Source organism: Mizuhopecten yessoensis, unplaced genomic scaffold (genome assembly GCF_002113885.1).
Source record: "Mizuhopecten yessoensis strain PY_sf001 unplaced genomic scaffold, ASM211388v2 scaffold3627, whole genome shotgun sequence".
Taxonomy (NCBI): domain Eukaryota; kingdom Metazoa; phylum Mollusca; class Bivalvia; order Pectinida; family Pectinidae; genus Mizuhopecten; species Mizuhopecten yessoensis.
In genome coordinates, this window is record NW_018405139.1 from 1,281,690 (window position 1) to 1,353,778 (window position 72,089).

The window sequence follows — 72,089 nt, forward strand, 5'->3', positions numbered from 1 at the left end:
CGTACAGTTAACCTTCGTTTGTGCTCACCACCTTGTAAAACCGCGCTATTTATAACACAGCCCGTGACTACTTGGGTTCATCTAGTAGAGACATCACATCAGAAGGCTCGAATTTCCTTTCCGATCCAGTGCCAATATTGCAATTTTCAATATCTATGGTTCGTCGGAAAGACAGATAACTGTATAATACAGAAATGCTACCGCTACACCGTGGATGTTTCTAATGGAACAAACCTATATTGAAGTAATGTTGTTGCCGTAAGGTAGATACTTAGAAGAGGTTGGTTGTTGGTTGGTTGGTTGTATAGGGTTGAATGTCGTATCAACAGCTAAGGTCATTTAGAGATGTGCCTTCATGTGTGTTGGAGGCACGGTAGTCTAGTGGTAGGAAGCCGAGCTCGTGACCGAAGGGTTGTGGGTTCGAGTCACGGCACGGCACTGTGTTGTATCTTTGAGCAAGATACTTTACTCCGGTTGGTCCAGTCTACTCAGCTGTAAATGAGCACGTGGTTGGGAAACGCTAGAATTGTTGAATGCTAGCTGTTAGCGCCGAAATGGCAACTCCGGCTGTATGCTCCCCCGGGAGTTGAGAAAGATATTGGCTGGGTGCAAAGGCCCTATAACCACGGATAATAATTTATGAACCCCTTTGTGGTAGCGCGGATCTGATGCTGACTTTATAGTGCTACCATGTCAAAGGTGCTGGGTTCGGCCTGGTCACATTGTGAACCAGTGGTTGCCATTACCATTAATGCTGAAAGTTAAGCAGGGAATATTCTGTAACAGTTACCATTTTAAGGACTATGGTCTGTCCCGGCCTGGGGACAGAGCTCATTCCCTTCATCACCTGGACGAACGTTCAATATCAAAGCCACAAGTAAGGTATTGCCAAGGAAGAGGATAGGAAACTAAAGGTTGTTAGCAGTAGAGAGAAATACAATGATCCCAAATATTGCTTAGGGTGCAGCAGATTTATTTTGAGCGGAAAAGACGTATATCACAGTAATGTTGCCGTTTTCCGATTCATGTGTACTTGGGAACGAACGTACAGTATAGTAATGATGTCGCATCAGGGTAGAGTTTTAGTACAAAAAGTATATAACGATAATGCTGTCGGTAAACAATAGATGTTTAGTAGGAATACAAACGTTTATTACAGTGTTGCTTTCACTATACGGTATCGTTAAATGGGGAACAAGCAAAGTGTTTTGGTTACTGTAAGTAAAAAACACAAGGGGAGATATAAAGTTCTGCGTTATTTTGTTGGATGTGTCGGTCATATATTAAAATACTTTTGGAATAGCTATTCAAATATTGGTAAATATCAGTGAATATCCGTCATTATTCATTAGATATATTGAAATTTTCTGAATAATTTATGAAAATAATTACTGTACGCGTATATATTTAGCGATATTCTAATTTCAGCGCTTTTAACATTGCGCTTATTTATGATCGCTCTAACTTATTTTACTTATCAAGTTTTCTCCTGTATATCACCCTCGATATCCAGGTGTTACGCTCACTTTCACTCTATACAAGCTGTTTGATTGGTCTCGGGTAAAAAAAAAAAGAACAATCACTAGGCTGTTACCTGTCCTTTGAAGATTACATAGGAGAGGCGCCCGACTTCAAAGCCAATCAATGTTACCGTTACGTGACCGCGAGATTCGTTTGATGTATATCAAAGGATCGAACAAGTCTTCTTGTCTCATCAACAAGGTGGCGCACAGTGAGCCTTCGATTTTGCTATGACATATTCCAGGGGTGTAGAGAGCGAAAGTGAACGTAACCCCTGGATATCGAGGATGACTGCATATATGGTCAGTGCGTCAATATATCAATATGCTAATCTGTTAAAATTCGATAAAATACTAGACATTGTGTTCGCTAAAATAAGTACTCTTACAGTATAAAAAATATTTGTATTAATTTTAGGATTTGAATATCTCAGGACAAATTTACTTACCAAGACAAACAATATTATTGTGTTAATCAAGTGAATGATTCTAAACATTCGTGAAACATATATTCACAAAAATTTCTGGAACACTCTTACTCTAAATCATGTAAGTGTTGATAGAAATATACTGTTCTGGTGTCAATAACATCCAAACAAAGACGCACTGCTGTTACATAGTTTAAGCATATTTTCGGATTTAGGAAACATTAGGTGGCCAAAAGTGACACCATTATTTACGAAACAGTTGTTTTCTTTCATTAGCCAAATCGTTCCAAAGATGCAAATCACTTGCCACTATTGTTTTTTAAAATAACTCCAAAATGATGCAGTAAATGATTTGGGAATCGTCACATACACAGTGTAAATGTTCTGTGTTAAAGACATCAGAAAAGAGCAGTTTTAGTCCAGGGAAAAAACGACATCACGTTGACATTTACACCTAGATGGCTGATGGAGTGGTGTTTGTTTGTTTTGGGTTTAACCTCCTCGCAACAGACAAGGTCATTTAGAGACGGGGAGACACCGCCGGAAGGGAATAAATAAGATAAAAAGGAAGTGAGATGGAAAGAGAGAAAGGAGGAGAGAGAGAAAGGAAGAGAGAAAGGAAGAGAGAAAGAAGAGGGAAAGAAGAGAGAGAAAAAGAGAGAAAGGAAGAGGGAAAGGAAGAGGGAAAAAAGAGAGAAAGGAAGAGCGAAAGGAAGAGGGATAGGAAGAGGGAAAGGAAGAGAGAAAGGAGGGAAAGGAAGAGAGAAAGGAAGAGGGAAAGGAAGAGGAAAAGTAAGAGAGAAAGGAGGGAAAGAGAGAAAGGAGGGAAAGGAAGAGGGAATGGAAGAGGGAATGGAAGTGAAAAAGGAGGGAAAGGAAGAGGAAAAGAGATAAAGGAAGAGAGAAAGGAAGAGGGAAAGGAAGAGGGAAAAAAGAGAGAAAGGAAGAGAGAAAGGAAGAGCGAAAGGAAGAGAGAAAGGAAGAGCGAAAGGAAGAGGGAAAGAGAGAAAGGAAGAGAGAAAGGAAGAGCAAAAGTAAGAGGGAAAGGAAGAGCAAAAGTAAGAGAGAAAGGAGGAAAAGAGAGAAAGGAAGAGAAAAAGGAGGGAAAGGAAGAGGGAATGGAAGAGAAAAAGGAGGGAAAGGAAGATGGAAAGGAAGAGGGAAAGAAAGACAGAAAGGAAGAGGAAAAGAGAGAAAGGAAGAGCGAAAGAGAGAAAGGAAGAGGGAGAGAGAGAAAGGAAGAGGGAAAGAGAGAAAGGAAGATGGAAAGGAAGAGAGAAAGGAAGAGAGAAAGGAAGAGGGAAAGGAAGAGAGAAAGGAAGAGGAAAAGAGAGAAAGGAAGAGGGAAAGAAAGAAAGGAAGAGGGAAAGGAAGAGCGAAAGGAGGGAAAGTAAGAGGGAAAGAGAAAAAGGAAGAGGGAAAGAGAGAAAGGAAGAGGGAAAGAGAGAAAGGAAGAGGGAAAGGAAGAAAGGAAGAGGGACAGGAAGAAAGGAAGAGGGAAAGGAAGAGATGTAGATCCCAAGTGATGCATTTTGGGGCGACATATCGATCATTTTCAGATTTCCTCAATGTCTCACAAGTAGAAGCCACATAATGAAACCCCCGGTTCTGCAGGGGGTCCCACAATTGTTGCATGCTGTTGGATACAACATGCCAGTTCTTTATCCGTGTTTGCAGGGGTCCACTGATCGACAAAATAGGGTCACATACGTTAAACGGTACTCTTCTGTAAATGGTATGTAATGTGAAAATGTCGTACGTATTAAATGAAAAGACTAAAAAGATACAATTATTGACAAGGAAACAAAAATAGACAGATAACAAAAGGCACAGAGATATAAAAGGCAACATATGGAGTTGGAAAGTATTCCCGGTATTATTTACCCAACATACATGAACAAAGTAGCGTTTTGTTATTTTAATTTCTTAAATGTTTCATATTGATGCCAATTAAAATTTAACATTAATTTCTATACTTTTTTCATGAACATTACACTTTGCAAAAACTAGGTTGTTTACAGCAGATGTCATTAAAACGATAGGAATCTATGTTCTGCATTGAACAGAGTCCGTCCACCACATGGAGATGGAAATACAAAAATAACTTAATTATAATTCGGAAAAATATCATTTAATTTATATAACGGTCCATTTCTTCCGCTTTCGTTTGTGATTCTAAAGAAAGCACAAAACATTTGAATTAAATAATTCAGTGTGTTTGCACCTTGAGAGCATCCATTATTACTTTCATAAGAAGTTGATTATCCCCCCTTGCGGAGTTTAATTAACTAAACATTAGGAAGGGGGCCATAATACAGTGTAATGAAACAAGCCCAGGGAGACCGTCCTATACCGTACGACTTCAAACCCTTCTTCACCACTAAATAGCTATAAACGTGTGTGTTTAGGAAAGACTAATGTTATTTAAGAAATTCAACTTTTCATCATGTTATCAAATTAAGTGGGAGGGCTCAGGGCAGGTGCGGATTAAACGACAAAACAGTCTTTGTTGACTGATCAGAACCCCTGGGTGCGTTGTTTGGATCATCATTTGTCATTTTTATTAAAATCTCTTAGATTAACGAATGTGGTTAATTCTTTATTCTCCATATTACGCCTCCTCGTTATAACTCGCGATAGAATTCGCACTATGTGGTGGTAAGCCTGTATCTGATAACTTGATTAGAAACTCCATTGTAAACCGTGACTTTCCACGTTTGTTTGTTAAAGCTGATCTTTTGGGTGTAAAATATCTTTACAACTGATTCATACCTTTAAGTTCAAGCCATTTATCAAGAATGAAGAACCGCTAGACTATCTTGCTGTGCGTAAAATGAACTCAACAACAGCCCAATTCAGGCGGATATTGTATTACCGACATTTTTAGGTATACCTAGATGACTAATATAGACCGTACAGAGATCAAAAGAAACCGACAATGGTTTCAGTGAAGATAAACAGAGAACATTATATTTGAACAAAATCCGATCAAAATGTACGTACGAAAATTAAATATGTATAACAGATTAGAAAAGTCTCTATATGAAAAGCTGGGCAAAATTGGTAATCGCTTTTAACTATTGGTAAATACTATTACATCAAAGGAATTTGAAAGTTGACTGCACTTAGATTAGCGAAGGTGATATCAGTCCTGTAATACTAATTTATGAATCGTATAAGGTGAGTTGTCGCTATATCCACCTGTAATCCCACAGAGAAGAAAGTAAAGCAAAGTTGGTAATCGTTTCTATACTTTGTAACATTGCATATATAATGTGTACAAAAAATCAAGTTCCCCGACCGGTGTGGTCTGCGTGTGACTTGGAATATAGTCAGCTGATTAGTAGGATACGGGGTTTCATCATAATACAGACTTTCCGTATAGATATGTATTCATATGAATGAGCAAACGCTCTTATACACATAGGAATTTGAATTTTGATTTTTTAATGTAACATCTACAGTGCGTTTCTTTTCATCCTAAAGTATAAAATGTAGTATATATAGATATTAATAACACACAGGAAAGTTTTATTTTTCGGAATTTAATTCATTTAGGAATTTATTCGAAATCATATTTTACATCGTTTAGTGCACTTTAAAAGAAATAAAAAAAATTGTATGTTTTGTTTATAAAATATGTATCTAAGGTTTGTTTTGTAATTCAAATAATACATATATAAAATATTGCGTCACCATGAAAATGATACCACTTTATGTCTGAAACAAATGCTAGCCAAATACGTTTTTTGTGTATCGAAAAAGTCTTAATGTTGAATTGACAATGCCTGTATTTAATAACTACAAAGATCACAAAACAAGTTACAAGCTAAACATTTCTTTTTGAAAATAGAAACGTTAGAGTACAAAAATGTCCTAGAATGCCAGTGTATTTATAAGTAGCACGACAATAATAATACGTACATAGCAAATATGGTATTCAAGTACCAGCATATTATATTTTTATTTGATTCCTTTTTCACACATGAACCAAACCTTGTGAAGGTATGCTTAGAATATACAACGATGAAAGTCAATTGAATGCTTAAACTGTAATAATTTTAATAATCAAAAGTATTTAGTACATTTCTTAACAAGCAGTTTTCTCAGGTATACATTAACATAACTTTTTAAGAGAATCAGGATTATATGAAAATCATTAATACATATAAACAAAATCACGTATTCCTAAAAGTCCAACTCACATTAAAAATGAATGAAGGTCATACATGTCTTTTAATTATAATGAACAAAACGTCAATATAACATATATGATGTTTCTTCTGTTTGAGTATTTTCTAAATCATACATGAATTTACCAGTGATTTGCACTTCAATGTATTAACTATTGATACCAATATCTGGTGAAATCCTTAATAAACATTTATCTCATAGATACATTAAGATGTTATCTACTATAAGTATACATCAATGTACATACATAACACATTTCTTTGTCCAATTCTTATCAATTCTTTTGCAGCATGAACAGAGATAAAACTGATTGACGTAGTTTCATTACAATGAAAACACATCAATATATTCGTTTGATACATGTTTTTATAATACATATTTAACATGAACATCAATGAAATTAATTGAAGTATTCTTATTGAAATAATCGAACGTCAATAGAAAGTTTCCCACAGTGGTCGTCGGCCACATGTCATCGCATAACAACAGATAGGCTTGGATCTATGGACAGGTGAGTAATATTCAAACTATGGTAGTTTCAAGTGACTATATTGTTTTTTTATTGGAAGATAAAGTAAACAGATTTTTATTTATTTCATAAATGATCATGATTCATCCCGGGCTTACGTTTGTGAATCGTAAATCCTGACAGTGTTGAAAATAACTCTTCCTGTTAGATTTTTATATTGTTTAAAACTCGTGTTTAATAATTTTTTTAAATCTTTATATCTTTAATATTGTTGAAATATGACATTTAATACCTCCTTTACAAACATAGATAGGAGATAATTCCATAATGAATTCAAAGCATTGTACTAAGGGGTTATTTTACTAGTTTTCTTTTCTTAATCATCATGATTATTACTACTGTTTATTGAACATACACGGACTTAAAGAGTATATATTTATTTGGTTTATCTTTTTGTGTGAATGTATTTTCGTTTCATGTTTATCATCGTAAATCTACAAGCAAATATTTATATATTTGTTTAGTCGTAATTATCGATCAACATTATTAGGTTACAAAGGGCAATCACGATAGCTAATTGTTAAAGATAGTATGTGTTTAATGGGAGACACGGGAAAAAAGAAGGGAAGAAGAGGAAAATGGAAAGGTTTCAAATGTCTAGCGGATTCGTTTGGGTTCTACAGCTACAACATTGGTGATTCTATGATTTTTACGTTTTGGCCTTTACTGACCAAAATTGCCAAAACTGCAAACATATAATGTAACCCCCACCCCCATCCCACCGAAAGTGATAGAAATGGCACTTAATTACAGTACGTTAAAAAGATCATATCACTACCAAAACTCTATTGTAAACATGATTAAACGATCGTTAAGTCATTTCCTTAATAGTAGCATATCACCCTCTCCTAAGAATTATGATTTTAACATGTAAACAACAGATTATCGACGTGTCAAGTAGAATGTAATTCGAACTCAAATTCGATACATTCCTTGTGAAAGAATGGGCAAAAACACAATTAACTTGAAGACAATGAAAAAGTACCAAACGAATAAGTCTGGGTGGTCAGGAAAGGTAGGCGTCTTTTGTTTCATCGGTGATACCCGACGTGTAAATCTGCACAATCGAAGTAATTTCAAGTCTTTAAAATGCCCTGTGGCAAAGACACAACAACGCACACCCATGAGCATAAATGTCGATGTTCACATCGCACAAGCAAATAAAACAATGAAATCACAATGTTGATCATTACATTTGCCAAAAGGCTTTTGCAACCATCATCTTTCCAAACATTGTGTTGTTAAATTTGTCCATCAGCAGTTGACATTTGTCACGAAAGCCTTCGAATACTGAATTAACTGTGATATGCAAACACCGTAGGTTGGGGAAGCAGGGATGTAACTGTTCAGAAAGGAAATGTTTACGACTGAAAAATAGAAATCATCACGCTTATTGTGCAACTTAATAGCACTGATATTACACCGTTACTGTTGGTCAAGCTGCAAATCAAGATAAAGGTGAGCGGCTGATTTAGAAGAGATTTAGTCGCTTGTGTTTTATTTCCGTCAATTATAAGTTCCTGTATCGTCTTTCACTTCTGATGTCTTCGTTTTAAATTTAACTGTGGCAAATGCTATTGATTATTTTTTGTTTAACGTCCATGCAACATCTAAAGTAATTTGATGACACATGTCTTGTGACGCAACGCCGAGAACACAAATAAGTCGGATACAATAGAAAAGAAAAAATGTCTGAAGTGTTGATGTATTTGACCCTCTTGTACTAGAATGAAAACAAACAATGGTATTTTAAATATCTATTTATTACGTCATTTTAACAAACAAACGGCTATTAATGGCATATAACAAGCTAAGGGTATTTAATCAATGCTCCTGTGTTCGGCAGAAAAAAAATACAATATATTGATTAAAAGTATTGCATAATTATCAAAATGTGTTCACTTGTTTTACTTTCCTTTATTCCAGTTGATTATTTCCTCGCCGGAAGGATAACCAGTATAAGTATACCGTAACCAATAGCCGCAAGCTTATTGTTTTATAATGAAGAGGCGAAACAGTGGTCCATGCTTTGTATATTAAATGCCTTTGATTGTTCCTGGTCACCCTTTGTCAATGGTTGGTGTAGTTATCAGCACTTTTGTTTACCCACTTAAAACAAGCCGGCTGTACTTGACAATCCTAATGTGACATCAGCGCTAATCCTATTTCCTAGCCAACAAAAACACAGAATTATCTCTACAGCTCCTCGTTTTGATCATTCAAAATTTATTTGCATACGTGGGCCTGTAAAACAAAAGTCCAATAAGCTACAGCTAATTTGAAATTCCGGTACGACCTGAACCTGGTACGGAAGCATATGGCGGGTCTGCTAAACAATCCCTTTAATCGGTGGGCTTGGGTTGTGTCAATTTGATTTGCACTTAGATTAAGAATCATAACAGAGACTGTAACAGGACAAATATCTAGATGTTATAATATCATGTCCTAATTCCTTACAATGTGTAAACGTGTCAATATAATTTCACGGTAATTGTTGACCGTTTCGAAGATTTGATCTGACGAACTCCCCAGTGGTTTTCTTTTTTTTTTAACAATCCCCTTATATCCTGGAATGCGACAATACGTGTTTCTTTCAATAAAATTTCTTGAATTTTGTAAAATTTTGTTATATCGTTTTTAACAATTCATCTAACACCCTGGGGTTGTCTACTTAATTTTCACCTTACTGGAAAAATAATCATAACTTCTATTTCAACTCACAACAATTTCTTTGCTCAGATGAGTTAATTTAACCACAATAACGGTTTTACCATACCTAGACGTTTTTGGTCTACACGAGTGATTTACTGACGGTTTTCATGTGGTCTGTCAGTGTGAGGCTAATAAGTTAAACACATAACTATACCTCTAACGATTGACCTCTCCTACCTGTTCATCGTCAAGTCATTGCTTTTGATGACAAAGGTAAATACAAAGATTCCGTGTGAAAAATTCTAAACATTTCTTATCTGGCTATCATTGTCAATCAATAAACAAGAGCAAACCGCGATACTCTGTATAAAGGGGAGTTATCGTAATAGGTGCATGTGATCGATTTAACTTCAGGCGTCGATAATGGTGAACGATAGCTCAATCAAAAGCGGTTTTCTTATTTGAAACAGGTACTGTACAAAATTGATGTGATGTAGGGGTATCCCATTTCGTAAAAAGATGGATATCGACGGGGGTTAAAAAAATGTGTATTGTTCTGTCTCTGTTATCGAACATTTGATATGATTCAGCATTCCCTGCATGACAAATAAACAAGAAATAACACCATGAAGTTTAATTAATTTTGATGGAATTCGTCATCTTGATTTGAATTGCAAGTCGATAGTGTTAATGCTTAGAGTTTCCTAAGCTTTTGATCTTTGATCTCACATAACTTAACAAAGTTTAATTAATTTTGATGGAATTCGTCATCTTGATTTGAATTGCAAGTCGATAGTGTTAATGCTTAGAGTTTCCTAAGCTTTTGATCTTTGATCTTACATAACTTAACAAAGTTTAATTAAATTTGGAAAGATATATTTGATGGATGCATTCTTTCAGTACTTTTAACAATTGAAAAGCGATTAAGGTGATTTTTTTATAATGTTTTATGCACGTGGTCGGTAATAAACACTCACTGTGTAGGTTACTATAATGTACTAAGATGGGACATAGAGCTTGAATACTGATGGTTTTTTTTTAAATTGTAAGAATTTTGAAGTGTAATTTTCTTTGATTATTGTTTCGTATATAACTTTCACAAATATGCCTTACAAATTTCTAGTATGATTCCTGACCACGAAACTGATGACAATTCATGATTTTTCACGTTCATTGTAGCAACGTAATCATTCAAGCGGTTACAATATAACTGTTACTTTTATTTGACCAATTGGACATACTGGGAAAAAATTAAGAAATATTTTAATTACTTTTACCTCTCTGAAGAAGTTTTTTTCAAGTTGTTCGACGGATAGTGTTATTTGAAGCACCAACACCTACAATATTATATCTACTATATTGTAATATAATGTTAATAATACGTTATGAGTATCTATGAATTTGTTTCGTCACTAGGATACGTCTCACAACAAGTAAATACCGACGTGATGAAAATCAGTGTTTGTTTGTATTAGAACATATATATTTAGAAATATAGTATCCTCCTTCGTTTACACTGTCATATTAGTTCGATATTGTTATCACAGACTTTATATTATGACCTATTAAAGTTTTTATTATGTAACAGTTCACGAAATCTATCAGACGACACTTAACTATCTCATAAGTATACACAACGCCGTCAAATATATTCAAATGAACACCTTGCTCCATATAAGATTACGCCCGTCTTCACTGCGTGTATACCACTGGGAAGTAATCGCAGGTTTCTTTCATGTCTACCCTCCGAGGAGCGTCCTGTATCTTACCTGCCGCGATCAAGGTATTTGTACAAAGGCTATATCTTAGTACTGGTTTTGAATATCATACCTATGTAATCTTCAACTTTTCATTCTCAACCTCTGGTATTTTTCATCCTGCGGATACCCCGCATAGATCAACCCCGATGTTTTAGAAATATTCCTAACAAGATACATAGTGAGCTAATTACCGACCATTTGGAGGTCGTGGGTAAAAACCAGTGGCTCGCCTACTAAATTCTTTTATAATTACTTGTAAGTGTATTTCACTCACCACCAGGCCCTCTCACATTCTCTGTATGGACCCGTACAGGACATACCTATGTTCACTTTAATTCGATAATATATCAACATGGCTATACGATGTTGTGTGACTTTACGAACACAGATTTGATATGTTATGCGTGTTTGATTTTACGCACATAGTCTGTTGATATGAATGAACTCAGAGGCAGTTGGTTAAAATAAACTGACGTGTGTTATAACCCCGCCCATATCTAACATCAAAGGGTACCGCGACAGAGGTGTTCTGTAGAACGGGACTCGGAGGAAAACTACAAAAACAAAACACAACCACCTCAAATGGTGTTTGTCCATAATAATGGATTTAGACGCTTGTAATGATTTAAACATTTGTGTAAGTCAAACACTTATTGGAGTAAAGCTTCACATTTGAGTGATTGAAAATGATCCGTTTGGTTGGCGTCACGCCCCCTCGCCACGCCCCCATCACAGGTTTGAATGAGTTACTAAACTCACACGTGGTGTAGAGAGCACTAATATATAGGCTTTAAATATGAAAACCCAAGACATTTCAATATATAATTGTACAAGTTGATGAAGGCGAATATGGATATAACACGTGCAGAACTATGTATAGACAATGAATTTCATAATACAAACGAACTCTAATTATTTTATGGGACATGGTGTTTTTGTAGTCTGATAACAGAAAATAACCTTTCTTGCCTTCTGGAAAACTAGAAACTGTCTTCCTGTGCTTTTATATTTTCAAACACAAATGATATATTTTCTCAAGGTGTTGCCGGTGGATTCCATTTAGTAGGGTTTTGTGATATCGGTGATTTAAAACACTCACAATGGGATATTCGACTAGAAAGCTGCAAAGAGATATGCTCGTGATATTACTGGTGTGGAGTCATATTAGTTTTGTGTATGGACTAGTGTTTAATAGGAGGGCTGAGGCATGTGAACCAATACAGATTCCCATGTGTCAGGGAATGCCGTACAATATGACCAGAATGCCAAATCTCCTTCATCATAGTACACAGGAAAATGCAAAATTATCCAGTGAACAGTTTGAAAAATTAATAGAACAAAATTGTAGTGACGTTCTCTTATTTTTTCTGTGTGCCATGTATGCTCCTATATGTACTGTGAACTTCCAGCCTGAACCTATTCCACCATGTCGGAGTGTGTGTGAACGCGCTCGCATGGGATGTGAACGAATAATGAATGAACATAACGTTTCGTGGCCGGAGTATCTTGACTGTTCCTCTCTCCCTCGATATGACAGAGGAGTTTGTGTATCACCGGAAGCGATCGTCTCATCTCTACCTGACCGTTAGTATTACCCATTGTTATACTCGAATTTCTTTGTAACGAAATTATAAATATCCATTGTACAGTTTCGGAACTTGAATGAACCTATAGCCCATGTTGTGAAATGCATGTTATCTTAATTCGGAATGCATATTTCATTTGATATTTATCTGTGACATTAAGTATAGCTTGCTTTCGTTTTGAAAGTTGTATCGGTAAATCTAAACGATAAAAGCTCGTAACTTCTGTAACATTTCAACCTTATCCTAGGCAGGAATCTTTCAGTAGTTTCGATTTTGACAGCTAGGCAAGAGATCCAAGGCTTTTTATCAATAACATAAATACAGCTGAACTGACGTTGTAAATGGTTAGTATTGATAAATGTTTCAAGAGTAGAATCTCGCCAAAGAAAACATGTTCGGCCCAGATACGACCACCTGTATTACTGCAATACACGAATAATGTATATTCACCAAAACATGTGTCCGGACCAGTTGTGTAGTTAGCTTACTTCAGTATTGGATCTATCTGATAGTTGAGCGTGTAAGGTATAATCTTCGTTACAAGGGAAAGGTATGCGGACGAATTCCAGACTCAGTAGGCAAGTGTTCTTCTTGCAGGGTTAACACAATATCCTTTATTACGTATTAGAAAGACGTCGTTTCTACCATGTTCTATCTTCGGCTGTTTAAAACATACTTCGTCTCCTTTTAGATTCTAAATGGTTTGTAATTCAATTATGCTACAACATAATTAGTTACTTGACATTGTTAAAGATACCATTATCCATATGGCGCAGACGAAATGAAGATAGAGGGCATGAATAAAATAATGAAACAGACAGGAAGTTCACATTTAAAAATGTTAGCATATTTTATTGTTTTTCATTATAAGTGTAATTAGGGGTTTGAATAACTTTGTATTTATCTGTTTAAAAGTATCTGTTATCAGAGTGATGCTAAATCTTAAGCAAACGATCGCAGTCTTTGGAAAGCTAGATTAAGGTAAAGTATAGTACACACATTCAATTTTTCGCCGCCTTGTTAAATAGTAAAGGCTATCGTTGATCAACTTCCTGTTAATTCTGATGGGAACTACTTACACACATATTGAGTACTATAACTCATACTTACGGAGCAGACACTAATGTCTGAATATCTCTATGTTAAACTTCTAGAATTTTTATACCAGAGATCAAGGTGCAGCTAACCAAGGTGTTATATCTTTATCACGTGGTAATATTATACAATTTTAAACGTGGTTAATGTTTTGATTGAAATAGGTAAATCCATGTAACAGTGGTAGCAACGAAAGCATAGTAATGCCTCGGTATGTCGAGTTTGCTAAAACCATGAAAAACATCAACATAAAAGGGGTATTTCGTTTATTGGAGTTTAAATACACATAAAAACCATGGGAAATGAATCTCTACGAGATTTATATTTCATGATCATACTAGTCAGTATCAACCTATTTAGATATGTTTACGAGTCCATTACATTTGACTACATCCGTGAAATACTATAGTATGGTAAACATGGACACACTTTTTGTTTTCTGTTGATCATTAAACTTATCATACAGCAAAGCATGTGTTGTCACAACGTTATGTAAAACCTTGACATCTTGCCCCTAACCTTACATTTATCAACTGTTTGAGGGCCTTATGGTGGTGATGCGAGAGCGTAAAAAGCCTCAAACATCCAGCTATACCTTACACATATGGTTGTGATTGTACAACAGCTTAATCTTTATGACGAACCCCTGGGTTGGTAAATATATGTAATATAAATATCGAAATACAAACCAATGAATGAGAGAGGTATCTCTGGTTGCGTGACGTACTCTGTTTTTACACTTATAACACGACATGATCCTCACCCTATTGCACTATGAAGTATTTATATCATATTAACGTACATACACGTCATTCATCAATTAATAATAAGTATATAATTGTATAAACGGCCCAATTTGACAACCCAAGGGGAACACACAATCTGGAATATCTTTAAAAAGATTGAAAATGATAATAAGCAATATATTTACAGCGATTCGAAAGGATCATCTGCAGAAATCGTATTGTGGAATATTTTATTGAGCAACTTTAGTCTTGATTTTGATTGATATATATATGTATATGATCAAAACTTGTACTCGGAACATTTGTGTACAATCGGTCGTCTTCGTTACTTATACAATGAAAAATAAAATACCAAAGTTTCAGGAGAAAAAGACGCGAATTTGATATTTACAACAACAAGGACTAACCAGCCACCTAAACTAATCGTTTAGTTTGTTTGAGGTTAGATGTACACACAATAGCTAATAACATGTGCAGATAGTGCCGTATCACTGAAAAGTTACATTTTGATACTGACAACGGGCTAACAAGAAATGACATTATGAAGCTCCTCTCAGAAACTAAGAGTCGACAGGTATGTTTGGGTTGTAACCACCTCACTGTGTGCTTCTTATGTCTTCTGTCTATGGTTAGTGTAGTGAACACCATTGATTGTATATAGGTTTTACCTCGAATACGTGTTGTATCCTGATTCGGTAGATTGATATCGCGTTATCACAATAGTAGTTTAAAGAAAATAGTGGCAAATTCCCAAAACTGCCTTTCCAACCTCTCTGTATTCTCTTGTTTTTCACACAAATAACACTTCAACAGACACAGACAAACGATACTTTATCCCGGGGCTGCACCTCAGATGAAAGCTAAAACAGGGGAAAAGAAGTACGTCTTATCAAAATTAAAATTGTTTATGTGGTATTTCGCGGTGATGTGTTGTCTGGTTGCTCCTTGTTAAAAGTGAAAAGCTTTGTCGAAGAGGGAAAAACTAACCACAGATCCCAAGCCCAGGTCATCTTGTCACTTATATCAAACGGAATAGTGTCTTAAACACAACATCCGTCAACATTTAAATAGTTTTGTTTTATGAAATCTGATGAATGCGGTTCGGGTCATAAAGTTGTTAAGACAAAAAGAAGTTGATTAATAAACTGAGGTTTTTGCTACACACTTGTTAACATTAGAGAAAGTAATCCTTTTGTAAGTAAAGTGAGAGTTAACCTAAGGAATGATAAATGGCATTACTTCTGATTTCATAACTACATATCAATTAGGCTACCTACCACTTAGGTATGCCGGTCATGTAGACTTGCTTAATTGACTTACGAATTAGAGCGCGTGCTGATAATTTGTTGTTCCCTCAATGTAAAACAGAGATGACGAAGAACCTGCTAACATGTTTAAACATATAGCAAAGGTAATAAAAAACGCATGTTTCTGTCATTCCTTGTCCCCTTACTCCGGACAAACGTTGTTATCAATCTGAACAAAGGGACCATAATTCTGTATATACTTCGTCACGAGACCCGGGTTTAATACGCGAGACTCCGCCGTGATATGATTCACTGGTATAAACGAAAGTTGGCAATTTCAGATGACGAAGTTTATGAGATATGCTATGGAGACTGTGGTGAACGGACATATGGGCGGACGAAGTACCGTTAGCATCGGTGGGACCCATGAAAATAACAAGTGTTATTTATTTGAAAAATAATATTTGTCGTTCGTCCTTTTATATCAAACCGTCATTAATTTATTCGTCTTGAAACATTTTGTTCTAGATTTTTGATAGTGCTATTGGTATATTAATGAAAATTATATTGATCACTGACATTTATTTATAATATATATATAAGTATTTAACATATTTGTTCCTATATTTTCATTGATCACTATAAGTTACAAGCTGGATGAAAACCATTTTGTCTGCAATCGTTGTGTAAAAATAATGTGGCATTAGGGCAACACAACTTGATACAACTGGGTCGGGCCATGTTTCGATTTTTTCAGACTGACCTTTACACCGATCATCCTTAAACAAAACGGAATGTGTTTATAAAAGCGAATTATGATATCATTAAATGAGATTATGAAACGCCTTGAATGTTTGAGTGTAAACAATACACTTCATCATCAAGCAAACCCCGTGTATTGATAAACTAACGCTCAATCTTCAAAGAAACGTTTCCATATCATGCATACAATTCGATCATCCAACTCTACACGCAGGCAGGGCTATGGGATGAATATACCTCACAGGGGCAAAGCCACGAGCTATCGCTTGTGTGTTTGTTATAAAGCGATTTTAATGTTGCAGAGCTTATCATGGCTAATACGTCTGCTGATAACGCGTTTACGGGCAATGCCGTGTTAAGTTAGGAACAATTAAACAACACTATCATTGTTAAAGTCTTCAGGAAAAACATGAGATAAAGTTGGCAATTTTTTCGCATGACGTGATGGTGTTACTTCTACAGCAGTTATCAGTTGGTTCATATCAACTTGAAAGAGGTGTAGGATACTATCTCAAAAGCAGACGATTACTTTACGTAATATGAAAATCCAATACTGGTTTGTTAATATGTTAGGGAATGTGTACGATACGTGTGCTCGTCTCTGTTAACACGTCCTGAACTTTGTCTCCTATTAGCTTATACAATAACTATAAAGTCGACATATTTATTTGGCATATTGTGAGTCATGAAAGGTAAAAATGGATTTTAAGGGATTCGTTTATTTCATAATGTGTGATTTGACTATATATCCAACTTAAATTCATTTTTTCAAACTCAATTAATGTTTGATATCTGCAATATTTTCAGTTTAAAATTGTAGTATAATACCTCTTATTGTACGACTTATATGATCATATAGATAAGAGTAATTCCTATTATAGATGCTTATGAAAGCACCATAATATATTTCTATAATTAATTCTTCGCGGTATTTTTGATTTGGACATTTTCAACACAATCTTTATGTATATTTCTGGTGCAATAACATCAAATTCCTACAGACGTTCGTAAATACTACGAAGGAATATCCCGTGGGCAACGGAATTTGTTAAGAGCTGATTACAAGTAAGGGAAAGAAGTGATTAACGTTTCTGTGTGGTTAGACGGACAAAGGTATTATTTTCGTCCCACTGGGATGACAAACTCTTTTAATGTCGTGACAAGGATTGACTCATTTTCAACGCTCCATAACCTCGCTGCCGTGCGCGGACACTGATACAAGACCACTGAGACGCACCAGGACTGAGATCGCATCGTAAGGGCCATACATGCTTCGCTAATTTAAATTAGGCAGGTGGTCTTGTTGAGTTGTGTTAGAGATTATTGCGATTATTGACGATTTAAGATTTGAAATCTTAATAAATCAAAAGTTTTGATCCGAGATCTAGGGGAAACAATCCTTCAGTATTCAGCACGATTTGTGATTAGAATTTACGGAGTATACAAATCGAGTATAACCTCATTTTAGTTCCAATGTAATGATTGCGCCTGTGTATATCACCGTTATGTAATAGGAACCGGTGGACACCTGTTGAGTTAGTAAATATTTATTTGTATTCAAACATGTGCACCTACATGCTGGATTACATTTACAAGTCTGGAGCACAATGTAGATCACACCGACAAGACATTGCATAGCATGCCGGTAGGTACAGGTGCAACATACCTACTAGACATTTACAAATAACAATACGCTCAGCCGCCATTGATACCAATGAGAGAAAGTACACTGAGCCAATATTGATAGCCGATAACATTGTTTTCTATTTTCCGACACTACATTTTGATCTCGCGTCATATTGTATTTGAAATTAAGCTGAAATCTTTATCTATTATATTGAAACTGGAACATTCTTTAGAACTGTATTTAGTGTTCCAATATAAAGTCCAACTGTTTTTATTATAAGTAGCATTAGAATGTAGAAACGGTCCGTCCAGACAATAATGTTACACAGAATAGCACGGATGCTCAGTGGTTAACGATAGGACTGTCAAGAAAGACAGGGACGTGTACACTTGTAGAATAAATGATAGATACGTTAGAGAGCCAGCTTGCAGTGAAGTTCATGTATAGCAATGAGTGCAACGAATCAGTTTTATTGTCGTTTAACCTTCCCCCCCCCCCCCCCCCCCCCCGATGACGAGGGCACGGAAAATAACTTCCAATTCCTTGGTGGACCTATACCAGTCGTCTAAAACGATCATGCAGTGCGACACAGCAGGCTAGTTCTTATATTATTTCACCATATCTGTATGCATCTCAAAATGAAACCATAAATATCTCGAAAACAGTAATATGTGAAACATAGCCATATGATGTATGAATTGTATGGGTACATAAGCGGTCAAATCAGACTGGCGTCCATGAGATTCTCGATGTTTAACATACCTACTCTTCAATCTTCACAACCTTAAAATGACGCATGACTAACGATAAAAAAATATCTATATCATAATATAATATTATTGTAATGTTTGCAGGAAGTTACCTCTCGAGTACGAATCCATTATTTTGTAAGGCAATATCCCTGGTATTACTTTGACGACTAACAATACATTTATTACAGGTATTTTAGCCGTATATGAGCCATGCTTGTAAACAGTGACACTGTCACAAAGCCGCGCAAAGGTCAGACAGTTCAGTATAAATTAGTAAGCATATTTCTGCGTCCAAGCGGAGATACCAGTATATATACTAAATTCACGGTTAATTCAAAACATATACGATGTATATAACTATTAATCTTATCATAACCTCTGTTATATCGCTTACACACGGTGTGGTTATTTAAAGCGTATCATAATTAAGTTCAACAAAGGCCAATTATACTTTTAAACACATGTGAACAGTGAACCCCGTTCCTGACGATATACTGGATGAACACACGCGGTGTCGATAACTTAGAGACTGGGCCTAACACCATATCTCTCCAGTATTCAGTTTTGTTTAAAATAAAACATGTATAATAATTTCTGACAATACCCAGATATCGTTGTTAGGATAGTATTTCAGAGATAGGCGAGTTTTTATTGACCCCGTAACACACTAGGGCGATCCCTAGATGTAGGTAAATGGGAATAAGCCAACGAGATTACTAATGTAGTCGTTTTCCACACAGCTTGTAAATGGTATTAAAAGAGACTTTAATACGTGTGTATGGATGTGATGTAATGTTTAATACAAGTGTAAGATATGAAACCGGGCTATCTTTCTAGAAATAGTATTCATTCAACAGAGCCATGTGTTTTGAATTTGTCATTCCGTATGAAAACTTAGTTAAAGTATCTTAAAGATTTATATCAGTTTTTCGGTAATTCTATCATATTACATCGCTATGGCACATAAAACTATGGTTTACGACACCAATATAATTATAATATACTTCATATCCATCCATGTCTTCTACAAGAGGAGTACTCAGTAAAAAAATAAAAATAAACACGAAATCAACATCTTAACAGTGATACTGTCCATGCTAACGTTCATATAACGTTGTTTTTTTTTTTGTTTTTTTGTTTTATTTTTTTTTATCAAATAACATATACTCTTAAAAGTACCAAAATAACAATGCATTTAACACGATTTAACTAGAGACTCAAAAGTGTAAATATCATGATTTTGTAAAAAATATCGACATATTTTTTTTTTTATTAACAACTAGCTTACCATATTTATTTTTATTTACATATTCAACTGTAACTACCAAATAAGAAACCTGCAAATATATGAGTATGAATCGTAATTTCCTGTCTAGCTGACGGCAAGTTCATGTAAATACACACCACAGGTGGGTATGATGTGACTGTGTATTAGCAGTGACCACACCGTAGCGGTGATGGTAGTTTAAACAGAGGTGTTATCTTACTGTCTGTTGACTAAGAACATCCGTAGGTTTATGATCCCGTCCGTGGAGGACACAGTGAGTATACAATAAAGCCGAAGGCATTATGCCGTATCTATATTGTTATTCCCCTGGATTTTCTATATCACTATACAAAGCAACATTTCTCCCATTTACTGAGCTCCCAACGAATTTGAGATTGATAAATAGCTACGTTGCCGGTTCGCTATGAAGAAATGAAACTTTCGCCTGTTTGAAGTCCAGAATTTCATCAACGTCGGGATGTAACAAATTGCCACCTTCACACGTTGGAGAGTTCCCTTTGTAACTAAGCTTTGACAAATGAAATTCAAAATAATCCCAGTTCAGCCACTTTATAAACTGAGAGCCTATTGTGAATTCAAATGTAACAGATGATTAATAGACAACTTGGTAATTTTTGAAGGTAAATTAATTTTTGCTACAAAGACGTTTTATGCTATATTTGGACTCAGTTGTGCTAGGCCGTTCTGGTAACAATGACTGGCGTTACACATGTCTCTTTGATGTTACCGCTTTTGAAGATTTTCAACATGGGCATTAATTTGTTTCTTTTGACGGCAAAATCTTGCTCTCGGCTTATTTTAATAATATTTCATTGAACCTTTGCTTACTTTTGTGTGTGATTTCATATTGAATTTTATTTATATGTATAAGTTAGAGAGTAAGTAGGCATTCATTCTTGACATATTACATACTTTATAACACATTTTTTCGCCCATAAGCTATGTATTTTGGTTAGTTTTGTTACATGATATTGTTATATGTTGTAGCTATATATCCCATTGTGTATGATTTCCCTTCCCTTCGTTTGCTCGCCTCACACAAACAAATATACGTGGTGGTATTTCAAAGATAGATACAAATGGTTCTTTGAAATATTTTATGCGAATTACAAACGGTTTTTCTCCGACTGTGCATGGAGTAGGATCATAATGACAAGTAGAGATTCTCGACTAATCAAAACATCTTATGCATTAGCACCGTTTAAACAGACACATGATCTCCAAACCTCAAAGGAGACAATACGTAATACGTCAGAAACATAGAGTACATTAAATTGTGAAATCTCCTTACCGTCGCTTTGTGATGCGACTCAAAATCCCAACTTGGAGATGAACTGTAAGGCATTATACTATCTCGACAGCAGTATTAAGTTTTAATGTACCCGCGCCTCAGACTGGTTTGATAGTGTGTTTCTCTGTCTGAACGGGACAGAGATGAAAAAGGCCTTTGATACGTACGGTATTACACTTATGCTTGTCTGATGAAATAAGTCTAAATCCAGTTTGCACGGGCTATTTGTAAAATACCTTATCAGCCTATCATTTCGCCAGTCCCGTGCTTCAGATCACAGGGCTGACTCGGCTTCGGCAATCTTTGATCATTTACAGGTTATTTGCTCATTCTCAATGTTTTCTTTCATGTACCAACAAATAGAGATTTGTTTTCCCGTTCACAGTCGTTTCATTTCCCTTTGTTTTACGTTTAAAAGCTGATAATAAGGGTATATATCTATGACTACAAACGTTTTTGTATTTGTCTCATTTAGGTGGACAGACAACCCCTGAGCCGATTGCAGAAACCAATGGCAACAACAAGTCTGATAGAGATACGACCAACAAGACACGCAAGAAAGGTATTTACTAGAATATTCATAGGACACGGTAATGGGGGTCATTTCACTACTGCATCTTTTGTTTTGACCTACGTTCAAGAGAAATATCACTTGAATAAAGCTAATTAACTTTCAATGTAATTTTTTGTTCAATTAATATAGGAGAGTTTATTCTTAAATATCGCCTTTCAGACAGTGTAACAGGACCAACACACACTAGTAAACAAAATGCACAGTGTTTATAGTTTGGTATACAAATACATAGAAACACAACTACTGCAGGAAGACAATTTTTAATTCGTTCCCTGGTCGGGCCCCGAACTCACAAATCACCGAAACATATCTGCAGCTTTGACCAATGCACCGTCAAAGCCTCATCGAAAAAGAAGATTTTAAAGTTGCAGTGGTCAAAAGCCCAATAAACTCGATATATTCATAATGACAAATCATCTATTGATGAAATGATTACCTGCATTGCAGTGTGTAGTTATACACATGGATACGAGTTGCACACATGTGGTTTATTAGACACAGTGAATTATGACAGGCATTTCATATATTAAACCATCGGATCAACATAATTATACTAGTGTGGTCGGATGGCGCAGTGGATAACGCACTTGCATTTCACCAAGGTGGCCGGGGTTTGATTCCCCGATCGGACGTGAAAAGGTATGGGATAACCTTCCCGAACACGTGGGTTTTATTCGAGTACTCCGGTTTCCTCCCACAATAAGACACCCGTGCGCCAACATCCGGGCCAACAAGAGGGATTTATACAAGTTGCAAGAACTTATGTTTATAGTTAATTGGATATGATACATAGACACAGAACCTTTGCAAGAAATTACTTTTGACTCCTGTAGTATTTCATCCATGACAAAGATCAGTTTTCGATGATATTTATCAGGAACACCTGCTGCCGTTTCAAAAGAATAAAAAAATACTATGCGATGTTTTAAAGCACACTCGAAAATAAAAGTTTTCCGAAAATAAGATGGCATACAGTATATACATGTAAATCGGTAAAAAAACAATTTACATGGTAAACCAACCAACACGTTTTAAAGCTTCGGCAGATGTTTCTTTTCATTAAGCACAATCAAAAGTGTACTGGGTAAGGCATTTATACTCATGGGTTCGAACCCGGGCAGAGATAAGTGACCAAGTGTGCTACATAATATTGCGTTTGCTAAGCACTTTGGGGGTACTTTAAAGTAACCTCTTTTGATTTTAGTGTCACAGTCATGGTATTATTATGGAAGATTTTGCAGGGAGGATCCTCCCGGAGGGAATTGGGGATGAGGGTGGGGATAATATCACAGTAGTGAATACTTTAATTGTTTAAAGAGGGAATTACCATTAATCTCAGTTTGTGGTAGAACACTTAACACGTCCCGAGCTCGACTTCAATAGTAGGCGCTGCAAAAGATGACCTCTGCAATGCTCAAGATAGATGGTTCGTTATAGTATGCTTAGTAATACAGGAGACTCGTCATAAACCCGTGTACTCCTTCAACTAACTTGTCCTTACCTAATGTGATACTTTGATGTGCATGGTTAATACAGAAATGCCAACACATAACCATTATTTCAACACGATACCTTGTCATAGCTAAAAGAGCGTTTAATCTTCAAACCTGACTTCCGACACATTTGAAAAACCACATTGTTTTTATCGAAATGAAGTCTTTTATATGAGCATATACGCAGTGATAAATCGTTACGTATTGCGTGATTAAGGAAACACAGACATTCATACATTGGCTTATACATCCTTGTTGATCGTGTGCTACATCGCCCAGTGGGCACCTTTAGACATTAGATCTCTTCAAATCCACACTTACATGGATATGTCGTTCTACAAGTTCATAAGGCTGTATGTCTTTGATGAAAAAGTGAGAATGTTTAACAAACTCCTGAGTGAGAGATACTATTTGCTGATACGAAAAGAATCAAAGCACTCTATACCAATCCGTGTTTATACTAGAGGTTAAGCTGTGAGCAAGCCGCTCTGAAATCCATTTGATTTTTCCCATTGAAGTTAATATGACGACCACCATCCGGTGAGGTAGCTTTAGACAGGTCGCACCACTACAAGCCTAGCCGGCAATTTCAAAGGAAACGGTTATGTTTGAAATATAGGAACGTCTTTCTTGTATGTCATTGCGGATCCCCTTTAGTTAATAACTTAAGATGAGATACTTTAATGTTGGTATCAACTCAAAAAACATCTATAAGAAACGGGGTTAGAGTCGAGATAGAACATCGTCCGTTCTAGCATACCTTTATGCAAAAGCACCGAGTAACTCTCGTTTGGCACGTACGCTGCCAGACATTCCAGGAATCACTTTAACTGTCATTGCGAAATATTTTCTTGGGAAAGGGAAGAAAAAAATCAGATAGTCAGCCAAATACGCGTGTAGTTTTATCTTCTGTTTGTTAGGTTTCCGATTGGAGTCCCCAACGGTTTTCTCTCTTTCTAATATGACCTAAGAATGATATGTTAAATAAAATTTACAATGATTTTGTTTTTCTCTTCGGGTACGATATCAAAATGCACCACAAACAGGTATTAAGGCATATCATTTCTTTTTCTGTTCACATCAAATGTATCAGCAATAAAAATATACGAATAAGCATCACTGCAAGCTAACAATACTTACAACAAACAGACAAGTAAGTTACTAGTTACTTTAAACATACTCCTGTTTTCTGATATATTTATAAATATTTTATATAAATCGTGATAATTTGCTCATGGAGTCGCATAACGTAAATACATTTTGATATCATCCGCACAAGCAGGGCGATTTGAACGATTTACACTGAATATTTATGGCATTATGCTACAGACCAAGCGTTAAAAATCGAACGTTACAGCACACAAACGACATCCTGTAAATCTACACACATCCACTGTATCTCCTCGGCGGTAGCTCCCTAGGTACCTAGGGTTGGGCCGTTGTCACAGCTATTTGATCAATGACGTGTTCTGCTACCGTGTTCAACTCTATGCTAAGGTATTAACCATTGGTACCGATATAGTTATGTATATTTGGATTTTGTATTTTAACGTAAGAGGCGACTTATGTTGGAACAGCTAACATCTTTTCTCCCGTCCCTTCTTTTTCTTTTGGTCAGTGTTTCCTCTCTATGCATCCGTCTTCATATAAGGCTTTGTAGCACGTTTACTCCCCCACTACCCCCCTCCCCCCTACTGCAGGAGGGTAAGATACGTGCTTGCTTTGGAAACGACTGTCCATCTAAACAAAAAATCGTGAGCTAAGAGCATTCATGATAGAACATGGAAAATCGCACCATAAAGGTGAATGACGATAATGTTTATACAGTTAAATGTCTTGCCGAAACTACCGCTTTAATAGTGTCGTACAGCCACTGTAACATCCTTTTGGTGACGTAAAAATGGAAACTATAACTTTGGTCAGAGGACATAATGGAAGAATCCCTATGATGGCACGGAGATCACACATAGCATGCAGAGGGGCACAGCTGGTCGACTCTTTACCACCTAAGCTGAAGGGTTAACAAGAAAGTGAAAATACAGTTTCCAGATTTGTTTGTTGAAACTTCTTCAGTATCTGAGCTATCGAGATGTGTTATCATAAAGTTTAACATTGTTTTTTGTTTTATTTCAGGTGGTTGCCACTGTACAAAACGACCACGACTTAAGAAAAGACTGTATAAAAGAGGAAAATTCAATTTCGGTAAGTGATGCTACATACGGAACTACAATTGTACCTTATAAACATACATAAGTAAACAAACAGACATCAAGAAGGAGTCTTCATATAAATAACACTATCGTCCCTCCACCTTCAAGGTAAATCGATATCAATCAAAAATCAAATCACTTCAGTAAATTGGAAGGACCAACTGACGAGGAGTGTCAGTTTTATTATTTACAATGACACTAATCTTTACAAACTCAATACAGGAATCGAACTTATAACCTCTGTCACATACAAACATTAGCATACCCCCCTCCCCTTTATAATCGAAACGTACAAAACAAAGAATAACGCCTTATCTCTTTCACAAATAAACATAATTCGCAAGTAGATATAAAAACAACCAGTGTAACTCTATCACATTTAAGTGTATACCCCACAACGTAGTCCCTCTATATGACCACTTTAGGTTGTCAGGCACGCAACTAGCGATACCTACACACCTCTTTATTTTGTATCTAGCTGTATTAATAATGCCAAATTTAAACTGAAATAAGATTTAATTTCACTTAATTAGCACATATTAAAGTAAGACATTTATTCACTGTTATATATCCTCCGGAATATGTACAATGTTATAATCAGCGTGTGGGAGAAGTGAATCAATCAAATTAAATACGTTGCAGAAAGTTTTTTTTCCACTATATTTAATTTCAAAAGGTTTACATGCACTTTGTAATTGACAACAAACATATTTTGGTTTAAAAAAATAAAAACTTACATTTGTCGCCAGCTAGATGTAAGTTAAACAAGGGCATGAAAAACAAATCGAAAAAGGAGTAACTTATGTTAAAGCGAGGTCAAAAGTCACACGCTGGGATACCGGTGACTGCTCATTAGTTACATAAGTCAGGTGAGCATGGCCTGAGGATTCCACATTCTAAATGAATTAGCTAGTACAGGTAAAATATTACACGTAGCCAGTATAGCTGATATCACGACTTGAGTCTCCTATGGCTATCACAGGGTGCCTATTTGGAAGCAAATAAGTTTAAAGTAAATAAAACTAATTTTAGACACATGGATAATTAAGCTAAGGTTGCAGTTAGCGTGTTAAGTGTACATAAATACATTTGACAGCTTCTTGTAATCGTAAATGTTAAACTAAACCATGATGTATCAACAAGGTAAGGTGCGCCGAGATCAAAGACGGCTTACCAACAATGAAGGATTGTGTATTGACAAAATGGCCGACGTTTACAAATACCTGTACCTGTGTACAACTTACCTTTGTAAACAGGTGAAACGGCACGAGAGGATTTTTTTTACAAACTAATTAGATTCAGTCATTCATTACATATTCGAATGGTGTGGTATTTTCAAAATTGGCTCCTTCTGAGGTGCATGTATGTTTAAGTAATTACAGCGAATGTATGAGCATGTAGGCAGCCTGATGGATAACGCTGCGTTCTTTTATCATTGGTCTGTGTATGATACTGTGCACCTAGACAAAAATATACCATATGATTTTTTTTTTATTTTTTTTTTATTTTTGTTTAGTTACTTTTAGTTGAAAGTAAGATGACGGAGAAAGTTAAATAAATATAGCATATTAAATGTATGTCTTTCGCTTCTGTTTCACAGAGATGTATATTAATAGAACCGAAACATTGTAAACTATTTGTTAAGCTTGTGTTACCCAGATAAGACAGGGTTTTACTCTAGTATAGAGGAATGGGAAGTCGTTGCTTTGGTGGTTATCGTGGATGTAAATGTTACGTTATCAATAATTTTAACATGAATTCAATAAAATAATTTATCTGACGATTACATTAATTTGTATTATACTGTTAATCTGTATATGAATCTATAAATGATACTTTTTGTGGTTTTGGTTTTTGCAACACCGACCTTTTCAGCTGGTAGGTGTAGGTCGTGTCGATTCTCAACCAATACCAACTTGTTTTTTTTATTTATATCTTTATATATTTCATAGAACAATAAACCGGTCGTCAATTAAAAAATTACCAAAAAATAAACAAAATCCTGATCTTTGTGCAGACATTTTCGGGAAACATTCGTTTTCTGCAAAATCTGGTTCGAGTTTAGCTTCACGATAATCAGTTCACTGATTCAAGTTAAAACCTTTCACTACCTTTTTTAAGATTAGAAACGATAATGCTAAAAGAAAAAAAAGAGGAAAATTTAAGAAAATAAATATAAAAAATATTTTGATTTACGTCCCATTAATCTAACAATTCTTTAGACAAACACACAACCTGTGCTACCGCTCTCAAATGCTGGTTTATTGTGATAAATAAAACACTCTGGTTTCATCTTTAGCTTACAGGTGTCAAGTTTTATTTAGTAATTGTTATTTTATGTGCTCATACAGGAGGAATCAAATAGTTTTTGAAACATGAACCTCTTCGTCACGACGGAAACTTAACCTCCAACAATTAGCTGTTATAGTATAGTGTTTATGTATGCTCGTCTTTGCTTTATGTCTGGTATACACGAACGTGGGTATCTCCCGTACCGGGGTTTGACAGAGTATTAGTACGTGGATATCTCATATACCTAAGTTTGACGGAGTATTAGTACGTGGATATATCATATACGTAAGTTTGACGGAGTATTAGTACGTGGATATCTCATATGCCTAAGTTTGACGGAGTATTAGTTCGTGGCTATCTCATATACCTAAGTTTGACAGAGTATTAGTACGTGGATATCACCTGTACCGAGTTTTGACGGAGTATTAGTTCGTGGATATCTCATATACCTAAGTTTGACAGAGTATTAGTACGTGAGTATCTCCTGTACCGAGATTTGACAGAGTATTTGTACGTGGATATATCATATACCTAAGTTTGACAGAGTATTAGTACGTGGATATCTCCTGTGTCGATATTTGATGGAGTATAAGTACGTGTATATCCCCTGTATCGATATTTGACGAAGTATAAGTACGTGGATATCTCATTTACCGAGTTTTGACGGGGTAATACGTACGTGCATATCACATGTACCGAGTTTTGACGGAGTATTAGTACGTGGATATCTCATATACCTAAGTTTGATGGAGTATTAGTACGTGGATATCTCATATATCTAAGTTTGACGGAGTATTAGTACGAGGATATCTCCTGTACCGAGATTTAACGGAATATTAGTACGTGGATATCTCCTGTACCTAAGTTTGACGGAGTATTAGTACGTACGTGGATATCTCATTTACCGAGTTTTGACGGTGTATTAGTACGTGGATATATCATATACCTAAGTTTGACAGAGTTTAGTACGTGGATATCTCATGTACCGAGATTTAACGGAGTATTAGTACGTGGATATCCCCTGTATCGATATTTGATGGAATATAAGTACGTGGATATCCCCTGTATCGATATTTGACGAGGTATGAGTACGTGGATATCTCATTTACCGAGTTTTGACGGGGTAATACGTACGTGCATATCTCAAGTACCGAGTTCTGACGGAGTATTAGTACGTGGATATCTCATATACCTAAGTTTGACGGAGTATTAGTACGTGGATATCTCCTGTACCTAAGTTTGACGGAGTATTAGAACGTGGATAGATCATATACTTAAGTTTGACAGAGTATTAATACGTGGATATTTCCTGTACCGAGATTTAACGGAGTATTAGTACGGGCATATCTGAAGTACCGAGTTTTGACGGAGAATTAGTACGTAGATATCTCATATACCTAAGTTTGACAGAGTATAAGTAAGTGGATATCTCCTGTACCGAGTTTTGACGGAGTATTAGTACGTGGATATATCATATACGTAAGTTTGACGGAGTATTAGTACGTGGATATCTCCTGTACCTAAGTTTGACGGAGTATTAGAACGTGGATAGATCATATACTTAAGTTTGACAGAGTATTAATACGTGGATATCTCCTGTACCGAGATTTAACGGAGTATTAGTACGTGCATATCTGAAGTACCGAGTTTTGACGGAGTATTAGTACGTAGATATCTCATATACCTAAGTTTGACAGAGTATAAGTACGTGGATATCTCCTGTACCGAGTTTTGACGGAGTATTAATACGTGGATATATCATATACGTAAGTTTTAAGGAGTATTAGTACGTGGATATCTCATACATCTAAGTTTGACAGAGTATAAGTACGTGGATATCTCCTGTACCTAAGTTTGACGGAATATTAGTACGTGGATATATCATATACGTAAGTTTGACGGAGTATTAGTACGTGGATATCTCCTGTACCTAAGTTTGACGGAGTATTAGAACGTGGATATCTCATATATCTAAGTTTGACGGAGTATTAGTACGAGGATATCTCCTGTACCGAGATTTAACGGAGTATTAGTACATGGATATCTCATATACCTAAGTTTGACAGAGTATAAGTACGTGGATATCTCCTGTACCGAGATTTGATGGAGTATAAGTACATGGATATCTCATTTACCGAGTTTTGACGGGGTATTACATGTGTGGATATTTCCTTGCACTGAGTTTTGACGGAGTATTAGTACGTGGATATCTCCTGTACCTAAGTTTGACAGAGTATAAGTACGTTGATATCTCCTGTACCGAGATTTGATGGAGTATAAGTACGTGGAAATCTCATTTACCGAGTTTTGATGGGGTATTACGTGCGTGGATATCTCCTGCACCGAGTTTTGACAGAGTATTAGTACGTGGATATCTCCTGTACCTAAGTTTGACGAAGTATTAGTACGTGGATATCTCCTGTACCGAGATTTGATGGAGTATAAGTACGTGGATATCTCATTTACTGAGTTTTGACGGAGTATTAGTACGTGGATATCTCATTTACCTAAATTTGACGGAGTATTAGTACGTGGATATCTCATATACCCTAGTTTGACGGAGTTTTAGTACGTGGATATCACCTATACCTAAGTTTGACGGGGTATTACGTACCTACATGGGTATCTTCTTTATCGAGTTTTGACAGAGCTTTAGTACGTGGCCATTAGTCCGTGGGTATAACTGAGTATTATGTACGTGGGTATCTCCTATTCCTATCTTTGATAGAGTAGCCTCCCATACTGAGTTTTGGCGGGGTTTTAGTACGTGGATATCTCATATACCTTAGTTTGACGGAGTATTAGTACGTGGATATCTCCTATACCGAGATTTGATGGAGTATAAGTACGTGGATATCCCCTGTATCGATATTTGACGAAGTATAATTACGTGGATATCTTATTTACCGAGTTTTGACGGGGTGTTAGTACGTGGATATCTCTTGTACCGAGATTTAACGGAGTATTAGTACGTGGATATCTCATATACCTAAGTTTGACGGGGTATTAGTACGTGGATATATCATATACCTAAGTTTGACAGAGTATTAGTACGTGGATATCTCCTGTACCGAGATTTGATGGAGTATAAGTACGTGGATATCTTCTGTGTCGATATTTGATGGAGTATAAGTACGTGGATATCCCCTGTATTGATATTTGACGAAATATAATTACGTGGATATCTTATTTACCGAGTTTTGACCGGGTATTACGTACTTGGATATCTCCTGTACCGAGTTTTGACGGAATATAAGTACGTGGATATCTCATATATTTAAGTTTGACATAGTATTAGTACTTGGATATCTCCTGTTCCGGGTTTTGACGAAGTATTAGTACGTGGATATCTCATATTCCCTAGTTTGACAGAGTATTAGTTCGTGGATATCTCATATACCTAAGTTTGATGGAGTATTAGTACGTGGATATCTCATATATCTAAGTTTGACAGAGTATAAGTACGTTGATATCTCCTGTACCGAGATTTGACGGAGTATAAGTACGTGGATATCTCATATACCTAAGTTTGACGGAGTATTAGTACGTGGATATCTCATATACCCTAGTTTGACGGAGCTTTAGTACGTGGATATCACCTATACCTAAGTTTGACGGAGTATTACGTACGTACATGGGTATCTTCTTTATCGAGTTTTGACAGAGCTTTAGTACGTGGCCATTAGTCCGTGGGTATAACTGAGTATTATGTACGTGGGTATCCCCTATTCCTATCTTTGATAGAGTAGCCTCCCATACTGAGTTTTGGCGGGGTTTTAGTACGTGGATATCTCATATACCTTAGTTTGACGGAGTATTAGTACGTGGATATCTCCTATACCGAGATTTGATGGAGTATAAGTACGTGGATATCCCCTGTATCGATATTTGACGAAGTATAATTACGTGGATATCTTATTTACCGAGTTTTGACGGGGTATTAGTACGTGGATATCTCTTGTACCGAGATTTAACGGAGTATTAGTACGTGGATTTCCCATATACCGAGTTTTGACGGGGTATTACGTACGTGGATATCTACTATTCCTTGATTTGACGGACTTTAACCTACGTTTATCTCCTTTTCACATTCAGTCCTGAATTTGTCTTTTCTAGCATACTTTTTTATAAAACTTATTAACGAGACATTAAGATTTTTTATTTTTATTTCCGGCGAAGACAATGACAAGATATATTTTATGTAACTAATGTTGTGGTTTGGTTTATCAGGTTAAGAGTTATATCAACAGTCAATTTTATTTATGGTGTGCCTCAATATATGTTATGTATGTGTAGGTCCTACGGGCGGGGAACGTTGTTGTAATTGCCTCCTTTCGATACTCTCTGATGCCCATATTAGAGTGTCGCTTCAAGCACGGTACTCCATCTAGATACATTATACTGACCACGGCTAAAAAAAGTCGTTGATACCTTTACTGCTGAACGTTTAATAAGGAATAACAACTACAATTTGTGAAGAGTTTGGTTTGTCCCGCCCTGAGAACCCTTTGCCTTACTAACATAGACGAAAATATCATTCCTTCCCACCCACTTACAAGATCTGGTTATTTGCACGTGGTGGTGAAAACTTATTGCGTCATACCCGGTGACGCGCTGTACTTTAGATTATAAATGTTCCACAACATCGCGTGTCGTTAGTAATTTTTAACAAAACACACCGAGAGAATGATAGACAGCCCATCAACCAGAAATAATCGCACATGTTAAAAGGTGTGCTAATCATAATTAATCCAGACAGTTGTCCCTCCAACCATATCACGTTATCGCTATTGAGGTCTAGATGGCAAAGATATAAAATTTCAAGACAGTTTCATGAATGAATATGTAATAATGTTGACGATTAGTCTATTAACGGACAGACGTATGTGTGTGGTATCATCTTGTGCTTTACAAACACTACAAAAACTTGGCGCGATGAATGGATTCTGCAAATTCACGTTCTCGTGATTGTAGATACGGGAACTTCTGTACTCTTAAAGCCGAAGAACATATAATTGATCGTCACAATAAGACGCCCACAAATCCTAATTTGACTTAATGTAAGGTTTGTATTAGACATTAATATACGTAAATTACCTTACTCACGCATCGTGTATATTAGGTACAATATTGGAATGTAATCGATATAGTCAAATAATATAAGTACTTGCTTTCGTTTTAACAATATGAGAATACCGCATATTCAGTTTTACCTGGGTAGGCAAATGCTTCAAAACTATTGAATGAACTGAAGACAGACCAAGTTGTAGGAGTTTTACTATCATATCGGCATAGAGAATATCACACTTTCATAAACTATTTTTACGACACAGAAGTAAAAATAATTTAAAAGAACGTGCACTGATTCGTCAGTACACATGGCCAACACTCAAACATTAACTTGGTAAAGCGAAGACCGAGGAGACATCGAAAGAAAATGGAATGCATATGAACTCGCGAGAAAAATTTGAGTCCCAAAATAAAATATGTTTCGGTTTCATTTTGCTTTCGTGCTGACGGTTATCGCATATCACATATCAACCTAGTGAAACAAAGTACTCAATTATTTTATAAAGCCAGCGTTTATGCTTATTTAATTGTCCTTTCAGCGATACGAGCTCGAATTCTTGGACACGACACTGCAAATACAATTAACACAGTGACTAGAGTGAGCGTCATCAAAGTCCTCAAGAGCACACGTGTACAAATTGTTGAAAACAATGGCATTGAACTATGGACAAATTCTACGTGTGTGTGTCCGAAGCTGCTCCGTCGGAGGGAATACCTTATTATCGGATACGACGATCCCGCAACACAGCGTCTCCTCTTCTTCGACAATTGCTTCGCTTCCAAGTGGCAAAAGAGATGGGAAAAACGAATATCGGTAAGTTGAAAAACAGGAACGATATCCTAAATTAGAAATATAATATTTATTATTTACATAAATAAAGAGAGTTGAAAAAGGAAAAAAAAATATTCGAATTAGCAGGATTCTGTCATTTTCGAAATTATTTGGTTTGGTTTTATTTTGAATAACGTCCTGTTAACAGCTTATGTTATTTAAGGACGTGCCTCCATGTGTGTTGTGTATGCGGAAAAACTGTAAGCTTGAAATGAAGAAAGGCATGTTGGACTAGCTATATTCACTCCTGAAAAAAATGAAAACATCAGAATCAAATATGTCAGTAAAACACAATTCTGGATCTGTAAATTGTGTTGTCGGTAAAATTCGAACGATGTTTGGCCACCAACAGGTGCATTCCAAGAATTAACATTGTTTGGCATCGGTAATGGGTAATGTGTACCGCTTGGAGGCTGTCTATAACGCATGTGGACTATTAGTTATGTTAATTAATCTTCCAATATATTATGCGAGATAGCATTACAATGGTTCATAGAAAAGCAATGCTTGGTTAGAACCTGGTTTTTTTTGCAATGCCAAGCGTTTTTGTGTTATGAATAAGGGAGTAAGTAAAAAATGTGTTTGTGACATTCCTCCAGTTTCAAATCTATAACGTTAACACTACTGGAACAAAAGGGGGTCTGTGAAGAAATAAGGCCTTCTGAATTAGATTATTATTAAATACACACGCAAAGGAATGATAATTTAGCTATCAGAAACAGAACATTGATAAGTCGACAAGTATATCCAGATGGGGATGCAAACATCAGGGCGGTATTGAATAGTTACTTATCTTTTTAACCACAATGCCTAACAATAGCATGAGACACACACTGGGTTCAAAAATGCAACCAAGGCCTTGGGATAACTGTCAAGAATGTTTGTGGAGCAGGGTATGTAAGCGTAATGGTAAAATACATACTTCCAACTTCAAATAGCAATCTATTATGTCAATGATTTATTAGCGAAATGACGCATGAAGGTAGTGATGCTGATATTTTCATGATATTCAATCTTAAAAACCGATACATTCTGACATTTTAAATGTTTTTTCCATTACAAGCAAAGTATTTATTTACACTTTCTGGTTAAATACAAGTATATTAAGAGGTAGGAATAAAATGCACCGGGACCAAGCCGGTATTCGAACCTTGGACTTCCGGTAGATTTAACTAATTGAGCTAGCTACCTGTTCTACACTATGTGAACTAGAGGGATGTTACTGCAAGTAACCTGCTGTTGGATAGGGATCCTTAAAATATACAATTTGGAATAAAGATGATCTGGTAATATTATTTTTTTTCCATGCAGAAATGGAACAAAAAGAGAAGAACATGTAGAAAGAAGAAACGCAAAAACTGTCGCGTGAACCGGAACAAAAACCGAGTAAATAGCACAGGTAGCAACCAAAGTGTAAGAAATCGAGGACGAGAGAACCGCCGGAACCGGAAAAAGAATAGGTAAGATTTGATCCATATAAAGGATTTTGTTCCTTTTTCCGGATAACATATTTAAATAACGGTTATTTCAATAGTTCACTTCAGTTGAAACGTGCGGTATTTTATAACCTGTATGGTTATTGAACATATACAAAAAGATGCTTTCGTTGCTATCGTCTTAAAATAAATATAACAAAGAATACATGAAATGAAGGAAGTCTTATTTTGTTTCAGAATAAATTCCACGTCTACGTCATAGAGCCATTCGACCTACACGGAGAGGATACAATGTACGTGAGAAACTCGTATGACGGACAACTGACCATACATGTTCACTGCTTCTCACTAATATCTGTGTTGTCTTGAATCAACCAGCGCTGATCACCTCCGTGGTACTTCGACGAACTTCGGATACCTTCGGCAATCTTCGATAATGTTCGTAAACCGTTGCTGACCTATTGGTTATTCGAAGTTTATGTTGATAAACGTTGTCCTTGGACAAATAAACATCCCATACTGTGATAAAGTAACTTGTTCGGCCATGTTTGTTTTGTTCGTGACTGTCTGTGGATATATAAAGGTTAAAATGATGTTTTTAATGGTTGTCTGATGGTTTGACATGCAAGTATATTATGAAACGGTTTCAATTTTACTTGACGGTTAGACGACTCCTTTTATGTTAAGTATTGTTCGTGATGACTGTTAAACGCCACAATGAAACATATTGGACAGATCTAAACGACTGGTAACTCGCACAACCAATGTGAGAGGCCACATGAACGTGTCAGCGTTACAACAATGTATTTCTGAACAGGTATAGTCTAGCGTTGTTGTAGCGAGCACGACATTACTAAATACCTCGTTATCTCGAAGCCTGTCTTTGGTTCCATGGGAGGTTATTGGTGTGTATTTTCATCTTAATATATCGAAAACTTCGTGGGTATCGAAGCATTTCCATGGTCCCTAGGACTTTATCATGACGACTATTGACTGTATATGTACATTGCTATGGAATCAGTTCCTAAACAGCGGGTTTACGGTAGTAGGCTTTGTTTTGGTAGGAGGGTAACTGAGTGCAACTGTGTCAGAAATGATTTACTCTGATGTGAAACCAATTCCGTCTTTGCGTATTGCAGAGTTATCTTCTCTTGAGAGCAGGTATTGATTGTTACGTCATTTGTTTGTGAGGGTAACGTCATCAATTTTTGAGAAAACGACGTAATTTTCTCACACGGACCAATGACGTAACAATCAATACCTGCTCTCAAGAGAAGATAACTCTGCAATACGCAAAGACGGAATATTCAAGGTATCAATTTGATGCATGTCTACGTCCATTATAGGGTTAAAGTAATCAATAATGATAAACTATTGACGGTGTTGAGTATTATTTAGTGCCATGAACACAAACATAGCTTCGTTTTACATGCAATCAAGTTTTTTTTAAATTGCACACTGTTATATTTCGAATGGTTTGTGAACCAAAATAAACAAATATTGAGCTCATGGTAGCTTTTTCAATGTTTAAAAAAAATCATCTTTTTTATAAATGTACTATATGCCAAAAAGGAGCCAGATGGAACTACAAAATGGGGGCTGTTGTACTACAGTACACGTATATGTATTAATGAAAAGATGGATTTTTGAAAACTTTGTTATAAACACTTATTTAAATACAGTTTCAGAGGAAAAATACTGTATGCTTTTTATGTAACCGACTAGTTTTATTTGAGGAAATTTGAACAATTTGAAAAAAGCAGCACTAACTCGGTGATAAATCTACATGCGAGTCCAGGGTATTCAGAGAACTGTTATTTGACCGTTAGAATTTCGGAAAATACTGAAACTTAACATGTTGGGACCCATATCTTTTAACCATACAGTGAAAAATGACGCGTACAAACTAATTGAAGGTTGATCACTGCTAACTAGATAAGGTATTGGGTAATGAAAGCAAGATTTTAGAACGATGAAACTCAAAAATGTATAGATATAATTAGCATAGTTCAGAGGGTCATGCGTTTACACGTGCATGATGATACGCTTTGCTTTAATGTAGAAAGGCCCGTATGTTTAACAGGATAAATATGAAAAAGGGCATCTTACTATATCATAGGCGCATTTGATATTCATATGTATAGACATGGACACATGGACATGATTTACTCTGTCAATCGGTGTTTTGATTGATGTTATTGATGCCATAGTTTGCAAATAACTTTACTAAGATATGTGTCTCTAGCACGCAGCTGATGTCTATAGATAGACAGTAGATGTCAAAGCGAGTTGATAGTTTTAAAATGATAAAAGCATTTAACAGTTAAGGTTAATTTTTATTTCGCTTAAATTTTCATATTAACCTATAAAACTAATGTCATTGAAAATAGATTGTCAAAATAACACGATAAAATTTATATTCTTTCTGTAAATATTTTGATGAAATTTTGAAACATTATGTGATATCATTGCATCCTATTGTAAAAATACACAATGTGAGGCAATAGTTTTGTTATTGTGAAGTGTTTGTATTAATAGTAAGATTATCAACTATTTATTTACTCTTAGAAAGATAAACATTATCGATTTATTTTCTGCGTCTCCCAATGGTAATTCCAAGTTGTTGATTCCTATTATTTATTGTGTTTTCGTGTAGCAAACATGTTGGTCTGCTTTGGTTATGTAGAATGTGATTTGTATAGATTGTAATATATTCGATACGATTACTTGATGTAAATATGATGTGTATATATTTATTTGCTCACCTGACAAGAAATGGCGTAGAATGTCCGTCGTTTGTACATCCTTTATTTTCTGTCACCAAAAAATCGTCTTCTCAAGAATCGGTAGACGGAATTCAACCATAAGAAAAAAAAATCTACGGGGAAATGGAAGGATACAAGAAAACTTATCGGGTGCGTTAGTAGTTGACGTTAAAAACAAAGGTATTGTGAAAGTGGGATGCTGATAATACATCACATTTACGGTGAAACATAGGTGTGGTAAAAACGCAGTCTGTGATACGAAATAGTAGGTTATGGGAAATGTTCAACACACATTTAATGAAAAGGGATGTAATAAGGGGCAGTTCTAAATCAATGCATAGTATCAGTGATTTAACATACGCGAACATTTAGGAATCAACCAGTGGTCTTGTGTGGAATAGATTGACTTTTTAATCAATAAAAAGGGAAATTAAAAATTGGATATATACAGCTGCATTGTAAGGTACTGTATAACATCAATGTCTAGCGAGGTATTCAACGCTGGGATTTCAGAAACAGGTTTTTCAGGTCTGTTCAGATTAATTATGTAATTTATAGAACAATACTGTTTCCATATTAGATAACGTTATTACCAGATGAGCGAATTCGGCGCAGAGAGCGTCTTGTTGCAATATAAGAATTGTTTCTGTTGTACAAATCGATGAAATAAATATTTATAAAATTAATTTCGTTTCTTCACTTATATCTTTATTTTGATGTACCTTTTTGCTTTTTTAAGAAGAATGCAGTAACCATTTTGATACCTATATTTATTTATTTTAATTTAATTATTTCTACTCTATTGGTATCTTTTCACTGTTCACCGTTGAATGAGTTGTGATAACGTCAAAGGTTCGCTCGTCCCCTGACTCTGCAGGGGGTCTCACACAATTTCATACATACGATATTGCAGAGGGAGATTTTTTTCGCGAACGAGCACAGTTATTCTTAACATTAGCTTAACAATTCTATCAACTTAAACAAAAATTCAATTCTAGCGTGTCGTCGTAGGCAAATATAATATGTAAATACTTATATATTTGTAAACCTTTTCGAAACAAAAGTCTTAATTAAAGAGGAATTCTCATTCAGCTTTCAATGTTTATGTAACTAAAATTTAACTTCATCGAATCAAACTTTTCATAATAAACAGAAGAAAGTTTTCTATCAAATTTTAAAATCATCAAATTCGTATAACATATGACCTCATGATACAGATATGTTTTTGATATAATTCAAATAGCTAAAATTGCCTAGTTGTTTACCCTACAACAAATGCACGTGAGGAAAAAGGGACAAACAACGTGTTATATTCCTGATTAAGAACTTTGTTAATGTGAACGGTTAAAGTAGATATCGAATTTAGTCAATGGTGTAAAATGAACATATGAAACGGATTTCCGTTAACTGGTTCCCCCTGATCGTGTATTTAGTTTCCGTTCTATATACTGAAGCCAAGCTTAAAGGTAGTAGGTACTTTAACAACATTTGAGGGGGATTGTTACGTGAAATTGATACACTGTTGAATTTAATGACAACAATGACAGAAAACAATATCTTCTGTATATTGCAAAAAAGCATATTTAACCCTATTCGAATTACAAATATTTATAAAATTGAAATTCACATTCAGAACAGTAGGTACATTTATATAAGTTAAAGCACGTATTAATGGAACGCTTTTCTATAGTTAGCTTTGAAGGGTGTCAAGTGTAACAGATATACGCAAACACAGGAAATTAAATCATATTGAAATGTTTTTTCTCTTAATTTGATATGCTATCCGAGTTAATGATGTCAGGAAGTGCAGTGTTTGGCCAGACCGGGGTTATTTCACTACATGTTATTCTTTACGTCACAACGGGGCACCAGAAGTGGGTTAATATACACAAACTTATTTGTTCAAAGCAACTTTTATAAAACTTTTATTAATGAAAATTTACACTTTATCAGGTCAAATAAAAACTAAGGTGGCAGATTCTTTTTGGTCCGAAAGAGACATATTTTACAATTCCTAATTCTCATGATTTACCGAGTTTGATTGCCTGGGGCTTAAGGTCCTTGCAACAGCTAGGGTTATATCGAGACGTGTAGCTAGGGTTGGTTGTACAGGATTTAACGTCTTATCAACAGCTAGGGTGAATTAAGGACGTGCCTCCATGTGTGTTGAGTGTGTTTACATGTACGTATGTGTGCTGAAGACAGGGTTTGTTGATGAATTTGTCTCCTGGTGATGGCATGGATCTGATGCCGACTTTATAGTGCTATCTCACTGAAATACAATGCCGAAGGTAACAGGAAAAGGATTCCACACGATCGCATTGAACTGACAACGCATTAACAATCATTCAAACTACCCTAAATACTGAGCTTTTAGCAGGGAATAACTACGATTTTTACGGGCTTTTGTGTGTTCCTGACTGGGACAGACCCCATAGTTATCCCCATTAGGGCGAATGTTTGACACTAAGGTCAAACTAGAGGCAGTACAAAGTAAGGCGCTAGGAAGTTAGTTAGGTAGTAGAGAGGAAATGTTTATATCCAAAATGTTTCAATGAGCGCATACGATTAATTTTGGTTGCTTTTGTGTTGCCAAGTAAATGGCACAACATGAAATCATCAATTCGGCAGGGTTTCCTCTCACAACATTTAGCTTGTAACAGGAGGTGTGTTATTTTCCTAAATCCCGACTTGCATGGGTGTGTGCCTAAGGAGATATCGTCGAAAAGTACAAGAGTGAGAAAAATTAAACAAAATATGCTGTAATCTACACTCAAGAACTACTATCATTAAGATGGAAAGATCGTGGTTTTATTTCATCGTCGACTGGTATCAAAGCTGTGTGTCTTCAGTCATCGCATGGTGACTGCCGTAGTTCTGGATTGATATGTGGGACAGGAACAGTTTCAGACGCACTTAGTGCGTTTCCATTTTTGTGGGGTGTATGTCTTATCTTTGGCTTTACCAGTTGGTGCCTTTTTAATGCCTTATGTGTCTTCGTGGCGAATACTTTCTATTCATTCCTCAAAACCGTACTGGATAATAGTTCTGCATTTGAGATGAGGTTGTTTCCATTTCCTCAACATTAGTGAATTTCTAAATTTGGAAATGAGAGAACAGTAAATGAATCCAATGTTGTTTTATGCATATTATTATACATGTTTTGCGACAAACAAACAAAATAAAATAAAGTTTATAGTAAAATGTACTAATTGGATTGATTGATGGAGATACCCGTTACGTGCCTCAGTATTAGAAAGTTTCACAACGGGAGGTAACTGCATACTGTTGTGATATTGTGTTTGGCTGACAAGCGATTAGAATTGTCCTGATTGAATCATCAGATAAACAGATTAATACGTTTGAGAGATTGCGTGCCGGTCGAACCTCGCCCTCCCTCCCTCTCGGCCTACATTAGAAATGTCAGCCGTCCAATAAAAGATACATTGTTGCTATTATCAACCCCGTGTAACGAGATCTGTGCCAAGATGTGATATGTACCTGATACTTGTAACACCTGTCGTAGAGGTAGCACCAATTCGGGACCGAGTGACACAGACTATCAGTATGCAAAACACAAGATTTAAAAACTGTAGTTAAAGATGTACACTACCTTATAAGTTACTGTATGTGATGTATCCCAAGTTATCTCCTCCCCTTAAAATCAACTATTACTTTTTATTTGATATAAAGAATACATAAGATTTATACTGATTGAACCATAAAAATAAACATAACGTGTACTATACCTTGAATATACATAATAAAACCTGCAGATTTGTTGTAATACTATTTTTTCTTGTTAATCTAACGCTTGATATCCTTGACCTCAGGTCGTGGGTTCGATCCCTGCGAGCGGCAGGATGTGGTTGTAACCTTAGCCGAGACAATACCGTTGTTACTCATCTCCACCTGCCATAAGTACAGAATAAAGTGACCTGGGCTGCGTATTACAGCTTCTGTGCTTTAGTATTCAAGTGGAATGGCACAACAAAGGAGTCGTTTCGAAAACGTACCAATAGCAAGTGGAACACCGAATACACGAACACAATTCCGTTGATGACTGGTTTGGTTCTATCAACAGCTAAGGTCATTTAAGGACGTGTCTCCATGTGTGGTGTGTATGCGTACATGTGTGTATGTGTGCCAGACGCAGGGTATACTGGTGTAGTTGCCTCCTTGTGATAGCGTGGATCTGAAGCCGACTTAAGAGTGCTATCTCACTGAAATGCAATGCCGAAGACACCAAGCACATTATACTGACAACAGGTAAACCAGTTGTGGCTATTACCTTATTGGTGACACACATGTGATGACACAACCACAGTAATAATAAGACATAATTTTTCATTTTAATCCCAAGTTTGGTTTTATTAGGTCCTTGTCTGTTTGCTGTTTGTGGTTAAACGTATGCTCAACAACTTTAGGGCATATGAAGACTGAGGCCTCAGAGACAACACTGAAAAGAAAAGTAGGAAAGTGAGAGAAAAAAGAAGATCCCAAGTGTTTTAATTCAAGGCAACAAAACAATTTAGGTTTCTTCAGTGTTCCCAAAGCAGAAAACACAGAAGAAAGACCCGACTCAGCGGAGCTACATAAGTCGCCTCTAACGATAAACATGCAGTAAGACACATCAGGCGTGCTCTTTCTTTGACCTGCATTTTTTAAAGCCAGGTTCTTGATCGTCATACGAGTAACGCATTTGTCTTATAATCAGAAGCACGCTTACACGACACACATGGAGGCACGTGCTTAAATGACCTTAGCTGTTGATAGGACGTTTAACAAAATAAAACCAAACCAAACCAATATTAAAATCTGAAAACTCCGGATCTTTAAAAAAAATATGGTATTTAACAGATAAAGTACCGCATTACCGCTCAATCGTTCTATTAATAACGCTGATTTGGTGAAGGTTAAACGTACGGCTCAAACGAAACATCGGAAACTTTACAAAACTATTTACACTTATTTCATTCAAAGCTACTTTGTAGTATAGGACATTAACTCTGTGTAACATTAAGAATAAGTGCACTCCACAGGAAGGTTCAGCCGATCAGCAATGACGTAATGAAACAATTTTGGGTGCCAAACCTTTAATCGATTGGTCTTTGATGGAAAATCCCAAAATGTTTGAAAAGGAAAAAAAGTCAGGTCCCGGAAATTGCTGTCTGCTTTAAATATGAAAAAAAAAATTGATAGCCTTTTCCAGTCCAGATTTGATGAACTACGTTGTTTTGATATCATATTTCATTTTGTTTCTTAGAGGTATTGTTATCATAGGGTTGACCGGAGTGTCCTGGTATGTCCGCGGACACACAGACGCCGTGTGGGGTAGGTTCATCAAAGACAGAACACAATTGTGTCATTATAAACGAGATATTTCGGACAAACCCCATACTAACAATATATATAGGAAATACCTGTTTTTAGCTTTTACATGGGCAGGGGGGAACATATATGTGTTTTATTGTGTATAATGTGAGACACTGACATTTTGAGTCTTGAAAAAACCCGTTCGTCGTTATACAATTGAACAGGATTAGTATTAGAGTTTATTAAAGCATCATAACACTATATATATCCAGCACCAGGGAGGTATTAGCCAGGTGGCTTAGTAGTAGTAGTTAGAATTTCTCATAATTTTATTGATTAATGTATATGCGAATTGTATTGATTGTATTAAAATTCTATATCTATGTACTGTAAAGCGCTTTAGAGTGGCTTATTCTAGCTAGATAGGGCGCTTTATGAAATGTTGTATATTATTATTATTATATATACAGTTTGCTTCAAGTTTTGTTACAACAAGAATTGATTCGGGATATTACTAAATGAATACAGATAAAACAAGATTAGATTTGATATAACTCCTGTTTATTTACACGTATATAAACTGGTAAAAAGGAATTGAAATTGGCGAAATGTTTTTCCATTGTGAATAGAAAAAAACCCAAAAAGTGTTAGATTTGTCAAAACAGTATTTACGGTTGGGTCATGGGGTTAAAAGAAATAAACAGTGCGACATACAGCTGTAGAGATGCTACAGCTTGTATTTACCTGCGTTAATTACAGGTGCGAGATGTACCTGGAGCCTGCTCCTCCGGCCTTTGTTGTTCACCTGTATCCCCGACCCGCCTGCTCGATCAAACTTGAGGGCTCAAATAACTAATAGAAGATCAAAGCGACAAAGATTAGCTATTAGGGCTACATTTCATTCGGTGTAGAATTCCTTAAGGAGAAAATTGACATGAAATCGGATGGACAAAGTTAAAAATCCCGGTGAGGGTTCGACATGAAAAATTGCTATTAGCCATTCACGACCTGTGACGTACACTTTATCATTAAGAAGCATTTTTTTCTCACAGGTACATATACCGGTGTTTGTCTATTGTCTAAGGGCCAGTTCATTCAAAGGGAAACAGAAAGCAATACTTCCTTATAAATAGCATACATACATGTAGGAGTAACCGGTGCGACGACCTGCTGAGATTGACATGTACTAAAAGCAAAGACCACACATTTCCTCTCCTTGCGGTATACCACTTAATTGGGCTAATTTCATACCCGATGGTCACCTATAGCGGAGGTTTGGTTGTATGGGCGTTAACTGTCTGATAAGACTCTCGCACCTTCGTCTAAGCTAGGAGGAGGTCACACAGGATGTTTGGTTCTGTGAATCAGCACAAAATTATCGTAAAAATCTCAAAATCAGTTATATAAAACTTCTACGATTAAGAAAAAATCGCCAAAACATTAGAAAAGTGAAAGGTAACAGGTAGTGAATGGAACAAAGTGTTCATAGACCGCACCTCCATAAAACTTCTGACGAGCTAAAATACAATGTAGACAATTGTCCATGCTTTATTTTCTTAAGCTTTACAACAGTGTAATGTCCTTTTTCTACTTACCTGTGAATCAGCCTAGTATCAGAAAGAATGACCTTGCTTTACGATGTGCGAACGGAAGTATACTTATACATCCAATATAGGTAAAAAAGGAAATTTAGCAGTGTCCTTAATGCATTTATTACAATGTATTCAAATAATTATGATTTGATTTTGGAACGCATAACGTACCATTATTGTAAATGTCGGTAAAATTGTATCATAACTTCATACAAATCCCTATTCAAAATGAGTTAAGAAATGACTGATGATTGATTGGTAATTATATGTAAAACTTTTGTTTGTTTGTTTGGGGTTTAACGTCTTCGCCACAGCCAGGGTCACATGACGGGTGTATAGGGAGGCACCGCCTGAAACAGAAAGTAGATAGAAAAGAAACAGGAAAAAAAGGTAACGAAAAAAATGTGTTGCAATAGGGGCAGCAGATCAAATTTAGTCTCCTCCATGTCCCGTTCGTAGACGACACAGAAGAAAATCCCCGATGCTGCAGGGGCCCCCACATTAGTCGCCTGTAACGATACACATGCAGTGGGATACAGCAAGTTTATTCGTGATTTCTTCATTGTCTCCTAAGTACAAGGCAAGGGAGAAACCAGCCCCGATTCTGCAGTGGTCACATTAGTCGCCTCCTACGATCACTTTCCCCGAACCTGCACGGGTTAAATACTGCAATACCTACACAGACTGTGGTAAAGACAATATAATGTTTCTAATGTGTAAAGGTAGAAGTTCGAAACAGTATTTTATTTTTACCATAGTCTGTGTAGTATGTATTGCAGTATTTTGCAATAGCATCAGTAACACACGGTTGATGTAAACTCATGACACTGACGTGATTACAAATGTATTCGTCGAACGCGATTTCGGATCTTTGAGGATTGCATATACACACACAAAAGAAATATAGCTCGAAAGGGGATCCTTGTCGTAGCTATCTTGGCGCAATAAGATGACAGCAACATTCTTCCCGCATAAGGATCAATGTTCATGGAAGCAACCGTCTTTTACACAGGTTTATAATAATGTTTCCCCTAGGAAGAGGGAGATAGTTCACACCCGCCTTTATCATTTCCAAGTCGATACTACCGGAGGCTACTATCGTCGTCCGTCGTCGTATGGCACTATTTCACGTTTACTATTTAACCGTAAACGTGCATATTTCTCTCTTGTGTTACAGTGGTGCTTTGTTTCAAGTAGTGAGAGTACGCTTGGCAGTCTTCGCGGCAAATACTTTGAAAAAATGAGGGAGAAATGTAGCCGGACTGGGCTTTATCACTCGCCACGACCTGGTACAATGTAGCTTAGTTGGTTATAGTCCGAATTAATCTGACCGTTTTTTTGACTTTTTTTTTTATATCGGTCTGTCGTCGATTAACGTCAGAACTTCGGCCCTCTACTAATATGCGAGAAATAAGCGACCGAAGCCAGGGTCGCTCTTCAAACTGATATTTTAAAAATAAATTGTCACTTTCACATACATGTCGCACATGGATCGAAAGATCTGTTCTTTATGCACTAGGTGGTATCAATAACATGTTTCAAAGATCATTATGAACAGTATTTTCCAACGTTTTCTATACCAACCCATGTTTTCAATGGAAATTAGGGCATGAGCAATGTCACATGACTTGACGAGATCTCGCGTTACAGAAGGTATTTCCCAACGTTATGACGTAGGCCGTCGAGATTTTAGTAACGTGGCATTAGAAGGCGGGGCTATCAAAAACGTAAAGTAAAACAGAGAAAGTTTAGTTGTTTGAGGCATGGTATTTATGTTCATCTTGTGCTTAAAGAATAGATCTCTTGATCCATGTGCGACATGTGTGTGAAAGAGACTATTTATTTCTAAAATATCAGTTTGAAGAGCGACCCAGGCGCGGGTCGCTTATTTCCCGCATATCATAGAGAGCCGGAGTTCTGACGTTAATCGACGACAGACCGATATAAAAAAAGTCGGAATAATTCGGACTAAGTTAGTTAGGAGCGTCCGCCTAGAGTAAGGGGTTTGAATCCCAGTCTTGTCTCTCTCCTGTTACAGTGGTACTTGTGACTAAACCTTGTTTCAGGCACTGAGTGTACGCTTGGCAATGGGATACCAGAAGCCAGGTTGTAAATAGTGTCGTATTTGAGGCGAAAAACTTTGAAAGGGGAGGGTGAAATGTAACGGAACTAGACTGGGTCGATCGCTGATCGATGAACACATCGACTGGTACTCTTATCATTCGTTCCTGTTGATAGTATTCCTCGCACACGCCCCTTTTACGGACAAAACAATATTCCGGGACGTTCAGTGTTAAAAATCTGTAATCCACTCAAAAGTATTACAGTATTTTGTAACAACCTTTAATAATTGGATAATGATTAATGAATGTTTCTAAAATGTTACCCGAACATACATACGTCAATTATATACAATATAGTTGTATTCTGTAGTCATAGTAAGCTGCATTGCCGAGTCAATTCAAAGGAACTTTAAGAATCGATGCTTTTTCTCGGTATAATTTCTTGAAAATCATTTTATCAATCATGTGTTTAGACTACTGTGGAAAATCGACTTTAACGTTATACGTACTGAAGCTAGTATAGCTTAATCACACTAAACGCACACATGGAGGTGAATATGGTTCAGTAGCAATACACTACGTCAACTCAATATGAAACCAATGATGTTTTTGTATTTATCACAACTTATGGAAACATGCATGTCTAAAGGGATTCAAAATTTAAAATGATCTTCAGGAAAAAAAATGAAGACTTAATTTGAATGATTAGGTTGGACAAAGTAAAATCGATATGTCTACCTTAATATGGCGGCATTAAGCTTATGGTTCGATAAATATGGATTGACATCAATTTCCATATTTGACTTCTGAAACCTGGGTCAATGTTTAGTGATTGTAGGAGGATGATGTAATAATGAAACCAGAACCACACAGTGACGTGGTACGACCTGTATTAGAGAACACGCCCAATCAATTTTCTCATTTTTTAATCGATCTTTCTTTGGGAGAAAACTTAACCCAGATTTCATTGTGTCGGTTTTATAATCACATGTACATCGCTGATACACGCCTTTTTCAAATGGCAAATTTAACACATGGTATCGATTTCTTTAAATACGTGAATTAATCTGATGGATTTTTTTAGATTAGTTTGCTATTAAATAGCATTTGATCTGTCACGATGATATACTAAGTAGAGCTACACGTGTATGGCACGACCAGGTACTCTCTATCATAACGACAATGATCCTACATCGAAGTCCGTAGATGTCGGGGATACGTCACATACGCACTGGACCATGTTACTATTTGACGTAAGAGATATCTGCGGATGTATTCGAACTGATCGCACGCTCTATCGCGAAAGGTTTAACACACAAATAAATTAATGATGAATATAATGCGTTATTCCTTTTAAAAAAACCCACATTTTTGAGAAATCAGATTTCACCAATTTGATAAAACTGATATCTTCACACTGTGACAGACATCTACTTTGACAAATGCATTACATGTATGCTCGAAAAGTCATTTATCATTTATACACTACATTATACCACCTACTGGTAACATGATATATTCATTAGCATTGGTTTTCAGTATATGAAGAAGTTGGGAACGAGTTGAGAACAACTTGAGAAGAACTTGAGAACGGATTTTCCCATTCCTCAGCACTTGGGAACGTATTTTCTCCAAAAAGAACGTCTGCTCCTGCCATACGAGGTCCAAAACCGGAAATAGTGTGAACACAAAAGAAATCCGCGTAAGAAAATAGTCCGTCATAAACATATCAATACAAAGTAACGGAAAAATATTGTGAGAATAACAACTCCATTTCAGGTGTATATGTGCATATGAAAAAGCCAATGACGATAGGATTGTTTTGAAAACATATTTTTTCTCTCCGTAGTTTTAGGGTTCATTGTATTCCTCCGCGCAAAACTTTTATTTGTTTACGTTTGTCACAGGCGATCGTTGATCATTGAGCTTAGAAGTTATTTGGAAAACATGGTGTTTAGTTTTTTGAATGGAGAAATATTTAAGGTAACAGTATATAGATGATAAATAGTTTATCTTACAGTATTTTCAGTGTTTGTCGTTCGAACAATTTTTCTCATCGCTTGCACGTGGATAAAATCTCGAGTCCACCTGTGGTGGCCTCTTGATTTCATCCACGTGCTCGCGATGAGAAAATTATTCTCACGACAAACTCTGAAAATACAGTGTGATAATCTATAAATAATTCACAGTGCGTAATGTAATGTATGCATTTATGTGTGCTGCATGTGGTATAATGCAGATCTGACGACGATTTTAGGGAGCTTCTTCCTCGAAACAGTACCATGCCGGAGGCACCAAGCCAATTATTCCATCGGGTCACATTATACTTACAACAGGTAACCAGTTGTTGCGATTACCCAAAAAATATCTGTTACCTTATGTAAAACGTTATCAATAAAACACAAAAATCTGATTATGGCGCACAGAACATACGTGTTTTGGTTAATAAAGCCTCTTAGCGACGTAGAGGGCAACCTGTTTAATTTGCAAAATGGTGAAAAAAATGACCGATGAGTCCCGAGAGATTGATACTCGATCACAATGGGCAGAGTAGTAAAGCACAACAAATGCGACTTATCATTAGGAGGCGATACTCACGTACATTGGATTTGATGTAAATTTATAGGGCGAAACTCAAATATTGTCGTTTACCATGTTTTTTATGTATCTTTAGAGGGTGACAGTAGCGTACACTTTATTCGATGTATCTTTAGAAGATGATACTCACGTACATTGGATGAAATGTTTTTTTCAGAGGACGATACTCACATTCATTGGATTCGGTGTATCTTAAGAGGGCGATACTCACGTACACTTTATTCGATTTTTTTTAGAGGGCAATACTCACGAACATTGTATTTGATGTATCTTAAGAGGGCGATACTCACGTATATTATATTTGATATATCTTTAGAGGGCGATACTCACGAACATTGGATTTGATGTAATACTCACGTTCATTGAATACGATGTTGTATCTTTAGAGTTCATTTGATACGGTGTATCTTAAGACGGCGATACTCAAGTACACTTTATTCGATGTATCTTTAGAGGGTGATACTCACGGATATTGTATTTGATGTATCTTAAGAGGGAGATACTCACGTATATTATATTTGATATATCTTTAGAGGGCGATACCCACGTATATTGCATTTGATTATCTTAAGAGGGCGATACTCGCGTATATTGTATTTGATGTATCTTAATAGGGCGATACTCACGTACATTGAATTTGATCTATCTTTAGAGGGTGATACTCACTTACATTGAATTTGATGTATCTTTAGAGGGTGATACTCACGTACATTGAATTTGATGTATCTTTAGAGGGTGATACTCACGAACATTGTATTTGATGTATCTTTAGAGGGTGATACTCACGTATATTGTATTTGATGTATCTTTAGAGGTCGATACCCACGTATATTGCATTTGATTATCTTAAGAGGGCGATACTCACGTATATTGTATTTGATGTATCTTTATAGGGCGATACTCACGTATATTGTATTTGATGTATCTTTAGAGGGAGATACTCACGTATATTGTATTTGATGTATCTTTATAGGGCGATACTCCCGTATATTGTATTTGATGTATCTTTATAAGGCGATACTCACGTATATTGTATTTGATGTATCTTTAGAGGTTGATACTCACGTATATTGTATTTGATGTATCTTTAGAGGGAGATACTCACGTATATTGTATTTGATGTATCTTTATAGGGCGATACTCCCGTATATTGTATTTGATGTATCTTTAGAGGGTGATACCCACGTATATTGCATTTGATTATCTTAAGAAGGCGATACTCACGTATATTGTATTTGATGTATCTTTAGAGGTTGATACTCACGTATATTGTATTTGATGTATCTTTAGAGGTTGATACTCACGTATATTGTATTTGATGTATCTTAAGAGGGGCGATACTCACGTATATTGTATTTGATGTATCTTTAGAGGGCGATACTCACGTACATTGAATTTGATGTATCTTTATAGGGCGATACTCACGTATATTGTATTTTATGTATCTTAAGATGGCAATACTCACGTATATTGTATTTTACGTATCTTTAGAGGGCGATACTCACGTAAATTATATTTGATGTATCTTTAGGGGGCGATTCTCACGTAAATTGTATTCTATGTAGATTTAGAGGGCGATCTAACGTATACTTGATTTGATATATCTTTAGAGGGCGATACTCACATATTGTTATGTATGTGACAATACATTTCACTGCTCTCGGGAGGGCGATACTCACCCACATTACATTTCACTGCTCGCGGGAGGGCGATACTCCCCTACATTACATTTCACTGCTCTCGGGAGGGTCATACTCCCCTACATTACATTTCACTGCTCTCGGGAGGGTCATACTCCCCTACATTACATTTCACTGCTCTCGATAGGGTCATACTCACCTACATTACATTTCACTGCTCTCGGGAGGGCGATACTCACCCACATTACATTTCACTGCTCGCGGGAGGGCGATACTCACCTACATTACATTTCACTGCTCTCGATAGGGTCATACTCACCTACATTACATTTCACTGCTCGCGGGAGGGCGATACTCACCTACATCACATTTCACTGCTCGCGGGAGGGTCATACTCACCTACACTACATTTCACTGCTCGCGGGAGGGGGATACTCACCTACATTACATTTCCCTGCTCTCGAGAGGGTCATACTCACCTACATTGGATTTCACTGCTCTCGGGAGGGCCATACTCACCTACATTACATTTCCCTGCTCTCGAGAGGGTCATACTCACCGACATTACATTTCACTGCTCGCGAGAGGGCGATACTCACCTACATTAGATTTCACTGCTCGCGGGAGGGGGATACTCACCTACATTACATTCCACTGCTCTCGGGAGGGCGATCCTCACCTACATTACATTTCACTGATCTCGGGAGGGTCATGCTCACCTTCATTACATTTCACTGCTCTCGATAGGGTCACACTCACCTACATTACATTTCTCTGATCTCGGGAGGGCGATACTCACATACATTACATTTCACTGCTCGGGGGAGGGCGATACTCACCTACATTAGATTTCACTGCTCGCGGGAGGGTCATACTCACCTACTTTACATTTCACTGCTCGCGGGAGGGGGATACTCACCTACATTACATTCCACTGCTCTCGGGAGGGCGATCCTCTCCCACATTACATTTCACTGCTCGCGAGAGGGCGATACTCACCTACATTGCATTTCAGTGCTCGCGGGAGGGCGATACTCAACTACATTACATTTCACTGCTCGGGGGAGGGCGATACTCACCTACCTTTCATTTCACTGCTCTCGGGAGGGTCATACGCACCTACATTACATTTCACTGCTCGGGGGAGGGCGATACTCACCTACATTACATTTCCCTGCTCGGGGGAGGGCCATTCTCACCTACATTACATTTCACTGATCTCGGGAGGGCGATACTCACCTTCATAACATTTCACTGCTCCCGGGAGGGCGATACTCACCTACATTGCATTTCAGTGCTCGCGGGAGGGCGATACTCAACTACATTACATTTCACTGCTCGCGGGAGGGCCATACTCCCCTACATTACATTTCACTGCTAGCGGGAGGGCGATACTCCCCTACTTTACATTTCACTGCCCTCGGGAGGGCGATACTCACCTTCAAAACATTTCACTGCTCTCGGGAGGGTCATACTCACATACATTACATTTCACTGCTCGCGAGAGGGCGATACTCACCTACATTGCATTTCAGTGCTCGCGGGAGGGCGATACTCTCCTACATTACATTTCACTGCTCTCGGGAGGGTCATACTCACCTACATTGCATTTCACTGCTCTCGGGAGGGTCATACTTGTTTTGGTACAATGCTGCAGATAACTTAAATGTCGCATTAGGATGTTTCCTTACTAAGTCGCGAGCAATGTTTTAAACAATTTATACGAAGATAAATAACAACCAAATAATGATTAATCTATATTAATATTGACGTATTAAAAGAAAGGTATGGATCTCACGTCGCTTTCCAGTGAATTTGTCAATTGTTTCTATACTATTTTATAGTGCATGTTCCAAAATAAATTTTAAGCATCTTTACAAACTAAGAGGAGAAAAACTTTTACGCATTATAGGGTTCAACACTTTGCATTCTTCCCTGGAAATCCTAAAACATGACAAACACAGCATGCGTAATAAACTGTTATCAGAAGATTGAGTGGTTTAGTATTCCTAACGTAACTGGATCATCAAAGGCATGGCCATGCACGTGTTTTACACGGTAAAGGGCGTGATTGAGACGGGACCAGTAACTTAAAAGACAAAACGTAATCCCAGGTCCCGTTCGTAATACCCGCGACTTCCTCGGGGAAATGCATTAGGCCCTGGACATGGCCATTCATTTACCAACAGTAATTATAAAATTAATTTTAAAAGATTTGTCGAGATGATTCTTCAGAAGAATCCAAATTAATCTGATAAGTGTTGGAGATAGGACGCTGTTTTTGAATCGCTATTACGTAAATCACAGACCTCACAAACGCCGAGGATCATGAAATATATTTATGGAATTACGGATAGATATACAGCATTTAATTTATATATCACTCAAATCTAAATCGTAAGGAACGCGACCAGCTTTTGTCGGAGTCATGCATAGTCCGGTTTCTTTGTACATCTATGCAGCATATTAGTAATTTTTGATACGGCGAGGTGATACAATTCGGCGCTGCCTTTGAACATTTGTACATTTGTACTGCAAATCGACGGGGATTTGTATACAGATAAATTGGATTGGAAAAAAATATCAAACATCACAAAAGTCTTATCCCATCTCGTGGATGAACTCAGTTTGAGGTGAGAAAAAAAATATGTGTAAGCGCCATTTTATATTACGTATTCGTCTTGAAATGTACAGTAAGAAAGCGGTTGCAACTATGTATTGTCATTAGGAATCTACAAACCATGTCGGTAAATTTATCGTTTTAAACTATCGCAATAGCGACATTGACGAAGCTCGCAATTTAAAACTATTACAACTTCTCTGAAGTATTTCCTGTGTTCCTCAAGGCCACTTGTTACATATTTTCCCCCTCGGGTTGTGAGGCAGCAGATACACCAATACACCTCCAGCACACATGCATAAACAGCTAACGTCATAAGAAGACGTTGTCCAAAGTTGATATCGCAGCCGTAAGGCCCCCTTTACGTTAAGTGTCTCCCTGAAAATGTCGCAGGCTTGACACGGTGGCATGACGTCAAAATCGATACCATTTATTTGACAAAAGGTTAACCAGTAGTTCAAAGGAAACGCCTCCAAAATTGGTTTCAAAGTAACAGAAGACCAAATGAGTTCCAAACAGTGGCAGTGACGACGGCAGATCATGCTCCTAGTAAAATATCAGGAATGTTAAATTTCTTGGATGAGTAAAACAAGACCAGTTCTGAAAAAAACATATTTCCGTTTTTAATACGTTTATTGAGTGTTCCGGAAAAAACGGCGAGTTGTTATGATCAACGGTATCTAAAATGTCAAAATGAACGAGAAACGTCAATGAGAAATCTAAAGTACTCAGACATCTGAGGGAGAAATTCAGTGTATAGTGGTCCTTAAGGGCGATTTATTTATTGAGTTCTTAACGGCCGATCAACACAGAAGAGGACTTTAGGGTCAATAAAAGGTAGATAAAACACGTAAAAGGAAAAAACATCAAACAAACAAAAAAATAAAGAGACAAATTTGAACTTGACAAGCACAGGGGCTATGGCAAGATATATCTTTCAGAACAGACCACCAGGTTTCGGGTCGGTTGGAACTGTTCTGACATTTACCGTTTCGAAGTGATATTTGAAATAATTCGAAGTCCTTATATACCGCTTTATCACAACCTAGGTCGTAGGTCGTCTCAAAGCGGTTCACAAATTATTATCCGTGGTTATAGGGCCTTTGCACTCAGATAATATCTTTCTCAACTCCCTTGGGAGCATACAGCCGGTGTTGTCATTTTGGCGCTTACAGCTAGCATTCTACAGTTCTAGCACTGTCTAAGCACGTACTCATTTACAGCTGAGTAGACTGGAACAAGCGGAGTATAGTATCTTGCTCAAAGATACAACACAGTGCCGTGCCGCGACTCGAACCCGCAACACTTCGGTCACGTGCCCGGCGTCATGCCACTAGACTACCATGCCTCCATAATACTATAAAAAGTGTCTCGTGTTGGCTAAACGTCGATGCAATCTTATAACAAGTGCTTTAATGTAAATGGTTCGTGATATGTAACACGTTGAGGTTGTTTCTTACGTTTCAATAAATAAGAATGGATAATGTAAGATAGCCCATCCGGAGACAGGCAATTGCATGGACCGTCTCGTCTCGGCGGTTTTCTCTATAACTATAGGTTTTACAGAGTATCATTTGTTGTCTCTAACTATTTTGCCACTTGATCTTACACAATTCGTTATTAACGGTTCAAAATCTTTAAAATAAAGTTCATAATCAACAGGTGGTACATGCAGCAATAAAGCCGTTTTCTCGGCACGATCTGCCTTATCCCCACATGTCTATGAAACCAAGAATAATGTTATGTGACATTTTGAGGTAATATTATGTAATAATGTTAGTATTTCACTAATTGAAATATTCTTTAAAGTTTTGTGCGAGTGAAAGGGCATGTCGTTTGATAGTGATCTGCAACAAGGTGCGAGACGGAATGTCATTTAATAGTCTTCAATATTATTCATTGTTCTGTGATTTTTATGTCACTTCATTTCTGATAATTATTTTTACACGCAAGCACGCATACACTACACACACATGGAGACACGTCCTTAAATGACCTTTGCTGTTAATAGGACGTTAAACAAAATAAAACCAAACCAAACCAGACCTACTCGTCAGTGCGATGATCGATACCCGTTCATAGTTTAATTATCTTACTGAACACTTAATTATCGATGTACATGTATGACATTTATTTTCATGCAAGTATAAACTGCCGTGGCTAACACATATACATATATTTACCTTAAAGCTTAAACATGCATCATTGCTATATGTCGGTGAGCGATGACAGTTTGTACTGCAATGGGAAATAATACGATTAACTGTAGATAATATTCGATAATAAGTCGTTTAAACATGATCGATTCCTGTCCTATTTGATGACTTGCAATTAAGTATTTAAAAATAATAGCTATGGTTCAAACGTTCAAAAAAAATATCACAATAAGATGGATGAAGTTGACGACAACATATTCCTGATATAGATTATACAAAGACCATTATTCAGGATTCGTCAATATGATACGACCATCACTACATTTTACGTCATGAGTGTGTGGGAGTAAAAGGCTGAAGTGTTCCAACCTCACAATACAAAGTAATTGTCTTCTTTCCTTTTCCCTTTCCTGACATTAATAATTATTTTGTTGTTTCTTTGTAGGAAAGGTTTGGATTACCAATGCACCCTTTTGTTTGCTCTGACGTCACTGACAATTATGAGTTTTATGAATAATTAAAGAATTTTAAAAAATAAGATAATCAATTTTGGTGTTTTGAAGTTTTATTGAAATGAAAGCCTCGAATAAACGAATAACATATTACGAAACAGGAATTTCTAATGATATATCAGGTGTGAAACTTTCCTGAAATCGCTGACAGAGAAACGACAACGTTCATATAAAAAGCGAATATAGCGGATGTCTTAAATACCGTTATTTCCTCAGAAAAAATCGCTAATGGTTTATATACCAAAAACGTCATCTTATAAAGGAAGTGAACATTTTTTTCCATTTCAGGTCATACATTTTTTCTTTTCTTGATCTTATCGAACACCACAACTGCGTCATAAACATTTATTATTGCGCTGTATATTTTTGCCACCAAAAAAGAGTCCACCTTTCGTGTGGTGTAACTACAGTGGCAGTGAGTATGTTTAATGAGATAACGACCGGAAGCATTAACACTCCAGAGTTGACTTCAGCCAGTGTCGTATGCAGTGCATACCTTCACACATTCAACAGGGCGAACACAAAGCATTCTTACGCCTAAGTCTATCATATTACAATATTGTCTTGTCCCTAATCGTTTAATATATGTCTCGGTGATAAATTGTACGCTACGACTTTCTTTGTAGCATTCACACCTCAAAGACGGTGATAGAAACCCTAAACAAAGCTTACACCTTCCTCATAGATCTAATCGAGATCAATTTATGTATGACTTCTCATTTGTCTGAAATCTAATCCTTCGAGCTATGCCAGGTATTTACGCAGAGTGATGTTTAAGAGACGAGATATATGTGGCTGAACTCTTTCATAGCTGTTTTAGACAATTACAAGGGTATAACTTTCCTGCCGACAAAGTATGAAATTTAATATTACCACTACTAAAATGCTATAATCATATGTCATATAAAATTAATATCCAAGCCGAGAGCAGCCGAGGTTAAATGTGTTTTCTATTAAATTTACTAGCATAATTCGAAACTACCTAGCAAATAACTTGTTAATGAATGGAAATACGAACAAAACACACTGTTTGTCGGGGGAGCATTTGAATTTGTTCAGGGATTAAAGGTTTACCTAAGCTTTTAACAAATGAAACAGGTATCTGTGATATTGTCAGGGAGAAACTTTAACCCTCTTCACACAACGAGTAAAGGAGGGTGGACATATTTATGCTCATGCGACAGATAGATGGTTACAACATGGATCATATTACAAGCTGTTTTCACATTTATAAGCGAAACAATTGTTATCTAACAAAATAATTTTATCACGTCATTCAATGACGTTAGCTGTTGATAGGACGTTACACCCTTCACCACCAACGTAGAAAATCACAACCAAACCAAAAAAACCCAACACGTTACCATGTCATCCTAGTTTGTTTCGAAGTGATTTGGTTTATTTTTGGTTAACGTCCTATTAGCGGCTAATGTCATTTAAGGACATGCCTCCATGTGTGTAGTGCATGCGTGCTTGTGTGTGTGTATGCAGGAGACCGGGTATGTTGTTGCGAAGCAAGCGCAGTGTCCATGGATGATGGAGCCACATTGAAGTACAGTAAAATGTCATTACCTGGATACGGCAGCATGCCACTCAATCTTGTCACATGATACTGATAACAGTTAAACACGTCTTTGCCGCTTTTCTTTAAAAGTCAAACGTTGAGCAATTGAAGGACTTTGATTTGATTCCGTCAGCTGACAGCTTCCGCAACTCTCCTCACTTAACGCTGAACACTAAGACAAGCAACGAGGTATCGCTAAGCAAAGCAGGAGGGAGAGGTTTGGTTTGGTTTAGTTTTGTTTAACGTCCTATCAACAGCTAAAGGACATTTAAGGACGGCCTCCCCTGTGTGCAAGATGCATGCGTATAGTGTATGCGTGTGTGTTTTGGGAGGCTGGGATGTGATAGCGCGGAACTGATGCCGACTTTATAGTGCTACCTCACTGAAACATACTGCCGAAGACACCCAGCAGGACGCTCAACCCGGTCACATTATACTGACGACGGGCGAACCAGTCCTTATTTGCTGACCGGTACGCAGGAGTAGAAACTACCATTTTTACAGATTCTGGTATGTCTCGGCCAGGGGACAGAACCCAAAGCCTTTCTCACAGGGGCGAACGCTCAACTAAAGGCCAAAAGTGAGGCATTGCCAAGGGAGACATTAGGAAGAAGACATTTTTTAAAAAGAGAGAAAAGATAAGATCCCAAATGTAGTCGCCTCCTACGATCATACAATGGGTGCAGCAGGTCCAATTCGTACGCCTTACGTGCAGGGACTAAGAGGGAGAGGACTAGTAAGAAAATAGAGATTGGGTTTAGTTGGGTGAAGCGTTCTATTAGCATTTAAGTAATACAATGGCCCCAAGTGTTGCAATTCATGCAGCATGTTTGTCTTGCCGGAATTATGTCCAGAAGAAAAGAAGAGAACGCTATGTGAAGATGCCTTCCTAAGATTACCCTTTCGATGGGTGAGAGGAAACCTCAAAGACGGATCAATTTCGGTTTCAATAATATCTTCGAAGTACACATGTCTTGAAAATATTAAACATCTTGTATATAATCGGTATCTGACCGCTGGTACAGTATTGCTTCTGTATCAATTTTCATTATGATATGTCGGTTTTCTGAGTAACGTGTATGATGGCGTTTATGTAAATTATCTGAAAGTGGTTATGACGAATCTGATGATACATTTTTGTTTCTATTTTAATAGTTATGAAAATTATTAAATGTATATATCAGTGACGTTGACATCAGATCCGCGCTATCACAAGGAGGCATAAACACTTATATGACGCCTCCAGCACACAGGCATACATTACACACATGCAGACACGTCCTTATATGACATTAGCTGTTAATAATCAAAACCTGACTATAGATAGATGTTTCATTATAAAGATGAACAAAGTTCACACATACTGTAACAGTATTTTAAGATAAATATAGTATTAGCTCTCCTTAAATGTATATACAACCGATTCACACCTTAACGTATGTTTTACATACAAATCAAACTATATGTGCAAAGGTACGTATTACGACTATATAAAATGTAATATCTAAGTTTTACTTTCTACACAAAATACGTATCAAACATTACATTGTTTGTGTAGAAAGTAAACCTTTAATATCACATATTTCCAAACTGAAGAATCTTGTGGAATATATAAAGTTTACATTAATATTTGAATGAAATCATTAAAAATATCCACTATCATTGTAAGCTATAAAAACATGAAATCTAGGGTGATAGGGGGATACATTTTACAGGAAGCATGCTAATGTCACATCCACACAATAAAATGCATGCAACTGCCAAAAAAACAACGGAAAAACAAAGACTGAATCGCCATCAATGCCGTGCAACTATTTAGCCTGATAGGCGCAAAGATTAGACTATAGCGCATCGATAACAATTTTTGAGGTAAGCCTGTACGAGTTATTTCTCTTGTGTGATGGTGTATAATATGGTTAGGTTTCATGTTTATATAAATCAAGGTTTTGTAATTTTATAAACGGAATGTACACTTGGTGTAAATTACTATTGAAACAGAAGTGGTGGTGCAAAAATAAACAAATGTATATACTGAGGTTGTATAAGGTAAAACGTCATATTAACAGCTAAGGTCATTTAATGGCGTGCCTCAATGTGTGTAAGTATTCGTGTTTTTGTGTATATGTGCTGATGGCAGGGTATGTTGGTGTATTTGCTTCTTTGCGATAGCGCGTATCTTATGCTACTGTAAAGTGCTACCTCACTGAAATACCATGTCGAAGGCAACAAATACTGTATTTTACCCGTTCATATCATACCACTGACAAGGGTAATTCAATAATAAGGTATTGGTACGAAATACCTTAGATTAGTGCATTAATAATACGAGGTAATATTTAGACAGGTATCGAGGGAGATGTCATTTAATGAATTAAAACAGGGCTGATCCTGTCGCCGAGTACTTCCGCACGTGTATAAAATCAATTTGTTGAATATGTGCATTAAACATGTTTCTTGGAATCTCAACCAGTGCAGGTTCCGGGAAAGAAAAGTTTTGCTGTAACACACTGCACGGATGGTTTTTCGGTGGCGTTTGTGTCTCTAAGGAAAGGGCACAAAAGTAAATCCCCATTTCTGCAGGGGTTTACCACATTAGCCGCTTCGTACGATACCTGCAATGAGTAACAGCAGGCGTATTCTTTTCTCGATCCACGACTTGCAGGGGTATGCACTAGCAAGTCAATCTACTCGATCGCATTATACTGCAAACAACGTGGCCAGTCCTGATCGGCAAGCAGAGAACAATAATTATTTTTGGTTTGGTTTATAGAGTTAAGCGTCCTGTTAACATCCAACGTCATGTTAATAAAGAACGTCTCTCCATGTGTGTTATGGATGCCTATGTGCTGCAGACAGTATGCTATTGTATTCGCCTCCTTGTGATAGCATGAATGTGCTGCCATCTTTATAGTTTGGTGTTACATTCCAGATACACCGTGGTGAGAGCACCCTACAAAGTGCCCGCTCACATTACACTGACGAGAAAACCAATCGTCGCGCTTATTCTACATGCTAAACGTTTTTTTTTTAGTGCAGTAGGCTCCACTACCCATGCTTCATCTATGATCGAGGTTTTGTTGGTGTAGCTTTGTCAGAAACAGAGCTAAACGTAAAACCTTAACATTGTTGACGCCGCCGTCGCCGTCGGAAAAGCAAAGCCTATGTGTCTTTCCGACATCCGTCGTAGGCGACACAACAATGACGAAAAATAGTTGAAACGTATTGAACTTGAGCTCCAGCCTTGGGATACAACGCTTAAACGAACAATAACATGACTATTACCTTGAACTCGGTTACATCGCACGTTCTATTAGGTGTATTGTAGCACGTTTTCAAGCGATACTATATATGGAATATCACGCACTGTGGTAATGACATCTGCGTTAAATAACTGACCAGACCAAATGAGTCAGTTGTCAACATACATGGGGTTATCGTCAGTGCAATAAGTAACAAAAACGTCACAGTAATAGCTTTGGCTGATAATCAGTCTGCATAAAGTATTATATAAAATGCCAAGGTTTCTTGATGGCCAGGGACACCCTACTTTATTATACATTTTCGTAGTTTTCGAATAAACAAGATAGTGGTTAATTGCGCTTCTGAATGAACATCTTCCGAATGCCAATTAATGATAAAGATGCGCCCCTGCCATGTTTGCAATGGATTTCGAGGAAACTTCACAAGAATCCACAACGTTTTTTATCGAAAGTTCTTGTTACTCAACCGAGCCATTTTCAAAATTTCATTTTCAAAATGAACCATTAAATCAGGGTAACGGTCGTATCGTGACGCTTTATACTCGAGAAGTGTTATGAATAGAATGTGAATTTTGAAGAATTCAGAAGATCTAACGATCAATTTTCAGCATCATCTTCAAACAAATATTTATTCAATCAAAATATGTTGACTCGTCCGACTCTTTTCATGAAAAAGCGTCATACCAAGGTGAATGAATGGCGTCGTTCTCTTAATGTGAGAGCTTTCTCTTCCTAGTAACTCGAAAAGCAATATGAATATATATGGTTGTAAATTATGTTTGAGCATATTTTGTGAACAGCACACAAATGCCAAACTGAAATACACTGAGGATGACATTTTGAGAATGATTCGGTTCCTTGTTGAAAATATCTTTTTCCGACAGACTGTAGAAATTCCTAGAGGGACGAACTGTATAGTAACATTACTGCTGTAAAATCATTTACTGTGCTTAAAACTCCCAAACTATTGACGCTTGGTTTTGGTTAATACGGTTTAGGGTTTAACATGACCTGCCTCAGTTTGTGTAATGTATGCGTGATGTGTGCTGGAGGCGGTATGTCTCTGTGTTTACCTCCTTGCGGTATTATGGATCTGATACCGATATTAGAGTACTTCCGCTCTGAAACGCTATGCCGAAGGCATCCAGCATAGCATTCACCCGGTTTCATTATACTGACAGCGGGTAAACTGAACGTCAATCAATTTGATCGAATGAAGTAACCTTCCCCGTTATAATTAAAACGTGTTACATACGTCATTATATTGTTGCATTCCTTTGATACTAATGATAGCAGATCAAATGATAATAAAGAATATACAAATATCCTCCTAACGTAACAAAAAACCAAGATCGTTTATTACAACTGACCAGTGCTAGTTATTTTTATCGCTAATCGCCTGTTTACTATTGTCCAGCAGTGTGTGTTTACATAAATGGGGACCATGGTTATTATCTGTGGCCGCATGTGTCATAACCAAACATGTATGATCCGCAGAAACAGTATGTATTATAAAATAAAGAGCAAAATACATTTTAAAGCAACATAATTATAATGATGTATTTTTTTCCATTATAATTAAAATAAGATATCTCGCGACCGCTTCGTTACCTACGCCGAGAAAAGAACTGAACCAACTCCGTTGGCGGAGTTGTCTGTATGCGCTTTCGATTACGAATATTCAGTAGGTATGACAGTACTCCCCACGGGATATGGAAAATCTCTGCTTTATCAATTGCTTTCCTGTCAGACGAGCGGTGGAAACGACATTTTTTATATTATTCAACGTCCTATTAACAGCTCAGATCGTTTTCAGGACATGCTTCCATGTACAGTGTATGTTATGTATCCGTGCTTACGTGTATGTGTGCTGAAGACAGGGTATGTATGTGTAATTGCTTCATTGTTATAGCGCGGATCTGTCGCCGACTTTATAGTGCTACCTCACTGAAATACCATATCGAAGGCACAGCATTCCATCCGGTCCCATTATACTGACATTACCCTTATTGATGAACGTTAAGCAGGGAATAACAACTACCATTATTATATTTAAGGACTTTGCTATGTCCCGGCTCGGGGACAGAACCCGATGTCTTCCTCACCTGTGCGAACGCTTAACATTCAACGTTAAGCCCAAAGTGAGGTGATGCCAAAAGATATGAAAGGTATTTAGAAGTAGAAAGAAATATAAGATCCCAAATTTTACAACGGGTGCAGCAGATTGATTTTGGTCGCTTTTGTGTCCCTAAGTAGAGGCCACAAAAGCAAATACCCAATTCTGCAGAGGGTTCCTACATTAGCCGCATCTTACGATACCTGCAATGAGTAACAGCAGGTGTATTCTTTTCTCGATCCACGAATTGCAGGGGTGTGCACTAGCAAGTCAATCTCCTCGATCGCATTATACTGCAAACAACGTGGCCAGTCCTGATCGGCAAGCAGAGAACAATTATTATTTTTGGTTTGGTTTATAGAGTTAAGCGTCCTGTTAACATCCAACGCCTATTAACATCCAACGTCATGTTAATACAGAACGTCTCTCCATGTGTGTTATTGATGTCTATATGCTGTAGACAGTATGCTATTGTATTCGCCTCCTTGTGATAGCATGAATGTGCTGCCATCTTTATAGTTTGGTGTCACATTCCAGATACACCGCGGTGAAAGCACCCTACAAAGTGCCCGCTCACATTACACTGACGAGAAAACCAATCATCGCGCTTATTCTACATGCTAAACGGTTGTTTTAGTGCAGTAGGCTCCACTACCCATGCTTCATCTATGATCGAGGTTTTGTTGATGTAGCTTTGTCAGAAACAGAACTTAACGCAAAACCTTAACATTGTTGACGCCGCTGTCGCCGTCGGAAAAGCAACGCCTATGTGTCTTTCCGACATCCGTCGTAGACGGCACAACAATGAAGAAAAATAGTTGAAACGTATTGAACTCGAGCTCCAGCCTTGGGATACAACGCTTAAACGAACAATAACATGACTATTACCTTGAACTCGGTTACATCGCGCGTTCTATTAGGTGTATTGTAGCACGTTTTTAAGCGATACTATATATGGAATATCACGCACTGTGGTAATGACATCTGCGTTAAATAACTGACCAGACCAAATGAGTCAGTTGTCAACATACATAGGGTTATCGTCAGTGCAATAAGTAACAAAAACGTCACAGTATTAGCTTTGGCTGATAATCAGTCTGCAGAAAGTATTATATAAAATGCCAAGGTTTCTTGATGGCCAGGGACACCCTACTTTATTATACATTTTCGTAGTTTTCGAATAAACAAGATAGTGGTTAATTGCGCTTCTGAATGAACATCTTCCGAATGCCAATTAATGATAAAGATGCGCCCCTGCCATGTTTGCAATGGATTTCGAGGAAACTTCACAAGAATCCACAACGTTTTTTATCGAAAGTTCTTGTTACTCAACCGAGCCATTATCAAAATTTCATTTTCAAAATGAACCATTAAATCAGGGTAACGGTCGTATCGTGACGCTTTATACTCGAGAAGTGTTATGAATAGAATGTGAATTTTGAAGAATTCAGAAGATCTAACGATCAATTTTCAGCATCATCTTCAAACAAATATTTATTCAATCAAAATATGTTGACTCGTCCGACTCTTTTCATGAAAAAGCGTCATACCAAGGTGAATGAATGGCGTCGTTCTCTTAATGTGAGAGCTTTCTCTTCCTAGTAACTCGAAAAGCAATATGAATATATATGGTTGTAAATTATGTTTGAGCATATTTTGTGAACAGCACACAAATGCCAAACTGAAATACACTGAGGATGACATTTTGAGAATGATTCGGTTCCTTGTTGAAAATATCTTTTTCCGACAGACTGTAGAAATTCCTAGAGGGACGAACTGTATAGTAACATTACTGCTGTAAAATCATTTACTGTGCTTAAAACTCCCAAACTATTGACGCTTGGTTTTGGTTAATACGGTTTAGGGTTTAACATGACCTGCCTCAGTTTGTGTAATGTATGCGTGATGTGTGCTGGAGGCGGTAGGTCTCTGTGTTTACCTCCTTGCGGTATTATGGATCTGATACCGATATTAGAGTACTTCCGCTCTGAAACGCTATGCCGAAGGCATCCAGCATAGCATTCACCCGGTTACATTATACTGACAGCGGGTAAACTGAACGTCAATCAATTTGATCGAATGAAGTAACCTTCCCCGTTATAATTAAAACGTGTTACATACGTCATTACATTGTTGCATTCCTTTGATACTAATGATAGCAGATCAAATGATAATAAAGAATATACAAATATCCTCCTAACGTAACAAAAAACCAAGATCGTTTATTACAACTGACCAGTGCTAGTTATTTTTATCGCTAATCGCCTGTTTACTATTGTCCAGCAGTGTGTGTTTACATAAATGGGGACCATGGTTATTATCTGTGGCCGCATGTGTCATAACCAAACATGTATGATCCGCAGAAACAGTATGTATTATAAAATAAAGAGCAAAATACATTTTTAAGCAACATAATTATAATGATGTATTTTTTCCATTATAATTAAAATAAGATCTCTCGCGACCGCTTCGTTACCTACGCCGAGAAAAGAACTGAACCAACTCCGTTGGCGGAGTCGTCTGTATGCGCTTTCGATTACGAATATTCAGTAGGTATGACAGTACTCCCCACGGGATATGGAAAATCTCTGCTTTATCAATTGCTTTCCTGTCAGACGAGCGGTGGAAACGACATGTTTTATATTATTCAACGTCCTATTAACAGCTCAGATCGTTTTCAGGACATGCTTCCATGTACAGTGTATGTTGTGTATCCGTGCTTACGTGTATGTGTGCTGAAGACAGGGTATGATTTGTAATTGCTTCATTGTGATAGCGCGGATCTGTCGCCGACTTTATAGTGCTACCTAACAGAAATACCATATCGAAGGCACAGCATTCCATCCGGTCCCATTATACTGACATTACCCTTAATGATGAACGTTAAGCAGGGAATAACAACTACCATTATTATCNCGTGTTACATACGTCATTACATTGTTGCATTCCTTTGATACTAATGATAGCAGATCAAATGATAATAAAGAATATACAAATATCCTCCTAACGTAACAAAAAACCAAGATCGTTTATTACAACTGACCAGTGCTAGTTATTTTTATCGCTAATCGCCTGTTTACTATTGTCCAGCAGTGTGTGTTTACATAAATGGGGACCATGGTTATTATCTGTGGCCGCATGTGTCATAACCAAACATGTATGATCCGCAGAAACAGTATGTATTATAAAATAAAGAGCAAAATACATTTTAAAGCAACATAATTATAATGATGTATTTTTTTCCATTATAATTAAAATAAGATCTCTCGCGACCGCTTCGTTACCTACGCCGAGAAAAGAACTGAACCAACTCCGTTGGCGGAGTTGTCTGTATGCGCTTTCGATTACGAATATTCAGTAGGTATGACAGTACTCCCCACGGGATATAGAAAATCTCTGCTTTATCAATTGCTTTCTTGTCAGACGAGCGGTGGAAACGACATGTTTTATATTATTCAACGTCCTATTAACAGCTCAGATCGTTTTCAGGACATGCTTCCATGTAAGGTGTATGTTGTGTATCCGTGCTTACGTGTATGTGTGCTGAAGACAGGGTATGTATGTGTATTTGCTTCATTGTGATAGCGCGGATCTGTCGCCGACTTTATAGTGCTACCTCACTGAAATACCATATCGAAGGCACAGCATTCCATCCGGCCCCATTATACTGACATTACCCATAATGATGAACGTTAAGCAGGGAATAACAACTACCATTATTATATTTAAGGACTTTGCTATGTCCCGGCTCGGGGACAGAACCCGATGTCTTCCTCACCTGTGCGAACGCTTAACATTCAACGTTAAAGCCCAAAGTGAGGTGATGCCAAAAGATATGAAAGGTATTTAGAAGTAGAAAGAAATATAAGATCCCAAATTTTACAACGGATGCAGCAGATTGATTTTGGTCGCTTTTGTGTCCCTAAGTAGAGAGCACAAAAGCAAATACCCAATTATGCAGGGGGTTCCTGCATTAGCCGCCTCTTACGATACATGCAGTGGGTAACAGCAGGTACATTTTTTTCTCAAACTCCGACCTACAGACAGGATTCTCCACAGATTGATAACTAATTCTGCATATACCTGAATTGTTAGGCATCAGACCAATTTCAATGTCCAGAATTCGTTTTATATTACATTTCCTTTCTCAGTTCAGTTCCAGTTTTTTCTCGAAAAACTACTATTCCGTCAATATCTTGTTGCTTTTCGACAAAACAAAAGTCGTACAATATATAAACACTACCAATGATGTACGTCTTTTCGGTGTCAATGCCTTATTTATTGGGATGGTAGCTTTTGTTTGACCTTGCGCCGACGACGTAGTAGCCGCAAAAACAATCCGAAGCACAATTACGAGTCTGGAAGCATTTTGATAGGTTAATATCGAGGTCATACAGACGACCCCGCCCACGGAGTTTGTTCAGGTCCTCTCTTAGTGTAGCTAACAAAGCGGTCTGAGATGTCAAATTTTAGTTTTATAACTTTGATTGTATTTGAGCAAAGTCAAAATATGTATTTTCTGTATAAAGGCATATTATAACAAGAGGCCCAGAGGGCCTGTATCGCTCAACTGGATATCTAAGCAATCATGGCAAAATATTCTCCTTATAGGATCCACGGGAATGGGCCAGACCTTGTAACATACCTGTATTAGATTGACCATGCCCAGCAAGTTTATGTATGGTTATGGGGTGGGGATCTCAACTGTTTCCAAGCTGTGACTACGAAACTAGGTCCATAGGGTTGTGGCTAGACCCCAGGGTCAATTCTAATATCATGACAGCATTTTTCTCTTTATGCCCAGCATTTGTATATATAGTTTTGGGGTTCGGGACATCGACCGTTTTAAAGTTATGAACCAGGGGTTAAGTTTGCAAGGATGGGGCAGATCCCAGGGTCAATTCTATCATGACAGCGTTTGTTTCTTTATGCCCAACAATTGTATATATAGTTTTGGTGACGGGATATCAACAGTTTCAAAGTTATGACCCAGGGGTTAAGTCTCCAAGGGTTTGAGCCACAACCCGGTGCCATCCTCGAAGCATATGTGCATTCTTCTCTTTATACTCAGCAATTGTTTATATCGTATTGGGTTGGGGATCTCAACCATTTCCAAGTAATAAACTATTTTTGGCCCCACCCCTTAGCCCAGGGGGTTAGCCCTACTATTTCTACAATTTTAGAATCCCCACCTCCCATGAATGCTTCCGACCAAATATGATTGATATCCAGTGCATATTTCTACAGAAGATGTCTTTTATAGCAATAAAGCCAAATTGCCACCTTTTTGCACCGCCCCTCAGCCCCCTGGGGAGGGAAGGGATAAATATTGTTGTCAGGAGATAAGCAGTGATTATAATGGTACATATAAACATAGTCACCTATACCTACTTTGACAAGAATGATACACGACGAAAATGTATTAAACTAATACTATTATACTAATATTCTATGAACTATTAGCGATAAGCGGCGTGTGACGCCCAGAATCTAAATCAATACTGTGCGTCAGAACACATGCATGATACTTGATAGGAGTAGGCATAATCAATAGCCGTTGTCATATACGAACACTGATTATCGTTTTGAGCGATAGCGGTATATCTAGGCCTTTAAATACATTTACCACATCGGTAAGTTCCCAGATTTCGGGCAAAACCTTAATTTAGCTTGGTGTAACATTTTGTACTCCAAGTCTTTATACTTGTTAAATTCCATAAACGAGTTTGAGGACATACTGCTTTAATGCGGTTCTTATTATTATGGCCTTCAAGTGAGTTTTTCTTTCCCTAAAGTGTCACAGGCTAATTGAGGGGACTTATTGCATCCGATCCACATAACTTTGTCCGGCACGTTTCATAGAAACTACCCTGCACACATTAATTAAGCATCACATGTGTATTGATGGACAAACCGTAGATGTGCTTTTGATTTCTAGTTTTCGGACAGATATAACGTTTTGCCACCGTGGTCTCTGATTTGCTGAGACATACTGGCCTACCTGGGTATAACTTCTGTTCTATTGCAATAACGTTGGTGACTGGGAGTGTTTAAATGGTGTTCTTTAAGACGGAAAAAATCGATATTTTCTGCGAAATGGTTACCGTAGTCTGGCTTCTGATTGGTGGAGATTCATCTATTGTCCAATTCCGCTCACATTTTGTTTACAGGTTTGTAATATCAGTACCAACACTACTGCGACCTGCGTATTTTTCTTCTATTGGACAAGATGGCCGCCTTAGGTTTGGTCCTGATTGGTTGATATTTAGATATGTTACCAGGAAGTTCAATGTTTTGTATTAGGGTGTACAATTATACTACGAACACTAATGCTACCTTTGTTTTCTTATTGGACAAGATGGCTCTCATAGGCTGGGTTCTCTGATTGGTCGCCATTTAAATTTTGTCCTATTTTGTTCAAAATGAGGTTGCATGTGTATTTTGGCACTGCGATCATTTATTTGATGCATTATTTGCGACTATAAGGTTGGTTTAGGCATCTAATGTAACAGCCCCGTTACAACTAGAAATTATTATTCTTGGTAATAACAAAAAGGAAATGTATGTACAAATTGCATACCTGTTTTAAAAGGTTCATGCTTTATTGTGCCTTAGCAAATTGAATCTGAGTAACTGTTGTTGTTTAATTAATGTAAGTTGGCAAACGCTTTTTTGTTGTTGTAAACAAGTTTTTTAAAACAAACACATCGGATGAAGTCCATCTGACAAACCCCCAACTGAGATAGAGAGCTGGGGTGAGAAATCGTTCCGGCTGCGAAATCGTGTCAACTGTGCCCGTATGCTTCGTGTCGGTGTAAGAAATCGACGATGATGAAATGATAAAAATGTGCGATGATCCAAAATTTCGTTTCGTAATTAACATCTATATTATTAACGCCTACGAAAACGGACTTGATGGTCCGAAGGGAGTGTATCATGTTGCCGGTGTTCTGTATCAGTATTTCGTATCGAAAACAAAAAACATCGTTTTGTTTGGTTGATCGGCAGCTAAGGCCATTTACAGGCATGCTCTGCGTGAAGAAAGGATGGGTGAATGCGGTATGTTGGTGTATTTGCCTCCATACATCAGCGCGGATATGACACTGATATTAGCGCGATACCTCAAAGTAATGTCATTTCGCAACTTCACAGCACAGTACTCAACCCAGTCACCTTTCAACGACAACGGGTAAACAAGTCGTTGCGCTTAACCTAAATCCTGGACGTTAAGCCTGACAGTTACCCGTCCGCCATCTTGGATCTGGGTCAAAAGCGTCAGGTCAGAGGTCAGAGGTCAAGTGGTTAAAAGTTGTGTACGATTACATGGGCAACGCACGGAACCGATTCATTTGAACAAACTTCTTTCCGCTTAGAAGGTATGACATATAGTTTTGAAAATGTTATTACTTGTCTACGTTATCAATAAACGTTCTCAGTAATATTTTATACGATTTCACTGTTTATTTAAGTAGTTGGTCTCAATTGAAGTAAGCCTGTCATACCAATGTTCATGCCAGTGTACGTAGGTTTCAGCTGTCGTTCAGTTCGATCACATAATTAGATTAGAGCCGTGGTTCGACATATCGCTGTTTTGATGTGCAAAAAACGGTATTATTTTTGTGTACAATGAAGAACAAGTATTTCTGTTTCTTATAATATCACCCTTTTTTCACAATGAGCAAACGTACACATAACCTGTCATAACTGTAAAAATGTTTAATAATGGCATGTTGTGTGTGAGTCAATTGTAAACTGGGTGCAAGATTTAAGTATAAATACATTTTTCAAATTCATATTGAAGTTAATGTGATTATCAAACAATATTTTCTTGAACTTTAAATTTAGTAACAGCACAAGTTTCTAAATTATGGAAACCTAAAACATGACAGTTAATACTATGGGGCATTACATTGGCCACAAACTAATTTTTGAAAGAAATATTCTGGTACATAACATGTCTTTAGAAGATGATGCTGATGCCAAAGTGAATGAAAAAATAGCATTTGTGTATGACATGTTTATATATTATATAAAATCTCTGAAAAATAAACAATTACAAAAGAATGCCTTTATAAAGCTGGATCTAATAGACAATTTGTCTTGGATGAAGAAGTTCCTTTCTTTCTCAGGACATTCATTGATGAATTTATCTTTCATCCACAACATCTTGATTTGTGATAACATTATTTGTGTGAAATACAAATGAAATAAGGAAGAGACACCACTTGAATTTGTGCATTTATGCACTGCTAAAAGAAAGTAGGAATACAATTTATAGTCATAATTATGTGTTATGTATAATTACACTTCTGGTCTAGGACAGTGCACTTTATAAAGCATTTCCACCAATGCAGTTTACCCATATTTATTCAAAATTTCATATATTTAATGTTATCTTAACCATAAGATGTTTCTGTATAATCATCTAAAAATATTTTCCTACATATTTGTTGACTTGTTTTTATTTTGATGTATGACAAGTTATTCAGAATAATTTATTCAA

At 37.0% G+C, this 72,089-nt stretch overlaps 2 protein-coding genes across 2 annotated transcripts; both read left to right on the forward strand.

Annotated features, from left to right (window-relative positions):
• The first annotated feature begins 2,523 nt into the window (after positions 1–2,523).
• On the forward strand, positions 2,524–3,342 carry LOC110447878 (octapeptide-repeat protein T2-like). The gene has a single exon (XM_021493843.1). The coding sequence runs from the start codon at positions 2,524–2,526 to the stop codon at positions 3,340–3,342; it is 819 nt and encodes a 272-aa protein (XP_021349518.1).
• Positions 3,343–11,820: 8,478 nt separating this feature from the next.
• Positions 11,821–36,566, forward strand: LOC110447860 (secreted frizzled-related protein 3-like). The gene is made up of 6 exons (XM_021493814.1): positions 11,821–12,667; positions 21,953–22,039; positions 25,678–25,746; positions 33,656–33,930; positions 35,260–35,408; positions 35,622–36,566. The coding sequence occupies exons 1-6, from the start codon at positions 12,184–12,186 to the stop codon at positions 35,644–35,646; spliced, it is 1,089 nt and encodes a 362-aa protein (XP_021349489.1). The 5' UTR covers positions 11,821–12,183; the 3' UTR covers positions 35,647–36,566.
• Positions 36,567–72,089: the final 35,523 nt, after the last annotated feature.

Coding starts and splice junctions, on each gene's coding strand:
- LOC110447878 (XM_021493843.1), top strand. CDS start 2,524: ATGGAAAGAGAGAAAGGAGGAGAGAGAGAAAGGAAGAGAGAAAGGAAG.
- LOC110447860 (XM_021493814.1), top strand. CDS start 12,184: ATGGGATATTCGACTAGAAAGCTGCAAAGAGATATGCTCGTGATATTA. Junction 22,040..25,677: donor CAACAAGACACGCAAGAAAG/GTATTTACTAGA, acceptor GTTTTATTTCAG/GTGGTTGCCACTGTACAAAA. Junction 35,409..35,621: donor CGGAACCGGAAAAAGAATAG/GTAAGATTTGAT, acceptor ATTTTGTTTCAG/AATAAATTCCACGTCTACGT.